This window comes from Notamacropus eugenii, chromosome 2 (assembly GCF_028372415.1).
Source record: "Notamacropus eugenii isolate mMacEug1 chromosome 2, mMacEug1.pri_v2, whole genome shotgun sequence".
NCBI classification, from domain to species: Eukaryota; Metazoa; Chordata; class Mammalia; order Diprotodontia; family Macropodidae; genus Notamacropus; species Notamacropus eugenii.
Genome location: NC_092873.1, coordinates 281847486 through 281919574, shown reverse-complemented (window position 1 = coordinate 281919574; position 72089 = coordinate 281847486). Strand labels below are relative to the sequence as shown.

General features: G+C 35.1%; 1 long non-coding RNA gene across 1 annotated transcript; it reads right to left on the bottom strand.

Annotated features, from left to right (window-relative positions):
- Positions 1–37653: 37653 nt before the first annotated feature.
- Positions 37654–43532, bottom strand: LOC140523900 (uncharacterized). Its single transcript, XR_011973505.1, has 2 exons — positions 43486–43532; positions 37654–38334 (listed from the first exon to the last, which is right to left on the bottom strand). It is a non-coding gene; the product is annotated as an uncharacterized lncRNA (long non-coding RNA).
- Positions 43533–72089: the final 28557 nt, after the last annotated feature.

The following is a 72089-nucleotide window of genomic DNA, read 5'->3' as shown; positions in this document are numbered from 1 at the left end:
TTCTGCTACTCTAGAATTTGTTGAGAATTCTTCTTTACAGGTGTTTTATGGGCTGTGGTGTAAGAGCTAAGTGTCTGTTTATCTTTCTACTCCACCATCTAAGCTCCTCCCTTGGAAGTATTTTGCAAAACTACACATACATAGCCTATGTTGTTTGCCTTCTCAGTGGGGATGGGTGGGCAGGGAGGAGGAGAAAAAAGTTGCATTTCAAAATATTAGTAATGAATGTTGAGAAATATTTTTGCATACAACTGGGAAATAAGAAATATAGGTAATGGGGTACAGAAATCTATCTTGCCCTACAGAAAAAAGAGAGAAAATGAGGATAAGGGAAGGGAGGAGTGTGATAGAATGGAGGGCATATTGAGAGAAGGGGTAATCAGAATGCAAGACAATATGGGTTGGAGAGGGGAGAAATGAGGAGAAAATTTGGAACTCAAAATTTTGTGGAAATGAATGTTGAAAACTAAAAATTAATAAATAAACATTTAAAATTTAAAAAATAGAAACATTAATTTAAAAAAATAAAAGGATGAAACATGAAGTTTTCTGTAATTTAAACACCTTTGCAACCTGGACCCAAACTACCATTCCAAGTTTATTAATTGTAACTGAACTTGACCTACAAAATGATATAGTTAAATTGACCTTTCTAACATTCCTTAAAGCTGATATTCCATCTGAGGTCTCCATGACTTAGCACACGCCATCCTTGATTTCTGAAATTGATTCCCTTATGAGTTCTGTCTCTTTTAATTCCTAGTTTTCTTTAAGAATCACATCAAATTCCACTTTCCACATGAAAACTTTCTTCATCTTTCTTCTCCTCCAAACACTAGTCCCTTCTCTCTAGATTTCCTTTGTATCCATCCATTTTGTATATAACACTAAATATACAAGGGGCAACTATGTGGTATAGTGGATAGAGTCCCAGACCTGAAATCAGGCAGACATGAGATTTGATCTGGCCACAGACGCTTACTTACTAGATGTATGACCCTTGGCAAGTCACAACCACATCTACCTCAGTTCTTTCATCTATAAAGTGAATTGTAAATGGAAATGATAAACAACTATAGTACCTTTGCCAAGAAAACTTCAAATGTGGTTACAAAGAATGGACATGGACATGACTGAAACAACTGAACAACAATATGCATATACTGACCTACATACAAGTAATGACCCCTGATTAGAATATGAGCTCCTTAATAGACAGGGATTGTTTCAATTTTGTCTTTATATCCTCAATTTCTAGCACAGTGCTTAGAAAATAATAGCAATTTTATAAATCTTATGAGCTTATTAGATCATACTTCAGGTTTACCCTGAGCTTATAGAAATATTCGAACTATTTTTGAAGTCCTGATAGGAAAAACAAAAACAATAACAAAATTCCAAGTAGGGCAAAGTGAACCAAAGAGACAGAATTTTATGTAGTTGTCCCCAAATTTAAACTTGTTTCTGTAAGCCCAAAGCCTGGAATGCTGCACCATGGACTACATATATATTTTGCTTTTATTTATCTTTTTTCTTGTTTTATCACCTAAAATCCATGTAATGTAAGTTGCCCGAGGACAGGAACTACTGCATTTTTCTTTGTTTTTCATGTAGCTATCACAATAGTTTGTGTATAGTAGACCACAAATAAATGTATCTAAGATTGAGTTAAATTGAACGTATCTCTCCCTTCTCTATGGACTGTACTAAAGTATGAAACTCCAAAGTGTAATAATGCCTGTCATTCTATAGAACCTTAAAGACTTTTATAAAATGGTTTTAGCAAATTAGACAAGCATTTTAAAGCAAAACAAAACACCATCCCAGTGGCTCAAAGAAATCTGTGTGTATGCATAAAGGTAAACTTGAGAAGGAACTTTGCTGAAGCCAGGACAATATGACTGTAGAGAATCTGGCTTCCAATTTTTTAGCATTAAAAAGCATGTCAAAAATTTGAGCATCATTTTGACTATGGGGGCTATGGCCAAATAACATAAAATATTGGATCAAAAGCAACAAATGCAATCAGCTAAAATTATATTTTCAGACCACTTAATGATCAAATCAGATCAATTGCATAGCCAACAGAATTAATAACACTGGAATGGGTCATTAAGACATCTAGAAGGTATTATTTGAGTAAAAATGGTCAATTCAACAGCTATGTAGCAACAACCTTGGCTTTCCTGAATGACACTTCTGAGTCAGTACCTATTTTCTTGATAAGTGTTATGACAATTAACATTTGCTTTGTTCTCATTGGAGTGGAAGACATTTCTTCTGGTTCCCATGACACAAATTTTCTTAGTGTGCAATTATGTTGTCTCTCAAGAAATGGCCTTTTCCTAAGTGATGGTAAATATTAAATTAGACTCAGCAAAGAAATGGCAGTGAAATACTTTGTGTACTGTGCAGCAGATGAGATAATTCTGCAACATATTGTTGAGAAAATCAGTCAGTCATAATGTTTAGGGGTACAATGTCTCACAGCAGGAGAGGTGGTGAGGCCCTCATCAACTTGTTTTTCTTTTGTGAAATGGAAGTGTCTGAAGAAAGACAGATGGTATGGGCAGGAGTTACGTCATCCTCAGTGTTGGGATTTCAGAAAGCTGTCAATACATAAGTTTATCAGATGAAACAGCACTTCTTTGTAAACTATCATATTCTCATGTTAACAAACATATTTTATGACCTCTCTTCTTCCATCAGGGAATACATCTTCCATACTAGAGTTCCCGGTTAGTTTTCAGCTACACACTTTTATGTTAAAATGTTTAAGAGAGTTAATAATGATAAATCCAGGGACCTACTATAACAACAACTACTGATATCCATATGGTATACTTAGAATTTTAGAAGCTCTTTGCTATCAATATCTTTATTCCTCTCCATGATTTACACTGAATTTTCTGATCCTTGCCCCTAGAGACATCTTTACTAGGGAATCTCACAATAAATGGAATTCACACACTGGTTTTATCCATGAATCCTAGGGTCTCTCCATCCCCACTATTATAGTTTTCTTTTTTATCCATAAGAAAATATGTCTTTCCTCATTAAAATGTGAGGTCTTTGAGGCTGAGTGGCTGTCTTTCTGTATTTGTATTCCCAGAGCTTAGCACAGTACCAAGTAGGCCAATAAGAACTTAATAAATGTTTGTAGATTGACTGATTTTATTTGAAGCCCAGTTCATGAAGTACAGGTGTTCTTTTCCCCTTTATGCAAATGTGGAAATTGAGGCTCAGAAAGGCTGTGACTTGTTTATAGAAACACAGAGCTAATAGGTGCTAGAGGCAAGATTTGAAGATTTGAACTTAAAGCTGCCTGGATCCAGCACTCTTTCCAGTATCCAAAAAAGTCCTGAATGCCTCTGAAAGCCAAAATAAAGTCTAATTGTGATTTGATATTAAGTCCAACTATTTCATAGCATGGCTAGAAACCACTTCTATAGTCATACTGGTATGGTAAATGCTGGGGAAGTCACGCAACCTATCTCAGCCTCAGTTTTCTCATGAGAAAAATCGGGATAATAGTATCTATCTTACCAAGATATCATTAGGATCAAATAAGATATTTGTAAAGCACTTTGTAGATCTTAAAACACTATAATAATGCAGGGAATGATTATTTTTTTGTTATCTAAAGCTGAAAGGGATTCTATCATTCATTTAGCCCAACAATTTCATTTCACATATAAAGACACTAAAGCTCATTGTGATGAAACAGCTTTCCTAAAGTTACATATATAGTAAGCATCTGAGGCAGAATTAAAACTTACATCCTCTGAAAAATAGTAAATTCTTTTTTCTATTGTGCCATGCTCTTGCCTTAATATCCCTGACAAAGGGTTTTTCATCTTCTGTTTGACAATGCTCATTGACAAGTAACTCACTACCTTATAAGTTAGGTTAATTACATTGGGATAGCATTTTATTTATATTGGTATCAAAATTGGCCTCCCAGAAATTCTTGTCCATTGCTTTTAGTTCTCCCATCTTGGGCTAAGCAGAATAAATGTGATCCTTTTTTCATAGACCTTTGCTACTAATACCTGAGAAGAGTCATAGTATAATGAAAGGAATACTGGTTCTGGTGTCAGAGTTCCAAGGTTCAAAGACCTTGGACAAGTCACTTGATTTCCATGAGCCTCAGTTTTCTCAATTATAAAATAAGGAGATTATCTAATTAGATTCTATTTAACTGTTAAATTAAGTGATTTATCTAAATAAAATCTTCTCCTTCTTCTTCTCCTCCTATACCTTTAAGCTCCAAATCCATGATCATCAGACTCTATTCTTGCCAGATGACCCAGTGGATAGGTTACTGTATCTGGAGTCATAAAAACCTGAGTTCAAATCTGGCCTCAGAAACTTACTAGCTGTATGATTCTGAGAAAGTCACTTAACCTTTGTTTGCCTTAGTTTCCTCAGCTATAAAATGGGCTAATAGCAGCATGTTCCTCACATTTACAAATGAAATATTTGTAAATAATATTTGTTAAGTGTACAGCACAGTACCTGGCACACAGTAGGTACTTTATAAATGCATTCTCTCCGTTCTCTTCTTCCCAAGTAATCTCTTCTCCAGATTAATATCCCTACCTCTTTTCTTCAGTGTTCATGTACATGATTTTCATTCTCCTCACCATTTTCCTCATCTATAGGAACATTCAATTATCAATGCCCTTCCTAAAAAGATTGTCTTCTAAAACGAACACAATAGTCCATAATGATATAAAGGGATTAAAGTGAAACTGATGCCTTAACTACTAACTCTATGCCCTAACTTCACTGCTGATCCCCAACCTTACATTTCCAACTGCCTTCCAGACATCTTAACACTGTGCGTGCAGTAGGCATCTTAAACTAAATATGCCCAAACATGATCTCCCTATGTTCTCCCTTAAACCTTTCACACCTCATATCTTACCTGGAGTGCAACAACATCCTCCTAGTCCCTCAGAATCTAGGAATCATCCTTGACTCCTCACTGTCTCTCATCTCCCACATCCAATTAGTTTCAAAGATTTTTCAAATTCACCTATTTAATATCTCCCAAACATGCCCTTTCTCTCTTATGACATTGCCGCCGTTCTGGTTTAGGCCATCATACCCTTATGCCTCAACTTTTAAAATAGTCTGCTCATGGGTCTGCCTGTCCCAAGTTTCTCTGCATTCAAATCTGTTCTCCAGTCTCTAAACTTTTTTTTTTCCCTAAAGTATAGTTCCAAACTTATCAACATGGGTACCTATCATCACCATGATCAAATATAAAATCTTGTTTGCTATTCAAAGCTCTTCATAACCTAGTCCCCTCCTTTTTTCCATTCTTCTCCACTTAACTCCTCACTAGATACTCATTAATTCAGTGAAGCTCTCAAGAGGACATAGTATCTCTTAATTCTGGACTTCTTCTTTTCTTCCATGGCTGTAATTCCATCCTTCATCAGTTCTGCCTACATCTCCCCTGGCTTCCTTTAAGTCCCATTTAAAATTTCATTTTTATGGGAAACCTTTCCAAAACTTTCTTAATTCTGGTGCCTTTCCTATCTTTAATTATTTCTTATTTATCTTGTACATAAGCTCATTTATACATATTTCTTTGTTTGTTGTCTCCCCCATTAGGTTGTGAGCTCCTTGAGGGCAGGTATTTTGACTCTGATATTCCAAGCATTTAGCACAGTGCCTGGAACGTAGTATGCTTAATCAATGTCTATTGACTGAGTAACTGACTTCTGTCAATCCAGACTTCTTCAATCCTTTCAGTGTGGATATGCCAAACAATGGCGAGGACAATAGCCCTTCAACATCTGAATATTATCATGACTAACAAATTCATCACCCTCCACCAAATTATTAGCTGGGATTGGTCACAGATGTCAGACATATAATCCATTATGATTCCTGTGCTTAGAATCTTTCAAACTTGATAGGACTTAAAAAGCTTACATTTTTCTGGCATGGCCTTTCATGATGAGTCAACAGATAATGAGCTCAATGGATATCATAAATTGATTGAGTACTTAATAGATTTTATCCTGCTGACATTTGGAAATTATTCAAAAAATATTTATTATGTACCCACTATTTTCCAGAATCTAACTCTTCTTTAATGGGAACATATTCTAGTTCAACAGAATAAAAGTTATTTGCTAATTACTAATGTATTTTCTTTTTCACTTACTTTATGCTCAATTGTGAACATTCTACTAAAGTCATGCGAAAGGATAATGTTAAAAGATGTGTTACTATGGAAGACAAATTCCTGCACATTTTTTGTGGATAGATGACTATGTATAGAAAAAAAGTGTATTTTTCTCTATAGAAAGAACCCTGATTTCAAAGTCAAAAAACCTGAATTAAAGTTCTGGATCTACCATTTAGTAATGATGTGATCTTGGACAACTTGCTTAACCTAACTATGTTTCAGTTTCCTCTTCAAAAATGAAGGTATTAGACTATATGCTCCCTGAGTACCCTTTCTGCTCTTCATTTATGATTGTGTGTTCCTATTGATATTTTTAATATGAAATCCACTTGCAATGATTGCCATAATACAGCCTAGGTGGATTAAAAATTAGATGTATATAGTTTGAGCTTTTTAAAGAAAAGAATTGGTATATTGAGGGTATTGGGGGGACAGATCTAATCCCCATTATTATCATGGCAAAGCAAACTTGTTTCTTGTTATGTATATGATGGTTATCATAGATCTAAAGGTGGGAGGGAAAAATTAAAATCACATTATCAAACTCCTTCATTTGCTTTTGCTAAAGAGGAAACAGAAGCCCAAAAACTTAATGTAATTTTTCCAATTCACACAGCTACTAAGCAGAGAACCCAGGATTTGGATTCAGGATTTTAACTTCAGATCCAACATTTTCCATTGAATAGTTCTTTAATAATTAATCTTGTTATTACAGGGCTTTCTGTAGAATGAAGGGCCTGAAAGGGTATGATTCTGCATTAATGAAAAGTCTCCCTTCAGTAAAGTAAACTTTAAACATGATTGAGTTTGGGGAAAAATTCCACTTTGTGGCACAGACTAAATTGCAATTTGAGGTTAAATTTAATAAATTTGATTACCTAATAAGGACATGAATTCATGTTTGTACATTTAGCAGCTGTTTGCAATTTAAGAAATACCTAAATCACTAAACTTAAATTATTTTCCTCCCATTTAAAATTTTAATAACAGAGGAGCTAAATACAATGATATACCCTAGTGCTATATAATTGGATTTAAGAATAATCCAAGTTGTCTTTTCTAGCAACCTGTTGCTATATCCATTAAAGATTTGTAGGACGCTGTAAATTGTTATATAATATTCTTTACTCATGAAGGTGAAATTATAAATCAGTAATAGACTTCTATTTCTAGGAATAATTTTTTGTGGTCTTTAATATATAGTAATGTAAATAGAAAAAAGATATTTAAGAAGGAACTAGCCAAAGAAGTTAATTCATGCCATCATCTATCATTTACATTTTGTTTTTGAACTAAAACATTTTTCCCTTGCTTATGTTAGGAAATGTTCCTTCTCTTGTGTTCATCTTATTATAGAATAAAAGTTTTTTATCATATCTACTGATATTGCATTATTTTTACTTTACATTGTTACTTTCTCCTTTAGAATGAGAAGCAAGGCAATATGTTACCAATAATTCTAGACTACAAATTGGGTAAACATGGTTCAAGGCTCACTACTGATAATAACTCTGCGACAATAGGTGAGTCACTTGACTAGGTTGCACCAGACTAGATGATGGATTCTTGACATCTTCACACACACACACACACACACACACACACATACCTCTTACTCTATATGATATATGAAATACTGCATTAATTCATATTAATTCATTAAAATCCTCATCATCATGGATACACAGCTCAAAGCTACCATCAAGAGGATATTTCAACATATAACAACTCAATTTATAACAAAATTCAACTCTTTACATTCATTAATTACAAAGTGCTCGAGTAAGAATTGTTTCATTCTCTGTCACCTAGTATCCTGCATCTATATCCTATTCTTTGGGTTAGAGGCAAGGCTTGACCTTGGGACTTTCCTACCCCAAGGCTACTTCTAGCTTCCCTGATTGTTATGAAGCATATATGACTAAATGCTGCAGAAAAAAATATTAATTCTAAATAAATTGAGGCAGCTCTAATAAAACCTGCTGAATGCGGATTTAGCAAAGTACATATTTATACTATATTCTTATCTTCATGAGTTGTTCTGTCCCTATTACTAAATGAGTCTATTACAATTATGAATATTGACATCATCACCCTTTTGAAATGGAGCATTTTCAAATTCAAAGTTAATTTCCATTCATGAAAAATAAAATGTCTGCTAGCATATCTAATTATGAAACAAAGTTATAATTTCAAGATTACTAATCAGGGTTTAATTCCAGCAAAATCTTGCTAATTGGGACAACTAAATGGGAGGAAGACTAATCTGAATGACTGACAAGTTTGGATTATATTATATTGTGAAGAATTAGAGTTTATTCAAAACAATTTTCTTTCTCTGCATTGATTGGAATTGGACTTATGGGGTTTCTTCATAGATTTATATGTATACCTGTTGTCACCATACTTATGTAAGCTCCTTGAGGGCAGGAATTGCTTTATTTTCATCTTTGTTTTTACTAAATCTAACTCTCTACCTGGCAAATATTAAAGGTCTAATACAGTCTGACACAAGTTAAGTCAATAAATATTTTTAAGTTAAACTATTTTTTAAAAGATCTTGCTCTCAAAGAGCCCATAGTCTAAAAACCATTACATACAAATATACACACACACACACTTGCACATATATGTATGTATCTATTTGTATGTATATGTGTAAGTATGTATGGAGAGACAGAGAAACAGAGACAGAAAGAGAATAATCTAAGAAGGAAAGCACTAAAATTTAATTTCCTATCATTTTCTGGGTGTGGGGAAGTTGAGAGGGAGTATTTTCTTTGATCCACTCACTAAGCTAAAGTACGAAGTTATCTGGATGAGAAGATAAGTTATTTCACCATCCATTATTTCAAGTTGAAAACTTAAAAAAAATACTATTAATTTGGCAACTTTAAATAAGATGGAATTAAATTCCTAATAAAGGAAGTGACATATAAATTTGTGATTTGATTGGTTTAGACAATTTCTAATCAGCAACTGTGCTGTCACCAATAACCGTAAATGATTGGCAAGGGCCCAAGAAAGGTTAAATGTCTTAACTGTGTCTTGACAGTAAGTGTCAAAATGTAGGATTTGAACTGAAAATTTCTTCCCTTTGAGATCAATTATCTAAATACGTTCTTTTGAAACTATTAGATTGAGTAAAGCTCAACATTAAAGACCAGTGAATACTTAGTGACTTACACTTCTTCCAGTTTTCTAGATTATTACTCAGGAGCAGTGGTAGGATAGGTACAAGAATGATGTGTCCACATATAGGAATTCATTTTCCAAGGTTTTCTCTTTGACATTCCAATTGAATAGAACTATCAAGGACGCTGATCATATAAGGGGGATAAGAGGCATGTTGGTATATTCTAAATATATTTATGTATCATTATAATAAAATTATTTTTCTATCATTTAAAATCATTGATATTTTAAATAAATCCATTGTTGTGATTTCCATAAAGTCTTTGGAAATTTTGTGATTTCTTTGTGAGAATAAGAACCTGAACAAGGGCAAAGAACAATCCAAATATCTGAATGTTTGGTTACTTAAACTATAGCTTTTATTTCCAGTTTTCAAGATTTATTCCACAAAGGAACATTGGAGCTATTAATGCCAACTATGATTGGTTTTCAGCTCTTTCCACCTCCTGGCATGATGACATGCTTTATTTTCTTTAATTATGGTATGATGATTGGCTAGTAGCACTATTTCTATTATGAACAGAGTTAGCCTCTTGGCCTTTCCTGACAAATACTCTGTCTTCTGGCTTTTCAAGTGTGTTTTCCCAATGTCTAAACTACCAAGGATTTAATGGGGGGTGTTCACTTTGCAGATTTACAATGTGAAATATAGCAGAGGATATCATCAGCTGTAAAAGAAAATTTGGAAAACAGTTTTAACTACTCCATTACAATCCATTAGCATGAAAAGCTGCATTGTATAATACTACAAATAGACTTAAGCAGAATATTAATTTACACCATAACAGGAAAGAAATTTTTAACAGAGAGAGTGTAGACCATTTCTTCAAATATAGAAAAATATTTTCCCCTTTATTTACCTCTATTCAGAATGGTCTCTGGATGATGGCAGTTGTAGCCTTAAATTTACAAGTCACTTAAAGCCTTTGATTTTTTTTTTACTGGTCTTTAAAACTTGAATACTTTGCCATAAAACAATTTTGCCCCTTAACCGTGTTTGACTATATATCTGAAAACTCTTATTTTGAGCAGAAAAAACTCTAAGCTTCTAGGGCATATGCTTCTTGACATATTTTTTTTTTAATTTGTCCTTCTATGTGCATCTGATATACTGTCATTTTCCTTTCTTTTTGTTATATTCCTTAGAGGAAAAAAAAAACTAACGAACTATAAAGGATATGTTTATATCCAAAAAGGCTGTATGTCTTGATGATAGTATTTCCATAATTTAACAATTTTGTTCTTATTATTTAGACATAGGTTTGTAGAGAAATTGACAAATGAAGGAACTTAACAGTCTTTTTAAGTAAATCCTTCATTTTAAGCATAAAGAAACTGAGTCCAAAGAAGTAAAGGGACTTACCCAAGATTACACATATGATAACTGGAAAAACCTAGATGTGAATCCACATTTTCTGATGGAAAATTAAGTGTTCTTTACACATCAGGACATTGTGGTCTTGTAGCTAAGTAAGACATTTGAAGTTAGAATGACATGAAATATTATTTGTATTATACACTAACATGTATGTGTACATAGCAAATTTTAAGGTAGCATCACTATTTGGTTCAAATATTATTTGTTGATCCAAAAGTACATGTTTTTTTGGGGGGAAATGGATTTTGATTATGAGAACCTGAGTGCAGATTACAGGAGGAGGGGGGAAAGTTGATCTAACATCCAGGGTACAAAGATAGCTCGGTTTTCTACTTATTCATAATTTATCAAGGTTCTTGGAGAACAGTAGAAACAACTTTTCAGTAGTACTGATCACAAAGCTAAGCTTGGGTACCTTAACAATGACTCTTACCTTAAAAGAATGATTGCATTTTTTACAATAATGAAGGGAGGAGAGAAAGAAGAAAGAAAGCAAGGAAGGAAAGAAGGAAAGAAGTTTTGAAACTGAATTTGAATGAAATTATTTAGTTTCATTTTAAGTAAATTAATGATAAGACATTTTGAAACTTGAGAAAAACAGAAAGAAATCAATTATATCACTCAATATTTAACATTTTAAATGAAAAGGGAGGATTAAAGGTGGGATTTTAGTCAAAATGCATTATTTTGTTGTTAATCTATAAGGAAAAGAGATAGAGAGTTATAATTCAGGTTTCAAGGGTGATTCCTTTTTTAAATTTATGAATGGTTATAGTAAATTTGTAAGAAATTCACTTCTATCCAATAATATAATGAGGAGAAAAAGAACAAAAAGAATGTTTTTTTCTTCTCTTCTAGTAAAATGATTTTTCCTTGTTCCTCATTATAAGATGCAATTAAATATCTATCTTTTTATAAAACTCAGGGATTTTCTTTTTTTAATATTACATGGTACTCCTGGAACAATTGAAACTAAATACCTTCTTAAAAGTACAGTTTGCAATTTTATTGAACTTACCCTAGTTCCTTAAAAATATTAATCATTTTAAGTGGTTTCAAGACAATACATTTGAAATATATTTTCCAACTTCAGAAGAAATTAATGGCTCAAACCTGTGTTTTCAATTACCAGTAATTGAAAATTGACTCCAGAGTTTTACTAGAGGTTTGAGTCAAGTTATGAAGAGAATTTGTGGACACCTTTCATTGAAAACAGATCAACTCATCTGTTAGTAGAAATCATTTTATTCCTACACAATATTTCTAATTTAATATGCTCATCTAAAATCCTTCAGGGACTTTGGGAAACACTGAAGTAGAGCTATGCTTTGTATATCAAATGTTTTTAAAGATTGACAGCTTCTACCTTTCACATACAATCTGCTATTTCTGATTGGAGAGGGTAGTAGGAGGTATATCAGATTGGGAAACCATCTATACACCAGAATAGCATTGCTCATACACAGAACAGTAGGATAAAGCACATGGTATCTCTCAGCCCTGCAGTCTATAAAATTCCCATCATCTCACCACCTGCCCTCCTGGATGATATTGATTTTAAAGTCATAGGTATACATATTAAATAACCAGATTATGATCCAGCTGATTCAGACATTTTGTCCATCTTAAAAAAGATTGTGTAAATTCTTCACAGTGGATTTAGCCATGATGGTAATATTGATTATTGGGAAGAAAAGTGATAGACATAGCTTATATTAAGATTGCATTCAGTGACTAAGGAAACTTGTAACATTTGATTTGCTGATTATTCGTTTAATTATTTATGAAAATCTTTCTGGATGTTTATTTTCTCCAGGAAAAGGTTATGAAGATTCATCACTCAAATATTGAATATTGCTGACATAAAATTTGATATTGTAAGGCTGCATAACTTTAAGTGTTGAAAGACTATAGTTTGTTAGGTTTATGGTGTGAGGTTAGTGTTTATGTAATTATTTCAATTTAGTTTACATATTTTCTTCAAAAATAGTCAATATATTTCAATTGGAAATGTAGTGTGTTACAAATCATCTCTCTCACAGGTTAATACTTCTCTTACTGAAATTGCTTTGTATTTATATGTATATGCATATATATATGTATATATATATATATATATTCTATATACATCTACTTCTGTATATGGTGGCTCAATAGAATTCAAGTTACTTGAAGGCAAAAAATGACGTATGAAAGTAAGATTAGATTTTCCTTGGTCACAGAATGTTAATACTAATATATTAGCCTTCAGAAAATAATGTTAATAGTATTAATATCTTCTCCTTTTACAAATACAACCTTAGGTTAAAAGAACAAAGGCAAAATTTCAAGCAATAGTATTAAAAAGGTGTTATTTCACTGTATGTAGTCCTGGCAAGAACATCTTTATAGTACTGTCTCGAGTGCTGGGTGATAAATTTTAAGGAGGGTATTGATAAGCTGGAGAATTATGAAGAAGAAAAATGAGGGTAGTGAAAGACTTCAAATTTGTGCCATATGAGAAACAATTAAAGGAATTAGAAATATTTACTCAGAAAAAGAAAAAAAAGACAGGGGAAACATGATAACTTTGTTAAGATACTTGAAAAACTACGTATAGAACAGCAATTGTTGCTCTTTTGCTTATCCTCAGAGGGTAGAACAAGTTGCCATGGGTAGAATTTGCAAAGTAGGTTAATGTCAATATTAAAAAATCAATTAGATATACTAAAAGTGAAAATGAGCTGTTTTGGAAAGGAATGGGTTTCCTTTCATTGGAAGTCTTCAAGTTAAAGTCATATGATTATTTACTGGGTATATAGTAATGATTCCTTTTAAGGACTGTATTGAATTATATGACTTCTGAAGTTTCTTCCAATTTATGAGCCAAAGGTGAGACACGCTCACTAAATATAAGCATGTATTTTATGAGAGGCATAATTAAGTCATGGACAAATTCCTTTCTAGGTCTCAGTTTTTTCATCTGTAAAATGACTCAGAATAAATGATCTCCAAGGTACCTTCCAACTCTAAATCTATGATTCTATATTGCATGCAAGCACTTTGACTCTAACAATCTCAAACCCCATCAGCTCAGAAATAAATGATTACCAATTCTATAAAATCATATAGGTAATTGTAATCATCAATCTAAGGGCATAATAATTGTGCCGAACAAAATTTAATTGTATAGTAATACAAGGAATTGACTATAAATGACATTTTCATTGGTTTCTGTTCTTCTTCACCATTGTGTTGGTCTTTTCAATGGACTATGTCTCACAGGTACTAGTATTGCTCAGTAATATATTGAAATCCTTGATATTAATATCATGTAATGACTTTCCTATCATTCACCATTGCAATGACAGGTAAAAAGCATCATCAGTTGCACAGTTATAAACAGATTGCATTTGGGTGTTTATTGAAATGATTAAAAGTATTGGTAATTTAAGGTTAATGGTGGGTGGAGGGAAGAGTTAAAGATCTTCCCCACCAATTAATAGGCCTGAACACCTCCTGCTAATTTCTACTGAGACATTGGGTCAGAGGGTCCTGTCCTCCAGCTCTGAAAAATATATAAATACTCTGAGGTGAGGTTTTACTTTGGGGTTTAGTTTTTGGAAGAAGGTTTGTGTGCCAGATGAGACTCTGGGAAGTCACTAAGGAGGCCCCTCCCCACCCCTAGCTTTGAAAACCCAGATGTTGGTGCTTCTCTCTCTGGTAACTATGTATGTATGGTCAGTCAGTTGGATCTGTCTGTTGATCTGTGATGTATGTATTGCTTATGGTCAGATAGTTGGAAGCCCTGTCTTTTGGTCTTTATTTCTCTGTATTTTCTCTGAAGTTCAGGATGCTAACTTTTTCCCTTGAACTAAATGAATGATATATGAGGTTGATTAAAGTAGATTGCTGACATCTCATAAGTTGCTTTCCTTTTAGAAAAGCATCTCAAAGAACCTATAGAGCAGCCCCTGCTATGTATGCTGGGGTTCTTGCTGTTACAATATATCAATACCATTTCTTTCATTAGAGACAAAATGTTATTGTTATTTAATCATCTTTCTTACAATGTTGGGTTTTTTGATTTATTAACAAAAGATAGGTATTATGAAATAGCATAAATGTAGCTTTAAAAGTTAATTCTATTCAGTCTACACTTTAAGCAATAAGTGTGTACTATTTTAGATATAACAAATACAAAATTAAAAAAATGAACAATATGTAATCTTAAGAAATTTGCATTCTGTTGTGAGAATCAATTATCAAACAAGCATCTAGCAAGCATAAACTGAGGAATTCAAGATTTCAATTTTTTTTTCAATTTTTACTTGGAAACTAGGTGATAAAAAGCATAGAGTGCTAGGTGAGTTCAAATTCTGCCTCAGACATTTACTGGCTATGTGATGCTGTGAAAGTCACTGCCTTCTCTGAACTTATTTTTTGTGTTTTGTTTTTCATCTGTAAAATGGGATTAATAATAGCACCTGACTGAAAAGGTCATTGTGAGGATCAAATGACATAGCATATGCCTTGCTTTGCATACTTTAGAGTGTTGTATAAATATTAGAAATAATAAATATATATTTTGGAAATAACAAATTCAAAATATTTTGGCAATATCGAAACATAGTCTCTAATAAATAACTTTCTTATTTCTATATTTTTTATATTTTTAATTGTATAGCAGTCATTGTTACTGCTACTTCTAAATAGCTATGCAGTATGAAAGGGCCAGTCTTTTGTAAAAAAAAATATCATGAAATACTCATTTTTCAATAAATATTCATGAGTAGCACCCTCTACATTAAGGGATCGAAGGGAATGGAATAGGATTTTCCAGAAGTCAAAGGAACTAGGACTAAAACCAAGAATCACCTACCCAGCAAAACTGAGTATAATACTTCAGGAGAAAAAATGGTCTTTCAATGAAATAGAGGATTTTCAAATTTTCTTGATGAAAAGACCAGAGCTGAAAAGAAAATTTGACTTTCTAACACAAGAATGAAGAGAACCATGAAAAGGTGAACAGCAAAGAGAAGTCATAAGGGACTTACTAAAGTTGAAATGTTTACATTCCTACATGGAAAGACAATATTTGTAACTCTTGAAACATTTCAGTATCTGGGTACTGGGTGGGAGTACACACACACACACACACATGCACACATGCACATATACATAGAGACAGAGTGCACAGAGTGAATTGAAGAGGATGGGATCATATCTTAAAAAAAATGAAATCAAGCAGTGAGAGAGAAATATTGGGAGGAGAAAGGGAGAAGTTGAATGGGGCAAATTATCTCTCATAAAAGAGGCAAGCAAAAGACTTACTAGTGGAGGGATAAAGAGGGGAGGCAAGAGAAAAACATGAGGTCTATCTCATCACATTCCACTAAAGGAAAGAATAAAATGCACACTCATTTTGATAGGAAAACCTATCTCATAATACAGGAGGGTGGGGGACAGGGGCACAAGCAGGGTGGGGGGGAGGATGGAGGGGAGGGCATGGGGAGGAGAATGCAATCCGAGGTTGACACTCATGGGGAGGGAAAGGATCATAAGAGAATAGAAGTAATGGGGGTCAGGATAGGATGGAGGGAAATATAATTAGTCCTATACAACACAACTAGTATGGAAATCTTTTGCAAAACTACACAGATTTGGCCTATATTGAATTTCTTGCCTTCCAAAGGGAAGGGGTGGGGAGGGAGGGAGCTAAAGAAGTGGCAACTCAAAGTATTAGGATCAAATGTAATGTTCTTACCACTGGGAAATAAGAAATACAGGTTAAGGGGTCAAGAAAGCTATCTGGCCCTACAGGACAAAAGAGAAGACGGAGACAAGGGCAGAGAGGGAGGATAGAAGAGAGAGCAGATTGGTCACAGGGGCAATTAGAATGCTTGGGTTTGGGAGGGGGAGGGGAGAAAAGGGGAGAAAATTTGTAACCCAAAATGTTGTGAAAATAAATGTTAAAAGTTAAATAAAAAAATAAATAAATAAAAATAAAAAATAAAAAAAAAAAAAACCAAATAGTCAACAGTAAATAAAGCCATTTATCAAAACAGACAGCAAACGGAAATCAAAGAAGTTACATAGATTAGAATATGCCAGATTATACAAAGAGTGCCTCCCTTAGAATCCCCAATTTCACCTAAGAGAAAATTCACCAAATTCTCAAGGGAGACAAGCCAGAAATCAGGGACATATAGAGGTCCCCACTTCCCAGTCTCTCTCTCTCTCTCTCTCTCTCTCCCTCTCCCTGTCCCTGTCCCCCTCCCTCCCCTCTCTCTTTCCCCTTTTCCCGTCTCTTTAGTTCTCTTTCCAAGGAGAATCTAGAGCCATGTGTATCCCCTCTGGAAGTAGGAAAGAAGAAAAAATTTGCTTTTCTCCCAAGGTCTATCCTTCATGTAGGGACATAGAAAGTACTCAGTCTGTCTACCAATCTGGAATCATATTCAAATAGCAGAATCAGATTACACAAATTTACTTGTCTTTTGTACACTGTAACTATTATATTTTCTAAAAATGTATATAATCCATGGCATCTGAAAATAATTATTTAAAATAAGGGCTTTTAAAAATGTAATATAGAGGTCTATGCTATAAAAGCACTCCTCCATTGTGCATTATAACAATTAGGCTTACTTTGAATCCAAAGAATAATTATACATTTGGAGTTATGAACTACTGTATTTAACAAGCAATCTTATTTTATCTATTTTCCCCACCCAGTTACATCCTTTGGTCTTCCCCACTATACCTCCAGATGAGAGGTAGGGCAGAGTCAGTGCCTCTTTGGGACTCTCCAGAGACAGCCCCTTCTGGAGACTTCCAGGTTTGTTCAAAGTGTCTAGTCACTTTGGGCACTCCTGACTCTAGCTTGGAGAGAAGATGGAGGAGGCCAACTCTACTTGAGGTAGCTGAAGGAAAAAATCCTGGGAAGACATGAGAGGAGTGGACAACCTCCATCATCTCGCTAGTCCCAGCTTGCTTCTCTAAAAACTCCAGGCAGTTTCCCCTTGGGTAAAATGAGGATCGTCTTTCTGGGTTGAACTGAGTTGACTTGCTTCCAGTGTTCTTCCTCCACTCTGTATTGTCTGACATATATTTTCTTATGTATATTTTGCCTGATTTCTGTTTTGCTATGATTTGGATAAATAGGTTTCTTTGCTATTTGCTCTACGTGTTCATTGTGGAATTGGTATTTGGTGGGAAAGAGTCAAACTTTGGATGTAAAGCATGGGGTCCCTTTCTCTCCAGAGCGACAAAGCAATCAGAAGCTAGATGGAATCTGATCATATACTGTAGGCTAATGATATCTAAGGGAGCAGAGAGATATGCTTCTACTTTGGTACCTCTAGGAGAGACTGATGGTGTTCTCTACTTCCTGCTCTCCCTCCCAGCAGGGAAAGGAAAATCTTGGAGAAGAGTGGGAAGAGGCTAGAGATTTCTATTCTGCCTCTCTGTGAGCCACATACAAGGACAGTATCCTCACCACATGTGGAACCTCACCACACTTGGGGTCACCACCCCACTACTATCTTTCTCATATCAACAATATTTTTATTGTTTAATAAATTAATCTTTTTTTGTAAAATAAATAAATAAATAAATATTCATGAGGAATACAGAACCTTCACATTCCACTATTTGACTCTACTAGTTGACTCAACCATTTACTACCAATTTGTCGGACAATGGTAAAGTCATCTAAACTTCATTCCTCAGCTTACTTATCTGTAAAGTGAGGATATGAAATAGGCAATGTTTCATGTTCTCTTTCAAAATGAAATGCATTATTTTAGTACTTTATTTGTTGTGAGAGCTAAGTGTTATGGAAAAGGGATTACTTCTGTATATTCCCAAATAATTTTAAATTGATCCCACAGACTACAAGTTACCATAAGAGTCTATATCCTGGGAGAAAAGGAAGGCCTCCGATGTTCAAAAAGTGGGGGAAAAGATATCCAAAATCAAAACCCATGGATTATCCTTCCCCCCATCCCTGCCTCAAAATGTATCCTGCAGTTGAAAGAACCTGAGGTTGACTTCAAGTTATGTGAAAAAAAACTAAAGAATGCCACAGAATACCACCAATATTGCCACAGAAGAGGCTTTCCCTAATTTTCTTTCTCTCCCTCTTAAAACTAATTCTTATTTACTTTGGATGATTTTCTGTAACTTAAGCATGCATATGTTGTAATCTACACACACACGTACACACACACACACACTCTGAATGAAATCTCATTGCGGCAACAGATGCTTCATTTGAGTCTTTTTTTTTTTTTTTACTCAATATCTTTCACAATAGATGCTCAATGGATAGTCCCTGAAGTAGAAACCTTAATATTTATCCTCATGGAAATTAAATTTCATTTGGAAGGAAAGGGAAATCAGCGAGGGCTGGTGTGGTCAAATGAATTTTAATGAACGACTGGGACTTAACAGGATCCTTGAAGCAAAATTTGGATAAAGAGGAGAGGCAAGGGTATTGCAGGTAAGAAGTATTTTTCTTTTAATGATTCTTGTGTGTTGGTGGGGACAGCTGATTGTGTATGTAGAAGTGTTTTACCCATAATATTGTTCAATAAAAAGTTTGATACACTGAATTTAAGCATATTAGATGTGAATGATGTTTCTGAATTATCAATTCAAAAGAAATGGCAATAGCTAAATGAAATGTATTTCAAAGAATAGTATGTCAAAGAATTTGAATGTCTACACATATCTTCAACTCAAAGTTTGAGAATTTGGGTAGGCTACTTCAAATATCTACTCAGCACCAATATCTTGGTGAATTTGAACAATTCATTCACACATACAATCATACATTTATAGATAGAAGGGTTCAGAGAGGTATTAAATTTCACCTACTTCATTAGAGATCAGGAAGGTAAGGGTCAAAGATGCAAACTTATCCATTGTCATACAGTTGTAGCTCTGGGATTTGAACGGAGGTCATCTAATTCTAAATCCAGGATTCTTTCTGTTTTGGTGTGCAACTGATTAATCCTTTTAAAAAATTCAAGAAAACTTTATCTTGGAATAACATGGATCTTGTACCCCTTCTGGGATATTTCTCCACTAACATTGGTAGACTGGTATAGATAGTGCTAATAAAATTTTGTTGTTTAGTCATTTTCAGTTGTGTATGACTCTTTGTGAGTCTATTTAGGGATTTCTTGTCAAAGATTACTGCAGGTAGTTTGCTTTTCCTTCTCCAACTCATTGTGCATATGAGAAAACTGAGGCAAACAAGTTATGTGTTAGGGGATTTACCTGGGTCACACAGCTAGTAAGTATCTGAGGCCAGATTTGAACTCAGGAAGACAACTTTTCCTGACTCAGTGTTGGTGCTCTATGTACTGTGTCACCTAGCTGTCCTGCTAATAAAATTACCTTTATTTTAAAGACAAAAAACTTAGAAAGAGGAAGCACAATCAGTATCACTAGACTAGGGTCATTTGACTATTAAGTAATTGAACTAGGCCTTGAGCCTATGCTAAGTTTCCAAGCCCAATGCCCTCTTTTTAAAATTCTATAGCTTTTGAATTTTTCTCACGTTCATAAGAAAGATTTTAAGAATACGCAGCACTTTAATCACACATTGTTATCCTCATTCTATGGAAGACCAAATTGAAATTCAGAAAATTTAGAAATGTCTAATGTTAACTAGCTAGTAAGTAAGAGAGGTAGGATTTAATTTCAGGTGTACTGAATGTTGGCCTAGTACAATTTCTTATATAAGAGGCTGCATCCTGGTAAAGTTATATTGGGGTGGTGAGGAATAAAAATAGTTGTGGAAAGGTTATAGAGAACAGGTTCAAACCCTTACCTATACCTCTCAAAGCAGTTCATACTTCTTCCACAGGATGTACCCGTGCTAATTATAGAAACTATATCTCAAGAACACTGTGGTAAGACTCCCTTATGGATGTGCTTATCATGCCTGAGAATCAATATGGTGCAATGAAAAACGAGCTAGATGGGGAATCAGAAGACCTGAGTTCAAAAGCTCCTTAGATGTTTATGAACTATATGACTATGGGTATTTCTATAAAATGTGAAACATTGGTACTTGCCCTATCTCCCAAAACACTGTATAAATGTAAATTTTATGATTGCTAGTTTAATAAGGGATTTTCAAAAATGCCCTCAAAAAGATCACTGAGAATATTGATAAATATTCACTTTGAGCTTATTTTACTACTTTACCTGACTTGGGGTCACTGGTTGATACAGTGTATAGTGAACTGGGGCTGGATTTGCAAAGACTTAAGTTCAAATCTCATCTCAGAAACTTACTGGCTGTGTGTCCCTGGACAAATCAATTAAAATCCTGTCTACCTCAGTTTTCTTAAGTGACTAAATTGGATAATGACAGCATCTTCCTTTTACAGTTGTTGTGAGGATCCAATGAGATGATGTTTGTAAAGTGCTGACCACAGAGCCTGATATATGGTAAGCACTCAAGAAATACTTGTTCTTTTTCCCTTCCTGTACCATAGAACTGTTTCATGAGAGATAGACAATGGGGGCTGAAGTCAGAAAGTTATATAGGCTGGCAGATAAGAAGAGAAAGGTTATTTTTTTTTTTTATTTTTGGTGGCACACGTGTTTTATTTATTTGTTCTAATGTTTTTCAAAACCAGATTTATGTGTTAATAGAACGTTACCCCACAAAAGTAATGGATACTATTGCTATTATCACATTTATCAAATCAACTTTTCACTAGTGGTCAGAGTAAACCAATCTCTTTCTCTTTAGCTTGAACAATCTCTGTCATACTCTCTGGCTGACAACTCAACATAGTCATTTGAGAAACTGAATTGTCAGTTTCTGGTTCCTTTTCTGCTGGTCTCTATTTTACACAGAACAAACAAGGAATGAGCTCAGGGTAACAGGGTTTTCTTTTGTCTAACTTGTCACTTCAATGGCAAGGTCAGAAACCTATTTTGAGCACTTAGAAAAAGAGTCACTGAGATAGGGTATCACTGTGAAAGAAGTGAGGTTGGCAGTTTTGACTGGAATCTGTAAGAATGTGAGAATTCCTAAATTTTAAGTCATTGACCTCTAACTAATTTTGGCAGACTGATTTCACAATATTGTCCTTTATATTTTAGCTGTTACTCCACATTCTGGCCCAAATGTATTCTTTGATGTTTCTAATTTTATATACATATAAAACTGACATGAACTCGAACTGACATGAAGTTGGGGAGACATTGTTTCCCTGCAATGTCCCTACACTTAATGGCAATTTCCTATGGTCAAAAGGTTTGTAAGCTTAATACAAGATCTACTAATTATAGATTGTTGATAGGGGAACATCCTAAGTTAAGTCTAAAATTAAGCTATTATGTTTAGGACTTTAGATCAACAACAATAAGTTAGGGTCCTTTAATTCTTAATAATAGTGTGGAGACAATTAGGTGAAGGGCTTCTGAAGTTGGCATACACGATTATTATGTGTGTCTCAGTTGGTTAATGTTAAAAAAAAAGCTGTGTTCTATATTTTAAATGCTTACACCTGACCAAAAGTTAGGAATTGTTTTATGTGATATGAACTGTGCTAAAAATGAAAAATTTAAAATTAAAAAAAAGAAATGCTATAACTGTTTAAAGGAATTAACTCCCATAGTTTATTTGGCACTGAAGAGGGGCTTCAGGAAGTCCTGATCTATCAAGATCACACATTTGATGACCCATCCCCACTAAAATGAATTGTTATATAATTGACTATGATGAAGAAAGAAACACAGAGCAAAAGAGGCTGCTAGTGTCCATATTCTCAATTCAAAAAACAATTCTCTGGGCAACTTGAGAGGCTCAGGTAGCATCATTTCACATTATTCCCCCATAATTTTTCTCTAAAGAATCTCAATAAAAGTTCATTTGGAAATGTAATGGGCTAGAAAGTGTCAAATACAGAGTCCCAAGAAGTTAATTTTGCATAATTCTAATATAGTCCACAAGAGTAGCTAAGTTTTGCAGTGGGTACAGTGTCAGCCTGGAGTCAGGAAGACATATCTTCGTGAGTTTAAATATGGTCTCAGATACTATCTCTGCAATCCTGGGCAAATCACTTAACCCAATTTGCCTCAGTTTCCTACGCTGTAAAATGAAGTGGAAAATGAAGTGGCAAACTACTCCAATATCTGTGACAAGAAAACCCCCAAGGGCATCATGAAAAGTTGGATAGGACTGAAAATGACTGAACAATATCAAAATTCCAATGGAAATAATAAGAAGGTAGAAATTCCAAAATTCCAAATATCAAGGATTCTCATAGAGATGTTGGTTCAGTATCTGGAGCACTGGGCCTGGAGTCAGAAAGACCTTAGTTCAAATCAAGCTTCAAATACCTAGCTGTGTGGTGCTGGACAAATCACAACCTCTGATTGTCTGACAAAATGAATCCACTGGAGAAGGAAATGGCAAATCATTCTACTGTCTTTGTCAAGAAAATCCCAAATGGGGTCACAAGTATTATACATGACTGAAATAATTAAACAATAAATATAGTCCCCAAATAAACACACTTTTTGAACACATAGACCTATCATAGCTGTGGAGCTTAGAGATTATGGTGATCTTCAAATGTAAAATTACATTAATTCACAAGCCAATGCCATTTTACAAAGAATTGAATAGGTTCTTTCTGCTTAGTACTTAAAAAAGACTATTTCAACCTAAAAAAAATGAGAAAAATGAAATAGTGGAGTAAAATTAAAACAACTAAAGTACAAAATAAGAGAAAAGGAAAAAAAAATAAATTTTCCACCTTAGAAGACAACTTACTCCCTAAGGAGATTCCCCCAATGTGTAGGGTTCTTGTGCTTTCTTTGGATACTCCCAGTGTTGTCTTATCTTATTCCTTCATGCCAGTTAACTTTTACTTCATATTACATAGTTCCTGATAACGACTTTTGCTTATTTTCTTCTTTGAATTTCCTAATAGCATGTACAGTCAAGCTTCAACTATTATGAAAATAAAATTGCTAGAAAGTGGTGTGGAAGTCACAAAGTTGAATAATGATTCATTGAATCCATAAGAAGTAAGGGGATAGGTTCCCATAACACCAAAACCTGTAATCTTTTCTTAGAGAATGTTGAAAACCTACTTGAAGGCTTACAATGCTTCATAAAAAATGATTCTGATAATATATACTTTTTCTAACACAGTAAACGTGAAAAAACCTATAAAATGCAGTAAACAAATTAAAAGTGGTACCATGAAAAATTTTTTTTCTTACCAATAATTCCCTAGAATTTCATGACCTATTTTGATAACGTCTCAATAAAACAATACAAAAAAAGCATTGATTTCAGACAATATTCACTTTTCATAACACATGAAATTTGTGGGACCATAAATACTTCCCTCCTCTTTATGGGCATAATGAATAATTGATTCATTCACCAACCACATGGCTGACAGCAGCTGCAGACATTCCAAGCGAAGGTTTTCTAATATCTTTATTTTCTTACTAAGCTATACCCCTGACTTTGTATGTTTGAACTTAGAGTGCAAAGGATTTGTACTACACTTTGGAGGCATCATTGCAGCATAAAACTTAGGTTTTAAAGGCAAATAGTGAAAATATTCAACAAATACACTAGGAGCTCTTTATAATGATATGGTGAACAAGATCAGTGAAGCACCTAGTAGGATGCTACATGTCATATGCCACAAACCAGCATGTATAGTTCCTCCTTTCTTTTCTTTTTCCTACATTGTGTAGCTGCAACATGTCAGTGAAAATGAGGTTTCTTAACAAAATTACACAAATGCTTGGAGTCACAAAAGTTAAAAAAGTGAATGTTGAGAACTGACTACTAGAAAAGCTAGACACCTACCATGTGGCACTCCATTGCCCCTTTTCTCATATATTTTCCATTCTTTTTCAGAATCTCTCATTTCCATACAGCAACACCTATCTAATACACAATTAAAAATATAGACCTTCTACTACAGGAGAAACTTGGGGTCAAAAATGAGAGAATTGCAACTTCACAAAGGGATCCAACTCTCCCTCCTCCTGATACATAATTCTGAGCAAAAATTGTTATTCATTTGTTGTTCTTTCAAGATATACATGCTTATGGAAAAATGTAACAATTTGCACAATAGTGTGGTATAATATATTATGTGTTAGAGATGGAGTCAGAAAAACTTGGATTCAAATCATTCCTCAAACAATTACAAGTTGAAAGATTCTGGGGTAGCTACTTAATATCTCTCTGCCTTAGTTTCATCTTCTGAACCCACCCACCTTATAAATTGGTTCTTAGGATCTAATAAGATGACATGTACAAAGTACTTCATAGAGCTTAAAAATATGTCAGCCATAATTATTATCTACTTGGTTGGTTGTTGTCCTTTGTCATTGAAGAGGACCAAAATGACATCACCATTATAAAGTAAAGTTTCAGTGTGCCTGACTGTGACTGATGAGACCAAAACAAGCTCAGAATGCTGTACCACAGGTTGGGCACAGATAGTCCGTATGAATTTTTGGGATGGATACTCCAAATTTGTGCATCCTATGTTCATTTTGTGTTGTGTAAATTCTGTTTTGTGCATAGAGCACAGCACCCTTTCTGATATGGGCATGCCATGCCAAGCAAACCTGTGCCAGTGTCTCCCATGCTGCACATTCAAATTCAAAGTTCTTGAGAGTATCCTTGTATCACTTCTTCTGACCACCATGTGATCTCCTGCCCCATGAGAGTTCTCCAAAAAACAGTCTCTTTGGCAAGCGCACAATTTGCATTTGAACAACTTAACCAGTCCATTAGAGTTGTGCTCTCTGAAGCATAGTTTGAATGCTTGGCAGTTCAGTTCTAGCAAAGACTTCAGTGTCTGGTACCTTTTCCTGTCAGATGATCCTCAGAATCTTTCTAAGACTGTTCAAATGGAAGTGATTCAGTTTCCTGGCATGATGCTGGTAGTCTGCCCATGTTCCTCAGGCATACAACAATGAAGTCAACACAATGGCCCTGTGGACCTTCAGGTTGGTAGTTAGTCTAATACCTCTTCCCTCCCAAACTTCGGAACCTCCCAAACACTGAGCTACCTCTGACAATGCATGTGCCAACCTCATTGTCAATGTATGCATCCCTGGAAAGTACACTACCAAGGTAAGTGAACTTATCCATATCACTCAAAACTTCTGCGTTTGGTGTAATCAATGTTTCCACATATAGATGGTGTGATGATGGTTGATGGAGCACTTGTGTTTTCTTGGTGTTAATTATTAGGACAAAATTAGCACAGGCAGCAGAGAATTGATCCATACTTTGCTGCATCTCAGCTTTAGAGGCTGAGTTGAATGCAGAATCATCTGCAAATAGAAATTCATGAACCAACTCTCCCTCCACTTTGGCCTTGAATAGTAGCCTTTTCAAATTGAAGAACTTACCATCAGTACAGTAGTTGACCTTGATGCCATGTTCATGCTCACTGAAAGCATTTGACAACATGGCTGAAAGCATCATGCTAAAAAGCATAGGAGCAAATCACAGCCTTATTTCACTGCACTGGTGACTAGGAAGGTACAAGAACTTTGTCCACTATCCAAAACCCAGGGAAACAATTCCATCATGAAATTGACGTACAATGTTGATGAACTTCTCCAGGTAGCCAGATTTTGACAAAATTTTCCATAAGCCCTCATGACTAACAGTGTCAAAGACCTGGTAAGATCTACAAACGTTGTGTACAGACCTCTGTTCTGCTCCTGGCATTTCTTCTGGAGCTGTCAGACAGTAAGCACCATATCGACTAGTCCTCAGCCATTTATGAAGTTACACTGGCTCTCAGGTAAATGACCATCTTCCAGGTGAAGGATCATCCTATTAAGGGAGACTCTAGCAAGAATTTTGCCAGCAGTGACTAAGAGAGAGACCCCCTTGTGATTGTCACAGGACAATCTTCTCCCTTTACCTTTATAGAGATGGACAATGGAGGAATCCTTGAACTCCTGAGGTATAACTTCCTCTTGCCATATAACCTGGAAAATTGCTGTCAGCTTTTGTATAAGCAATGGTCCCCTTACCTTGTAAATCTCAGCTGGAGTAGCATCAGCACCAGGTGCTATAACACATGTAAGGAGCCTAATGGCACTCAAACCCTGTTCTTCAGTTGGAAGCTCTGCTAAGGAGGGATTGACTTCAACGTGAGGTAAGCGGTCAATGACCTCAGCATTGATTGATTATAGTCTGTTGAGAATACTATGGAAGTGTTCAGCCAATCTCTCTAGGATCATATCTTTATCACTAATCAGTGTGGCTCCATCAGCACTGAGTAGTTGTGATGCTCCATAGGTTTTTAGCCCATAAATAGCTTTCAAGGAATCATAAAAGTGTTTTGGATTGTTACTATCAGTATAAACCTGAATTTCATCTTCCTTCTTACTGAGCCAGGAATCCTGCATCTCTCTAAGCTTTGCTTGTACTTTGCTTTTGATGGAATTAAATGCTGCCTTCTTAGAGATGGATGAACTATCCTGTGGACAAAGCCTGTGGAATTCTCATTTTTCATTTAGCAGCTTCTGAATTTCTCCATCATTTTCATCAAACCAGTCTAGAGTTTTCAAATGTTCTGACCCAGATGAGCAAAGGCAGTATTATACACCAAATCTCTGAAAGCTGCCAACTCCTTTTCTGCTCCACTGTTGCCAGCTATGTGTTGGCTCAACTTTCCCTCCAAGTTAGCAACTAACTGTTCATGTTCCGAGATGTGCTCTAATTTGTTGACATTGATTCTTCTGGTAGTCATTTTGCTTTGGGAACAGCACTTAGGATGAATTTGAATATTTAACTTGGAAACAATAAGTCTATGATCAGTTCAGCAGTTTACACCACACAATGCCTTTGTCACTGTCACATTAGTCTGTCTCTTCTCCTTACAATCACATAATCTACTGGATGCCAAAGTTTGCTGCGAGGGTGAATCCATGAAGTTTGTCTACTTACTCTCTCCTTAATGGCAATATGTGATAAATACATTACACAATAAAAACATGTAGTGCACAAAGAACTATAAATTGTATTATTAAATATATCATTATATAGTCTATACATAATTAAATAAAATTAATATTATATAGTATAAAGCTGTATAACTAAATAGAGCAGTGCAAAAAAAGTGTTTTTGTAAGTTGTATATGGGGTCTTAAGGGAAAAGTCATCAGAGGAATTATCAGGGAATGTTCCCTAAAACAGATAGCATTTGAGTTGAGCCTTAAAGGCTCTGTAGAAATAATAAAAAAAAAAAGGTTGGGGAAGAGACCATCCATAGACCCAAGGAGTAACAAAGGTGAAGGCATGAAGAAAGGAAATTACAGGTCATTATTATTACATGGAGGAGAAGGAGTAAAATAAGAGAATACTGAAAATGTAAGGGGGGACCATATCATGAAGAGTTTTGAATATCAGACAAAGGAATTCCACTTTACTTCACAGGCTTTCAGGGACCACTGAAGACTTCTGACCAATTCTATGCATAAGAACAATTGTTTTAGGCAGCAGTAGGAGAGATCAGAGTAGGGAAAGAGTAGAAGAATAAAAGAACTACTAAGTATCTATTACAAGAGTCTAAATAAATGGTAATTAGGTCATGTATTAGAGTGGAGGTCATGGAGTTAGAAAGAAATGAAAGAATGGAAGAAATGTTGCTATGACCCTCTCTTCTGAGGCAAATAGCTTCCAACTATCTCCATAATAAGTTTGATGAAAGTAGAAGGGAAAGCAGGAAAAAGTAGAGAAAACAGAGTGAGAAGAAGAAGAGAAAAAAGAAAGCACAATTCTATGGTCAAAAAAACTTCAAAAGAAAAATTTCTATTTAATTCTAACAAAAGTATTCACAGTAGGCACGCCATTAAAGAAATTTTGTTTTGACAAGATAATAGAGTCTCCATGTAAGAGGCTTGTTCAGGGCAACAATGTTCTAGTGATATATGCAAAATATACTAGCTGCTGAGCAGTGTAAAGAGAAGAAAACTCTTACATATTCATTGTTATTACCAATATTCTCATTATGTTGTCAGAGTTTAAGAACAATTTCTGGGGCCAAAAACTCAGGTGATCATGAAAACTTATTTTATATTCATTAAAATATATAACTGTTTTTACTCAAAAATGGGTCCTTTTTACTTGTCTTTGAAAAGATCATCTGAGATGAATAGTAGTTGCAAACCTTCACAAAATTACTAATACTGCTCTGTACCTGAATTTATTTTGAGTCATATAATGACATTCCTTCTTGTCTACCAGATGATCTCAGGTTCTTGAAGGCTATTGCACTAATGCACAAATTTTGTCGATTCTATCAGACCAGAGAAGCACCAAGCATAGTTCTGGAAACATACTATGTCATAGATCATGGGACATGTTTAGATTTCCAACTTGGACATAAGAAGGAAGCAAGCATAACTATTTCAAATCATAGAGGATGAAATTGAGACCCATGGAGGTAAAGTGATTTGCCCAAGATCATAGAGTCAAATAACTGAGGCAAGATTTGAATGAGGTAGGTTCTAATGCTGAACCAGGTAAAGCAGATAAGAGCTGATTATCACTTTTTTAGTGTGAGTATTTACAACTTAAATATCAGCAAAGGTTACCAATCAGTCATGATTTATTGTTGGTTGTGTAATTTTTTAAAAAATGTTAATATTAAAGATTAAACTTAAAATTGGGTAATACATACATCCTCCCCCACCCATGGATATGGGTGTTGTTCAACATTCCCCAGGTTAATAGAAGTCTGTCTTGACCTACAGGAAAATAGAAGGAAAGGAGATAAGGGAATGGGTATGTGTGTTTGTGTGTGTGTGTGTGTGTGTGTGATAGAAGGGAGGGAAGACTGGGGGAAGTGGCAATCAGAATCTTGGGGTAGGAGAGGGGAGAGATGGGGAGAAGATTTAGAATTCAAAATCTTGTGGAAGGGAATGTTGTAAACAAAATAAATGAAAAAATTTAAAATGAAAAAATTTAAAATTTAATTTAAAATTAAAAATTTAAAGATGAAAAAAATTCCCAGACCACCCCTGATTTCAACTCATATCTTCCTGTTTCCAAGTCCAGTGCTTACCTTCATGTCAGTTTTGTGAGGTTCAGCTTAGCTAAATTTAGAGAGCCTTATCATCAGGAGTCAAGTCAATTGATAAATTCTTAATCAACTCAGCTTAACAAAGAAAAATGCCTCCTTAATCCTGGGCAGCTCTATACCTTTTCTGTTTCCTATTTTTAATATAAAAGTGTCAGGAAAGGGAAGAGGGAAGTTGGAGAGTTTAAGGAAGCTAAGTTTGAGACAATTACTTGGTGCAGTTGATAAATCAAATACAGCATCAGTTATTAGCTGTGTGAACCTTTAAAGGTCATTTAACCTCTATCTGCTTCAGTTTCCTCATCTGTAAAATAGAGATCATATTAGTACCTACCTTCCAGGGTTGTTGTAAGGATAAATTAATACTTGTAAATCACTTTGCAAATCTTAAAGTGCTATATAAATTCTAGTTATTTTGTATGTCATTATTCCATAGCTTTTAGAATAACTTTTTATACACATTTGCTTAACTTTTGATATTCTATGCTTGAAGTCTTTGTCCAATGATCAATGAATAGTATAATGACTAGTGGAGGAGCTGTGTAAATTTTGACATTCTTAGTATAAAATGAAATTGGAAGATAAAAGCTAACTTGTGGTTAGGTGACAAAAATGCTACACAGGCTTTCCTAGTAAGGGTAAATAAAGGCATTTGCAAAGTTGATTTTATGTGTCTGAAGGCAACAAGAAATATCATTTCATGGGGCAATTGGTCATGCAGTATTGCAAAATTCATAATAAACATTTGCAAAAAGGCCAGCATAAGGATAGTTACAATTTATATGCTAACTCCTGTTGCCCAGAATGCAAAGGTAAAAGAAAATATTCTTCAAAGAACATGATAAAGTCTTCCTTCCAAATTAAATAATCATGTATTTTCTTTAATGAAAAGAAGTATGACATAATAGATTGAAAAAAAAAAACCTGCCTTAGAAATGTGAAGAGGTCGGTTCAATTCCTTTGACAGATACTTAGCCATGCGATCCTGGACAAATCACTTAAAATAACAATTGCTCAAGTAACTTTCTAAAAATAATTTGTAGCAAAATTGAGAATGTACAAAAGTAAAGAGTTTCCTCATCTGTGGTTTCCTCCGTCAATTAATCTGTCATTTTCTCACCACTCATATAGACTTTCAGCATAGTCCAGGCCTTCATTATCTTTCATCTGTTTTCTTGCAATATCCTCTATACTTCAAGTAGTGTACTTCACCAATCTTTTCACCATATAGATTCCAAATCAGTATTATGCAAACTGAGACCTGATTATGTCATTCTTTAAGTTATAAATCATATACAATTATTAGACTTAGATTGTAAGCTCCTTGTGGGCAATGGCTGTCTTTTGTCTCTTTTTATGTCTCTTTATATTTCCAGTTCTGGGGTATATGGAATATTCAGGGAGGACCAATACCTTTAGTGTGAGGACTTGCTGAGCCTTTTTCGGGGCCACTCACATATCTTTGGTGTTCACCTGTCACTCAACTTTCACCTATGAATCCAAGAAGCTAGAACATGTGCAGTGGTCACACCCTGGAAAACTGTCTTAGTAGATGGGCTAAGCTAGGTTTTCTGATTTGCGATGCTCACAGCACCATCATGTTAATATTTTATTAAATTTATTCATTTAATCATTGATTGATTTAATTATCCATTCATTTGTTTATCCATTTATTTATGTGCTTATATATTTATCTATATATTTGTTTATAGACTTTAAAAAAATTTCTTCAGAGATACCACTTCACCTGCATCAGATTGGTTAAGCTGAGACAAAAAAAATTGTAAGTGGAGAGTTTATAGGTAGCTAGGTGATACAGTGGATAGAATGGCAGGCCTGAAGACGAAGACCTGATTTCAAGTCTAGCTTTTGACCCTTACTAGTTGTATGTAATAGCAATTTAAATGGAAACATCTTTCTCATTCATTAATAAACTTGTGACCTGCTTAAATCACCTACAAGCCTAAGTCACATGTGGCAAGAGTAACTTGCTGAAAGGGTAGAACAGGAAAGGTGGAGCAGAACCAGGAGGAATTTAGTAAGAGGGGTTGGGGGAGAAAAGAGAGAATGGAGGCCAGCAAGCACAGTAAGGTTCATGAGTGTTTGCTTGTGAGAAGGCCCTGGGGAGAGTGGGAGAGTGGGATGGAGTTGGGAATGCCTTTGTCCACAACAGTGCTAATGCATATTGACTTCTTGCTTACCATGACAGATTTAACTTTCTGGTTTTGGGATTTGGCTTTCTGGTGTCTGAATAAATGTTTTTTTTCTTCTGTCTTCTATATGGAGAGTGTTTTATGCTTTGTTGTTCAAAACTATGCCAGCATACTGACAGCCATGCTCAGCGCTGTGAATATTGCCTGGACAATGCACTATGCAACCCTGGGTGAATCATTTACCCTGTTTGCCTCAGTTTCATCATCTCTAAAATGAACTGGAAGAAGAAATGACAAACTGCTCTAAGTATCTTTTCCAAAAAACTCAAAATGCAGTCACAAAGAGTTTAACATGACTTACATAACTGAATAACAACAAAATGAGGATGGGGACAAAAACTCAAAAACAAAGCAAAGATGTCCACTTTCCTCTGGGAGCTTGTATACTATTGATGGGAAAAAGTACAAATAAGAGAGTCCAAAGAGGGGTACTTTGGTCTGGCAATTGGAGGGATGATGAATGGGATCCTGGAGAAATAGATTGATACCATCAATGAACAATTGCAGAGAAGAATTGGTTGTGGTTCACTGTTCTAGAACTTGTAAGATGGGGTGGAGGAAGAGGAGAAAAGAAAAGTTCCTTCAGTGCATAATCTCTGGTGTAAAGTGAGTCATTTAGCAAGAAGAGTATGAAGGAGGTAGATAGAAACTAGAGTGTAATGTAAAAAAAAATCATACTATCACTAATATTAAATATTCATGGGTAGTTTATATATGGGGAGTGGAAGGTCCCAGTATGAAAGTGACTCCAATGCAACGTTCCATTGCCACTGGTGGGGAAGTAGGAGGCTATGGAGGAAGTGACCAGAGAGGAGAGAAGGAGAAAACATGAATATCTGAGTTAGGGGGGCGGGGAGAGGGCTTTGCTAGTCCTTAAACAAATTGAAGAGCCTCCTCCCTATGCCCCTGTTGAGCTGATAACATAGAGTTTGAGCCTTCTTGGTTCATTGGTGAGGCAACTAATAAAACAAGGCAACTACTAATGACTGACTAACCAAAGATCAGCTATGCTTCCTTACAGATTATAAAAGCAAGCCAGTCTCACTCTTTAGGTTCCTTGGCTCCCTGATATGCACTCTTCACCTTTTCCCTTTTTGCTTTTCCAGTTTTCAGTGAGTACCAAAGGTAGGAAGAATCCCTCGCTCCATTTCCTATCAGAGGAAATAATGGGACAGCACAGAAGCATCTGATCAACAACGACATGTGCTTGTGTGCAGTATGAGAGAGAAAATCAAGTGGGTCCTAAATCCAACTCTCTATTAAAGAAAAGAGAGAAGTGTTTTTAATTTCACAGATAGCATGAAACTAGAATAGAACCTTCTAAGAGAGAAAAGAAATTTCCTAGATACCACTAGCTTTGACAGTTCCTTCAGTAGTAATCCAAAGTTCAAAAATTTACAAATTCTCGAGTTCAAGTGTTTGCATGTCAGACAAAGAAAAAGAAAACTTCCTGACATGGCATGTTCCTTGGAGAAAGAAGGGGGGAATTGACATGGAACCTATGGAATTTCCTATTTGGAGAACAAAGACAATGAATTTCTCAGACAATATGTGTCGATGATAGAAGTTTGGGGGTTTGTTTCCTTGTTTTGATGGGTCAGCAAGTTCTAAAGCTCCTTTCCTTTTTGCTTGAGTCTTATCCACAAGCTGACACTACCAATCTTAAGGAAACTGAATAAGAAAGACTTTATGTGAAGAGGGGCTCACTAAAACAATGCTTTTGTCCCTACAACAAGTCCAAGCCCAAGCTGAATTCCTTCAGAAGGGAGGAAGTGAACTTACATAACATTTTAGCACTAGATGTTTCTGTGTCTGCTCCCAGGCACTAATTAGTCCCTGATGCTTAGTGTCTTGTGAATTTTCTGTTGTGTGAAATAAAGGCTGTCCCACACTGTACTTTAAGCAACTGTGCCATATTTGCCATCCCTTCCATAACATTTGGGACACTCTAGACACAATTTATAATTCTGTTTCATTTTGGATACTTTTGGATTAATCTAGATCGGTGCTACCCAAGGAAGAAAAATCAATCTATTACAGTGAAGTTCGAAGGATTAAACTTAGCGTACTGAATAGGGAGTCTTTGGAGTTTCTTGGTCATTAGTTATACTACTGATGTAGACACAGGGACTTAGAGTGGTAAGTGACTTGATCAAGGTCATGCAGATTCTGAATGACAGAGTTTAGACCCTATAACTCCAAAGGTTTTCCTGTATCTCAGTTGCTCCGTTTTACTGGCATGACTTTAATGAAACGTGGATAAAATACTAGAATATAATGTTACAAACAACCCTTTCTTTCTTTTAACTGTTGAATTTGTATATACTTGGTATAAGAGGAAAAAAAGACTAGCAGTGAGGAGTTAAAATCTAAATGTCAGAGCTTTGCTCCCCATTATATCAGAAAAGATTGCTAAAAGTAGCTACCTTTCACTTGTATGCTTAGTTTGGAGAGGAAACTTAACAGTTTGCAAGGTTTGGTAAGATTAAAGTGACCTTTGGCAGCTACCCAGTTTCATAAGTTTGTGAAATGGAAATAAACCAAAGAAGACATTTCAAGTGTAGATTTGGGCCTGTCTTCAGTCAGCTAATGGGTTTTGGAGGCTAGTGTCATGGGGATCAGTATGTCTTCAGAAACTGTCGTAGATGAATTCAACCACTGGTTCAATAAGAATGTCTTTGTAATGTAAAGAGGATCCTGCTTGTGTTCCACAGCTCAAAAATAAAGTTAATGATTTTGCTCCATGCCTCCTGATGCTGAAGGAGTTCTCCAGACTTCCCTCCCACATGGACTCAAATCCTATTAGGACTCCTTTCCTTTTGTAAATTCACTTGTGAAAAAGACTTTTCATAATTTTTGTTGTGCTCATCAAACAGAAAGCACCAAATAGGTATGACAGAGTTTATATGACAGACACTGCTTAGAAAGGCCCTAAATGGTCGCAGGGAGAATACAAAGAGGACAAGGAAAAACCTTGCAATTTCTTTGTTAGAAGGAATTCCTAAGTGAGGAACCTCCCCCTCCCAAGCAAGTCGTCACCTTCTGTGTAATTTATCTTATTAGAAAATTGTCATGAATATTGAGAAATTAAGTGACTTGCAGTATCAAGAAAATGTCTATGCAAACCCAGGTCTTCCTGATTTCTAGGCCAGCCCTCTGAGCATTGTGTCATACTATTTTTTTTAGTTGGTGTAGACAGTGAATTTGGATGGGGAAGACATTGGATTTGGATAGACAAATTATAGTTATTGAAGCAGTCTAGGTGAAAGGTGTTGAGGACTTGAACATGGGTGATGTCATGTTGTAATGGGAGTTAAAAATCTTCCTTAATAGACCTCAGATAGAGCTATTGAGGGAGGTTTGATTAGGGAAGAATTGTTTTCTATGAAGGATTACACCTTTTGATGATTGCTAGTGAGGCACTTGGTCAGGAAGGGTTATGCCCACTGGCTCTGAAAAGAGTATATATAATCTGAGGGCCAGTTTTGCTTTGGGGCTTAGTTTTGGAAGAAGGTTTGTGTGCCAGATGAGACTCTGGGAAACTACTAAACAGCCCCCAGCTTTGAAAACCCAGATGTTTGTGCTTCCTTCTCTGGTAGCTATGCATATATGTAAATAATGGTCAGACAATTGGAAGCCTGTCTGTTGGTCCCTGTATGTTGAATGTAATTAAAGTGATTGTTGACCCCTCAAAAGTAACCTTTCCTTTTATAAATGCAGATCTAAGAACTTATGATAACAGTCCCACCTGCGTATGTCGGGGTTCTTACTGATACATATGTGGATGGAGAGAAGCATACACAAATGACTACTTTTTGTCTTCTGTACTGTGTCTTTATTGTGCCTTAGGATGTGAGATCCAAACAGTAAGGGACCAGATAGATCTCTTCTTTACTGCTATCTTACATGATGAAGTAGCCTTACTCCTTATCAAGGCTAACCTCTCTACTTGTTCAAGTGATTCCCTTCCATCCCGTCTTCTCCAACTGATTGCCCCTCTGTCATCCCTGCTCTCATTTTCAATCTCTTCTTCTCTACTGGCTCATCTATTGCCTATAGACATGCCCATGTGTCTCCTATTCTGAAAAACAAAAACCTTCCTTGATCCTTTCATCTGGTAACTATAGTCTTATATCTCTTCTGTCCTTTGTATCCAAACTCCTCAAAAAAGCTGACTGCAATAGATGCCTCCACTTTCTCTCCTCTCACTCTTTTCTTAACAATCCAGTTTCTGACTGTGTCATTCCGCTGATACTAACTCTCTCCAAAGTTACTAAAGATCTCTTAATTGCCTTTTTTCAATTCTTTTTCTTTTTGACTTTTCTGCAACTTTTAATGCTACTCTCTGATGATTCTCCTCCTACTTCTCTGAATGCTCCCCCTCTGTTTCCTTTGCTGCATCTTCTTCAAGATCATGCCATCTCACTGCAGATATCTTTTAGAATTCTGTTCCTAACTCTCTTTTCTTCTCTCTCTGTACTACTTTATCCATCTCATCAGCTCCCATGGATTTAATTACCATCTCTTTGCTGATGATTCTCAAATCTCCCTTTTCTGACCCAATTTCTTTGATCACCTCCAATTTTGCATTTCCAACTGCCTTCCGGATATCTCAAAATGAATGTACAGTAAAATATTAAACTAAATATATCCAAAACAAAAGTCATCATTTTCATCCTCAATCTCCACTCCCCCTTGTTAACTCTCATTACTGTTCAAGACAACATCATTCTCCTAGTCCCTCAGGCTCCCAACCTAGGAGTCATCCTCTGCCAATCCAAGCTGTTGCCAAGGCCTGTCAACTTCACCTTCACAACATCTCTCAAATACACCCCCTGTTCTCCTTTGACATTGCCCCCAGCCTCATATATCCCCTTATCGTTTCACAACTGGACTACTGCAATAGTCTACTGGTGGGTCTGCCTGCCTCAAGTCTCTCCCACTCCACTCTATTGTTCATTCATTCACCAAAATGATTTTCCTAAAGCACATATCTGATCATGTCATCTCCCTACTCAGTAACCTCCTGTGACTCTCTATTTCTTCCAGGACCAAATGCAAACTGCTCTGTTTGGCATTCATAGCCCTTCCTAACATAAACCTTTCCTACATTTCCAGTCTTCTCAAATATTATTCCTCAACATATACTCTTCAATTCAGTGACACGGTGACACATGGAACAACCTGGTTGTTCCATGAACAAGACCTTCTCTCTCTAGGCTCTGGGCATTTTCTCTGGTTGTCCCCTATGCCTAGTTCCACTTCCTGGAGCCAAACTGAAGTTTTGTCCTTCTTTCACATGTTCTACATGATTGTCCTAGAGGGCTAGTGGATTGAGTTTTAGATATGGAGTAAGGGAGATTTTAATCTGAATCCTGCTTTAGACAAAATAATTGTGTGACTCAGGGAAAGAAAATACATTTTCCTGTGACAGTCATGGTGGAAGCAAGGGTGGGGTTTTCTTCTTAGTCAAGATTCTTATCAGAGACCTCCTTACCTGGTTGATCCTTCACCTAGAAGATGGTCATCTACCTTAAAGCCAGCATGACTTCAGAAAAGGCCAATGAATGGGGATTTAATTGCTGCCTGATAACTCCAGGACAAATGCCAGGAGCAGAAGATCTGTCTGTACCAAGACTTTGAAATAACCACAGCTTTGATATTGTCAGTCATTAGGAGATTATGGTAAGTTTTGTTTGTCTGGAGAGGTTCTTCAGAACCAGAACAGAAACATAAGTTTCATGATAGTGTTCTTGCATGAGTTCTGAATAATAGATGATGTGCTCATGCTTTCTCAGTCACCAATGCAGTGGAGGAGGATTATATACTTGTTCCCATGCTTTTTTGCCTGATGTTTTCAGCAATGTTGTTGGATGCCTTGGCAGTATACTTTCCAAGAATATACACATAGAAGATAAGGTGAATGCACACATTGCCAGAGCTATCTCAGTATTTGAGAGGCTCATAGAGTTATTATGAGGTTCAGGTGAGATAAGATATATGGTGCTTTGAAAACCTTTCCAGTATTCTTATGCTTGACTCCCTCCAGGTATTTTGCCATCCGGCAAGCCCTCCCATCTTGCTGATCATCTCAGGGATACTACTTCTGCCTTTTCATTGCCTGTATCCCATACCTAGAATGCTTTTCACCTCTCTCTCCAGATTTCTTTCAAGAGTTGTTTCAAATCCCTCCTTCTGCAATGGGCCTTCTTCAAATTCTGATGGAGATGGTTTAGGACTCTGATTAAAAACAATGTGAGAGAGAAAGTTTCTGATTAATTTAATCATTTTATTAATAAGGCCAGCACATTATTAATACAAAGATGGTCATTTTATCACCTCTTAAACCAAAGACCATGCCATAGTACTTTTAATAAGTGAGTTCATATTTCTTTCAGGATCTCAAAAATCTCATTAAAATAATCATATCTTTGCAAGGACAGAAATAGTTTGTGTATCACTTTTACTAAAGAATAATATACCCACAAATAAATACATAATACATACATATACACATATATATGTATGTACATATGTAAATATTTGCATATGTGTGTACATATAGAGAGATACATATATACATACACATGCATGAACACAAATATACACAAGCATTCATGGTTTCTTGACTTTTAGAAAAAAAACACTTCATATGGGACCTTTGGCAATATATTACAGATTATTCCCTGCTGCTTTGGGTCATTTGGTCTATGCAGAGATTCCAGCCTGAGTTTATATTTCTCCTTTCTCTGAAACTGATTTAGTTACAGAAAACAAGGGTAATTTGCCAACAGGAGTCCCATTAACTATGGCTTATACTGGAAGTATCAGTTATTTCTCTGATAAATAGAGAAATGCCTGGTGAGAGAATAGGGACTATTAAATTAGAAGGAGCCTTGCAGTTCTCCCCCTTGTGTAATGAGAGAAATAGTATTACATTTTGCTTTTTTTTCAAACTGACATATAAAAACAAAGAACAAGTGAATAATTATTTTTCTAAAATATGCGTCAGGCTAGAATATTGCTTTGCTTCACTCTTCATCACATGCTATTCTGCTTAATGCTCCCTGAGTAACTGACATCTGCAATTTACTTCCTGATGACCATCTGCCATCAGGAGATCTAATTCCTATCATTACTGCAATTCATTTTGAGTATATTTCAATTCATGGTCTATTTCAGCTTGTAGCTGGCACAAAACATTAGAATTGAATTAAAAACTTGGGAAAACAGTATTTCATAGGAGAAATCATTCCAATTAGACACTTATGATCCATTATGACCAAATCTGTGCTAGAGGGAAGTGGTAAAAATGAAATGCCTATCAGGGGGTTTAACAGCATTCCTAAAATTCCTGTGCAACAAATAGAATGAGAAGCCAAAAACAAGCTAAAAATCATCAAATAGGAGGAAATAGGATAGCCTAGTTTCCCTTATGCCCAGCACTCCACCCCCCACGTAGTTTCTTTCAGGAACACCAAAACAAGCAGTGATTAGGAGAAACCAATGGAGAAATTTCAGTAGGCTTTATTTTCGGCTCAAGATCACAAATTTATTTTGCAGGCAAACAGAAACTCACTCTACCCTGAACACCTCTCACACATTCCTTGCAGTATGATAACAGTACAGAGACTATCTGGACCACTCAGATTCAAACTTCAGAATTCTCTGTCAGGCCAAAAATATCAAATTGCCTAGAGAATATGCTAGAAAAATGAATAAACAAGCAAACAAAAAGATAAAAAACCACTAAGATGACCAAAACACAAACCTTGAAGAGGAGATTGTCTCTTAGAGGCCCACCTACAGGATCAGTTAGAATTTAGAAGAAATGGCACAAGAATTTAAAAGAATGAATAACTATAAATTAAATGAGGGATGGAAGATTTTTAAAGGCAATGAAAGCTATGAAGGACAGAGTAAAAAGAGAATCAATAGCATAACACAAGAGGTAGAAACATAACAGATTCCCTAAAAACTACAGTGGACTAAAACAGAAGTGAATGACTCCATGTGGCCAAACACACACACACACACACACACACACACACACACACACACACACATCCTTATCTATATTCAAAAGATTGAAAAAAATAGAAGAAACTATTGAGTATCTCATTAAAAACACTGATTTAAAAAAATTTTCAAAAGAGGTATTTTAAGAACTATTGGGCAACTTGAAAAATAGGAACCTAGATATCATATTTTGAAAGCTGATGGAAGAAAACTGCCCAGACATTAGAATTAGAGGGCCAAATGAAAGTAGAAAGATGTACCAGACCATCCTGAAAGAAATAACAAAATAAAAATTCCCAGGAAGGTCACAGCAGACAAAAATCTGGAATTTCCAGATCAAAGAAAACATACTGCAAGCAACCAAAAGGAGATCAAGTACAAAGAAACAACAAAGTAACGTTATGATTTAATAGTTGCCGCTTCAAAGAATTCAAAGCACGGAATATAATATAAAAGGTGAATTATATAGACATGCCACTAATAACTTACCCAGAAAAATGAGTCTAATATTATAAAAGAAAAGATAATTTTTAATGAAATAAAAAATTTCTAAACATGAGAAGACCAGAGTTCAATAGAAACTTTGAAATACATACAAGGATAGATACATCAAAAAGGAAAATGCAAATGAGAAATCAGAAAAATTTAACAAAGATGAAGTTTTTGCATTACAATACAAAGGGGTGGTATTAGCATACCCTAAGAATAATAATTTTATCAGAGTTATTAATAATAAAATGAATAATCTAGAAGTGATTTTTGTTATATTAAGATCTTTAAAAAGATGAGAAAAAAGAGGGGGAAGGATATAGTAGGGAAAAATGCAGAGGTTTTGGGGGCTATTTCACATAATTTGAGGCAGAAATATATGTCTATATAGAAGATGTCAGTATAAAGAAGGAAAAATTGAGCAGGCACATATCATTGAAAGTTCACTTTCAACTGAACTTGTCAAAAGAGTGAGAATACCTATATAAACATAATGAATTTATTGTAGAAATGCATTCAACTAAACAAGAAAACAGAAAGAAACATAAAGAATGGAAAGTCATAAATAAGAATGAAAAATAGATCTAGGGATTAGTCATAAGCAAAACAAGCCCTGAGTTCTAAAGGGTAAAAAATTCATAAAGTGGGTATAAATGAAAAAAAAGAAAGGATAAGAAATTGTGATTAGGTTCTGGGTGGGAGGAATAGAAGAGAAGATACAAATTCAATGCAGCTAAGATTTGAACTTTCAAAATTTGATGACATTATGGTCTGTGATCACAAATTGACTCACAGATCCAAAGTAAGGTGTATCTATCTCACTATCTTTTCCAAGTATATCAAACTTGATCAACCACAAAAAAAATTACCAAAACAAAACAAAAGCTACTATGCTCCTACTTACCAAAGCATTCTCCATCCATCACGCCCTTGGCTCATTCTTGCCTAAGAGGATACAATGCCACTGACCCCTTCCTAAGATTCTCTTTCTTCTCACCACCTTGTTTTCTTGCCTTCCTTGGAATCTCAACTAAAATCCCACCTTATGCAAGAATAAATCCCCTTTAAATCTAATCCTTTCCTCCTTTTCATTATCTCCAATTTATCCTGCATAAATAATATTTGAGGCACAATTGCTCAAATGTTGTTTGTCCTATTAGATTCTTAAATCTTTGAAAGTTGGGACTATCTTCTGTACTTAAAGTGCTTAAAAAGAGTTGTTGACTTCACTTGAACTCAAACTCTTATTTGGATTATCTGTGTTCTCTTGGGGAAGGCCCTTTACTTACTTGAAATTCTAGTTCTTTATATATTTAAGGAGGTTTGAACAAGATGATCTCTAAGATTCCTTTCAATCTACATCCTATTATGTTTAGAAGAGAGTTAAATATAAATGAAATTAGCTGAGCCAAAACGGTGAGGTGAAGCTAGCATTTTGGCTAAACTCTCAATACAACCCCTTTGCAACAACTTAAAAAAAAAGTGGGTTTGAACAAATTCTTACTGTAAAAGTAATGAAAAAGTCACAGAAAATTGTTTTTCCAATCTGGGGTAACTTACTAAGAGAGAGAGAGATCTGCAGAAACTGGAGTGGAGACTGGCCAGGAATGCAGCAGTGAAAGCAGCACTAAGTTATGGAAACAGCAATGGCTGGGAGCAGTCACCTATTCTGAGATCATAAGGGGATTGAATATCTCATCAGAAAGAGATCCCAGAGGATCACTGTAATAACAAAGTGAGAAGAAACAGATACCATTCAGAAGTTCTGTCATCATTACCCAGTTCAGGGTCATTTGCAGACCTGAGAGAATGAGAGCAGTCATGAGGGACTAAAGGTCCTACCTGGAAAAGGATCAGAATGCGGACCACAAATGCAGTGGCCAGACCTCTCCTCAAATCAAATAAGTTTGGCAACCTCAAAAATTTACAGGCCTCCACTGACAAGTGAATACAACAGAAGAATATAAAGGACAGAAAATTTCAACCCGAATATCCCCCATCTCTACCCTCTCCCCCCGAGATGAACAGAGCCCACCTCTATCATAAGATTTAAAATAAAGAAAAAAGATAGAAAAATTAACAACCAATAATAAAACAGCTACTACAGTGACAGGAAAAATTAAGATACTAACTCAGATGAAGATAATAACTTGAAAACATATGGAAGCAAAGCATTAATGAAAAATGTAGATTGGACACAAGTCCAACAAGTAGACCTAGAAGAGCTAAACAAAAAGAGTTTTTAAAAAATCTTTATAAAAAAAACACACAAAAAATTGATTCAAAAGTCAGGACAATAGAGGAAAAGGTGGGAAAATTCATGAGAACAATGAAAGGAAATTATGAAAAGAGATTACCAACTTGGTAAAAGGCATTAAAATTCTGAAGAAAGTGACTTATTAAACATTAGAATTGGTCAAGTAGTAAAAGAGGTACAAAATCTCACTGCAGTTATAACTCCTTAAAAATTAGAACTAGTAAATGAAAACTAATAACTTTATAAGGAATCATGAAACAATAAAAGCCAAAAGAGTGAAAAAAACAGAAAATACTAAATATTTCATAAAAAAAAAAACTAACCTGGAAAATGGATTGATGAAAAATAACTTAAGAATTATTAGATGACCTGAGAGCCATGATTGAAAAAAAGAGCTTAAGGATCATATTTTAAAAAAGTATTACTGCCCTGATTTTTTAAAACCAGAGAAAAAAAATTGTTAAATAATCCAATGGTTGCTTCCTGAAAGAAATCTCAAAATGAAAATTACCAAGAATATTATAATCAAAATCCAGAGCTTCAGGTCAATGATAAAATATTAAAAGCATCAAGAAAGAAATGATTCAATTACTATGGAACCACAATCTGGATCACACAACACTTACCACCTCCTATTTAAAAGGCCTTCTCTGGAGTATGATATTCTGGAAGGAAAAGAAACAGAATTACAATGAAGAATCACTCAACAAGCAAAACTGGGCATAATATTACAGAGGAAAAGGAAATATTTAATGAAATAGAGGATTTTCAAGCATTACAATTTTTAAAAAAGCTGAATTGAGAATTTGGCATTTAAATATAAGACTCAAGAAAAGCATAAAAAGATAAAATATGTGAGAAAACATAAAAAACGCAAATGGAAACCAATCAAGATTTGACTCAGTACTCTACATTTACTAGATTAGCGAGGGTTATTTGGTAATTTCTCTCTCTCTCCCTCTACCCCTTCTCTATCTCTCTCTGACAAATATACACATATGCACATATACACACATATACACATGCATATTGTGAACTTGGGATATATTTATATGTACATATGCACACAAATGCATGCATACATATATGTTAATTATTTCATTTTAATTGGCTTCCTTTTCAATCTTCTATTTTCTTTCATACATTTAAAAGTATTATTCTCAGAAAGGGTCCACAAGATTTACCAATTTGCTGAAGGAATCTATGATATAAAAAAAGAAAAAAGGCTTAAGAAATCTGACCTAACTGCATATCTTGATCTGAAAAATAGAGATTTTTGTTCAGTTGTATTTTCTTTTATGGAAAATTGTGGATTGTGGATCTCACCCAGCAGGCTATGCAGTGGCTTGTGCCTTGAGGCTCTCAGTGAAATATCATCTGTAAAAAGGAGGAATTTTAAATCAATATAGTTTATCTCTCTTCAACTTGAACTCTATTCCATGGCAGTAGCATATACCTGTAGGACAAATATGTCTACCTATTTTGATCTGTTGAATAAAATTGAGTAAATTTAATTGTGTGTGTGTACACACACATACACATGTACACATACATACTTATACACTATATATACATATATTACAAATTATATATAACAAACATATAGAGCTTATATGTGTGTATAAGTGCATATATGTGTATGTGTGTATATATGCATGTGTATATGTATGCATATGTGCATGTGTGTACATGTGAGTGTATGAATATATGTGTATGTGTGTACACACATATATAAAAATGAAATTGTATACATGTTTATCTTTCAAGGACTCTTGTAGAAATATGATTCATGTATTAGGAACAATTTGCTGTAAGAGTCTTTATAAATTTACTTTACCAAATCAAGTGTGTATTTACACATACACACATATAGTATGCATAGTGCTATATATGTCCTTATGGTAATGCTATGCATGCATAAGTATAGACATTTCAATTCAGCATTCAAATTGAATATATATAAATGTCTGTATATATACACACATACATATATACATGTGTATATTTGTATATTTATCCATATGCATATATATGCACACATATGCACATATAGTGATTGTTGTGGATGTTTAATTTCAAGGGATGTACACACAGATGATGAGGCTGCTGCACACATTGCTGGAGCTATCTCAGTGTTTTGGATGCACTAAAGGAAAGTATGGGAGAGAAGAGTTATTAGAGTTATTAGTCTACCAAACTGAAGGTCTATAACACTGTTGTGCTGACCTCATTGTTGTATGCCTGTGGAACCTGGACAGTCTACCAGTACCATGTCAGGAAACTAAATCACTTTCCATTGAATTGTCTTAGGAAGATTCTGAAGATCACCTGACAGGCTAAGGTGCTAGACACTGGAATCCTTTTTCAAACTGAACTGCCAAATATTCAAATTCTACTACAGAGTGCAACTTAGATGGGCTGTGCATGTTGTTCGAATGCTGAACCTACTTAAAATATTATATTGTTTTAATGAATATTTTGTGGAGAACTCACAGAAGGCAAGTCACTAAGGTCAGAAAAAGGCATGTAAGGACATTCTCAACATCTCTCTGAAAAACTTTGGAATCAATTGTGAGATAATGAGAGACATCTACCATGGCATACCTTCATCAAAGAAGGTACTCTGCTTTATGAGGAAAGCAGAATTGCTGTAGTTCAAAAGAAATACGAGACATGCAAATTTAGAGACATCTCTACTCCAAATATTCAGATGGACTATTTGTGCCTGACCTGTGGTAGAACCCTTTGAGCTTGTATTGATTTGATCAGCCATAGTCAAACACACTGCACCATGATCCCAACATAGTGATGTCATTTTTGTCCCCTTCATGAACAAAAGAAAACTATGTATATAAATACACACATGTGTAAATTCCTAGCCACATACATATGTACAAATTTACATACATGTATACATGCATGTTTGTTAAGATGTACCTTGAACTTTATTTTTGAGTTAGCATATTTTCCAGAAGTGTTTTACCCTGAGTATGGAAGATGACTTGAATATGTCAAGGACAAAGCCCTCCTGAGCTAACATAATTTGTTGTTTGCACCTCACACTGGACTCCCTCTGTGTCCTTGGGAGTCAAGACAGGCACCGCACAATCCGCACTAGAATGGGAAACTGCTTATGCAGGTAGGACCCTCGAAGATACACAGAATATCATGTCTTCATAGTCTAGCAGTTTCAGAGAGAAAAGAATGCTTTCACCGTCTTAATTATTTATGATTTCTCCTCCCCTGTCACTCCCATTTAGGTAGAGATTTCTGTTTCTTCTCCTATCTTTGTCACAATTTCATAAAAATGCAAGCTTCTGCTTGGATTATGAACTCTTTGCCCAGGTTTAAAGTTTCACATGTATGTTCCTTTCTCTTGTAATAAATCTAGTTGCAACTCAGTGTCTCATGGACTTGTATTGCTTTTGTTCATATGTGTGCACACATACGTATCTCTATATAGCTATCTATGTCTATATCTATACCTAATCTATCCATATATATAGATACACACACTTATATGTATATACATATACATATATACATACATATACACACACATATATATATAATAACAATATATACAATATATCGTATACAATATAAAACAATATATACAAATATATTGAGAGAGAGTAGGGCAAGAAAAGGTTCTTGTATTTTCAATAGCTTCCAGTCAATTTTTATGCTGTGATATCACTTGATTAAGCCTATTTCCTATTAATTTCATCAAGAATTCCCTGTATATTTATGTAGATTAGGCAGTTCATATGAATGGGAAAGTGAGATGCAGTACAACATTTGTTGATGTTTTCTTTCATCTTTTGAGAATTTTTAAGTTTTGAAATGGTTTTTATTCCTTTCAGAATTTCCCCTTCTTTAAATATCTTATGAATTGATCCCTCAATTCCCACATAAATATGTTACTTCCAGAACAGATATTTTAATGCAAATGGCCTCATTTGGCTATTTTTTCCATTTTTGTTATTCTTTTAAAATCATTTCTATTTCTTTTATAGCAACCGGCACTATGATCTTAGTTAGAGTTCAGATGCAGTGACTCCATTTTCCTTGATGCTGAAGGATCTATGATACACATTTGTTCAGATCTCTTGCATTTTTTCCTCTGTTCTTTTTTTCTCCTTCTATTTTCATTCTTGAGGGCCCTCAGCATGTTTTGCTGCTGCATATCCATCCAAGTTCTTTCAATTACCCTTATCCTTCACTACCTCTCATTTTTTGAGGTGATTCAATACATAATCTTCTACCATTCAAGTTTCAAGAGAAAATTTGACATTAAGTGCTTTTTACAGCATCTAACAGGAAATACTATTTCTGGAAAGATATTGTATTGCCTCCTTTTTAGCTTCCTAACTAATCAACTTAATGTCCAACCAAGTGTGATATAAAACAAATAGATAAATGGGGGAAAATTATTAGAATATCATTTCTTTTTCTTCATATCCATACATATTTAACCACTATTCTTGGGAACATTATACTTGACAAAAAAAGTGGCAAAGCACTAGTCCCCACCCTATATTTCTGTTAATACTCAGCTCCAAAAATGAGTCTATGAAATACCACTTGACCTCCAGAATCATTCTAATATCTAAAGTTATAATGTAAAAGCAAAAGTTAAGTAAAGTTTTCTTTGTGAAACATGATATAAAACTGAATAGGCTGTTTTTTTTAACTGAGATGATCCCTGTTAGCCTGATATCTGACTCCATTTTCAGTGAATTAGATCTACTATTTTGAATAAAATGTGACATTTATCATAAAGCTGATTGTAGGATAAGAAGTAGGCTTTATTTTCCATTTAAAAGAATTTTTGAATATATCCAGACAGCACAACTAGAGATTACATTCTTGCTATCTTGAATCCAGTAATATGTCATCTTAAGGTAGCCAGCCAACCAATTTAAAGTTATATTATTATGTACATAGTGAAAATAGATCTAATTGTATAATAATATCAAATGTTGAAATTGTCAAAAAAAAAAAACCTATTGAAAGAAGTTATGACTGCTTAGGCCATAGAAAACTCATTTATTCTAGTCAAAATTCCATTGCCTCACCCCTCCTGCTTACCTAGTTGTTTTTTTTTTTTATTTTTAGCTTAAATGAACTTACGAAAACTTAAATTATATTCATTAATAAGGTATATACATACATGCATGCATACATATATACATACATACATGCATGCATGCACACATATATACATATATATATATATATATAGTGTAAAAGGAAATTTTGAGTACTTTGATATAACAACTTGACAACGTGATTTAGAATCATAGCATCTCCAAGTTGGAAAGGACATTACAGACCATCAGTCCTTAGGCAAAATTAAATAGAAGTCAGCTCAATTATATATCCCATTAATTATCATCCAACATCTACCTAAAGTTCCCTAAAGTTTGGGAACTCCCAGTCCTTTGTAGGAAGCTCATTTTTCTTTGAGGAAGTTCTGTTAGATAAGATGTGCCATCTTCTGGTCCAAAATCTGCTTTTCTAAAGTCTACTCCTTGATCCCAGATGTTTTTCCCTCTGTGTTCAAATAGACCAAATCTCTTCCATATGATGGCCTTTTAAATATTTAAATATCACTATGATATTCCTTTTTTCCGAGGTAAAAAACAAAAACAAAAACAAAAAAATCTAGTTCTTTCAAATGATCTTTGTGTTCCATGTTCTCAAGTGATTTTACTATGTTAGTAGTAACTTGGTAACCCTTTCCTGGACATGCTCCAGTTAGTTAGCCTTTCTAAAATGGAGATCTCAGAATTGAACATAATATAGCATATGTCATCTGATTAATGGAGTTATCAAAGGAGCCATACTCTCTTTCTGAATGTTACTTTTCTTATTGCATCCTAGGAATATTAGTTTCCCCTGACCCCTCCACTGCTATTAGATAAAGGCTTAAACAGCCAATACAATGCAGTAATCACTTCATTTCTCCACCATGAAGTATTATCTAGTCATGTCTTCTCTATTCTTTACCTTGCCTGTTTTTAAAACCCAAATAAGGATTCCATATTCATCCCTTCTGAACTTCATTTTACTAGATTTAGCAGAACATTAGATCAGTCAAGCCAATCCACAGACATTATTAATTGCTTGCAATGTGGCAGGCACTATGCTAAGTGCTAGAGATACAAAACCAAAACCAAAAAAACCAAACAACCCCTTTCTGCTTTTAAGGATTTTACAATGCAGTAACTATACTTCATGACTATAATTCTTGGGATTAGCCTCAAGTGAGAATTTTTGGTTCTACTCTGACCTTTCACCTAAATTCTAGGAACTAGATCCTTGATTTGTGTCCTAGATAATCAAGTCCCCATTTTAGGTTGCAGTTTCTGTAAACTGATCTCAGTCTTGTGACTTCTTCTACCCTCACACTTTCCCTGTTTGTACTCTCTCCCAAGTACCATAATTCCTAGATAATTTAATATTGCCCTGCACTTTTCAGTCCTTTCAAGGATTTGAAACCAAACTATGTTTTATTCATATAGTTTACAAGCTAAAACCTTTCCATATTTGCTATTGAAAAATCCCCTAAATGTCAATTCCCCAACTATCAAAACTTCTTATGAGTTCTTTTAATACTGCTTACTATGTGTCAATTATTAAGTACTGGAAATACAAAACAAAAAGCAAGACCTTGGCCTTCAGAAGTTCACATTTTAATGTAGAAGACAACACATATGGACAGTGGTAGCAGGGGAGATGTCTTTTAGTCAAGGAAAGCAGAGTGTTATCTGTTATAAAGTTAAGTGCCATCAGAGAAGGACTCTTTGACATGTCCTATTCATAAATTGTCTTGTTGTTTTGTTTACTGTTCCCAGAACAAGAAGTGGGATGGATGAATGTGTGGTAAAATGGTATGAAGATGACAGAGGGATTGGGATCAGATGTAAATGATGAAAGTTCACTAGTTAAAAGTTCAGGTTCCCAGGGTGGTAGATGAAGTGCCAATATGGAGAAAGAGTTTAGAGCATATCAGTATGGCTATGAAAGATGGGAATAGTCAATAAAATTAGCAACTATTAAAGTAACTGGCAGGCCAAAATAATCGTTTTAGAAATGCAAAGGCAAAATTTCAATTTTAAGTGAATTTTAAAGGATGAATTTAATAATAATAAATTTAAAGCTCTATGAACTAAATAATTAGTTTCAAAAATTCCACTGGGAAAAAATTGCCTGCTGAGAGAGAAACATTTAAAGAGCAGTTCATATAAATAATATTTGAGGAGGTTTAGTATATAGTTTGAATGAAAATGTGACAGAACTGCCAAGAGACTTTCATAAGCCTGCATTTTTAGAACAGAAATAGTATAGAACTAAATAGAAAGTAGAGACATATAGAAAAAAATAGATCAAGTGAAGTGATAGTTCACTACATCCCAAATTAGGCTAAGGACATGAATGAAGGGATGGATGGATGAAAATGTATGTATAAAGATCTTACAATGTATAAAGCATTATACTGAATGCTGAATATGCAAACTGATCATAACTTCAGTTCTTGGGGCTGCTACCCTTTTGTCCTGTTGATTAGAAGAGGTGAAAAGGAAGATGGATGTGGATATTAGGAAGAAAATCTTGATGGAAATGGAGTTGGGGACAAAAATTTTGAAATCAAATAGATTTGTATGGGTGAAGGATTTTTCAGTATTGTTTCCAGAGCTAGTTAATAGTTACTTTTAAAAAAAAATATTAATTTATTTGTTTTAAGTTTTCTACAATCACTTCCATAAGTCTTAGATTTTCTCCCTTCCCTTCCCCCTCCCTCCCCAAGATGGCATGGAAACTTTTATAGGTTCTACACATACATTCTTATTAAAGACATTTTGACATTAGTCATGTTGCATAGAAGAATTAAAATGAATGGGAGAAACCATGAGAAAAAAACAAGCCAAAAAAAAAATAAGAGAAAATATTCTGCTTTATTCTATTCAAATTCCGTAGTTCTTTCTCTGGATGTGGATGGCATTTTGCCTCAAGAGTCTTTATGAAATGTTTTAGGTCCTTGCACTGCTGTGAAGGGCTAAATCTAACAGAAAAATTCCTCACACACTGTGGCTGTTACTGTGTACAATGTTCTAGTGGTTATGCTCCTTTAATTTAGCATCAGTTTGTATAAGTCAGTCCAGGCCTCTCTGAAGTCTTCCTGTTCATCATTTCTTATAGCAAAATAGTTTCACATGACATTCATATACCACAACTTGTTCAGTCATTCCCCAATTGATGAGCATCTCCTCGATTTTCAGTTCTTGGCTACCACAAAGAGCGTTGCTATAAATATGTTTGTACATGTAGGACCCTTTCTCATTTTTGTGATCTCTTTGAGATACAGTCAAAGAAGCAGTATTGCTGGGTCAAACATTATGCACATTTTTGTACTTCTTTGGGCATAGTTCTAAATTGCTCTCCAGAATGGTTGGATTAGCTCATAGCTCAACCAACAATGAATTAGTGTTCCAACTCTCCCACGTCTACTCCACCATTTATCATCTTCCTGTTTTCTCATGTTAGCCAATCTGATTGGTGTGATGTGGTACTTCAGAGTTGTTCTGATTTGAATCACCCTAATCAATAGTGATTTAGAGTATTTTATATGACTATAGATAGTTTTAATTTCATCCTCTGAAAACTGCCTATTCATATTCTTTGACCATTTACCAATTGGGGGATGACTTGTATTCTTGTACATTTGAATCAGTTCTCTATATATTTTAGAAATGAGACCTTTATCCTAGATACCAATTGCAGAAATTCTTGCTTAGTTTTCTGCTTCTCTCCTGATCTTGGTTGCATTGGGTTTGTTCATGTAAAATCTTTTCAATTTAAGGTATTCAAAATTATCCATTTTGCACTTCATAATAATCTCTCTCCCTTGTTTGGTCATACATTTTTCCATTCTCCCTAAATCTCAGAAATACATTAGTCCTTCCTCCCCTAATTTGTTTATAGTATCAATCTTTATACCTAGATCATGTATCCATTTGAACTTTATTCTTGTGTGCGATATCAGACATTGGCCTATACTCAGTTTCCACCACATTGTTATCCAGTTTTCCCAGCAGTTTTTGTCAAACAGTGAGTTCTTATCTTAGAGGCTAGGGTCCTTGAGTTTATCACACAGTAGACTGCCATATTCATTGACTACTGTGTCTTGAGTACCTAATATATTCCACTGCTCTACCCCTCTATTTCTTAGCCAGTATCAAGTGGTTTTGATGATTACTGCTTTATAATGCAATTTGAGATCTGGTAGGATTAGGCCATCTTCCCTAGCATTTCTTTTCATTAATTCCTTGATATTATAGACCTTTTGTTCCTCCAGATGAATTTTGATATCATTTTTTGTGGCTCTAGAAAATAATTTTCTGGTACTTTGATTGCAATGACACTGAATATGTAAATTAATTCAGGTAGAATTGTAACTTTTATTATACTGGCTTGGCCTACCCATGAGGAACTCATATTTTTCCCACTTACTTAGATCTGACTTTATTTGTGCTGAAAGTGTTTTGTAATTGTGTTCATATAGTCCCTGGATTTGTTTTGGTAGGTAGAGTCGCAGATATTTTGTAGTGTCTACCATAGCTTTAAATGGGATTTCTCTTTCTATCTCTTTCTGTTGGGCTCTGTTAGTAATATATAGAAATGCAGATGATTTATGTGGGTTTCTTTTGTAATCTGCAACTTTGCCAAAATTGTTTATTATTTCAAGTAGTGTTTTACTTGATTCTCTAGAATTCTCTAAGTATATCATCATATTTTCTATAAACAGTGATAACTTAGTTTTTTCTTTGCCTGTTTGAATTTCTTCAATTTTTTTTCTTCTCTTGTTGCTAAAGCTAATATTTCTAGTAACGCATTGAATAACAGTGGTTATAATGATCATCCTTTTATCAACCCAGTTATTACTGGAAATGCATCTAGCTTATACCCATTGTATATAACGCTTGCTGAAGGTTTTAGATCAATACTGCTTATTATTTTGGGGCAGTCTCCATTTATCCCTATGTTCTCCAGTATTTGCAATAGAAATGGGTGTTGAATTTTGTTGAAACCTTTTTCTACATATATTGAGATAATCATATCGTGTCTATTAGCTTTGTTGTTGACATGATCAATAATGCTGAGAGTTTTCCTAATACTGAAACAGTCCAGCATATGATTAGGTAGAAATCCTATCCATTCATAATGTATTCTTCTCATTATAAATTACTATATTCTTTTTTGCTAATAGCTTATTCAAAATTTTTACATCCATATTCATTATAGAAATTGGTCTGTAAATTACATATGAAATATCTCTGACATTCTCTACTTCTCCCTCAAATTTTGTTGTTCAGATTACTATTTCATGTTTTCAGGTCAACCCAACTCAAACTAACCTGGATTCTTATAGGGCTTATCCTTTTCTAAAAGCATGCTCTTCTTATATGTCTTTCTGTTAATGATATGAGATACAGTAAGGGAAGAAAACAAGTGAGGAAGAAGGAAATGTAAACTGTGTGAGTCATCTTAGCAATCTTTCCTGCCAACTTGATTAACTTTGTTCTTTGAAGCAGAAATTAAAAAACAGACAATTAAAATCTGGAAATTTTCCCATACTGATTATTGTTTTTTAAGAAAACCATTAAAACCTTATGTTTCTTATAAGCTGAAACTTCCAGTCTTCTGTACAGCATGGGGTATGTTAGTTTTTCACACTATAAACCTGTCTTTATAGTCATCTAGAGGGGAAAATAAAGTAATCTGGACATTACAGGAATGGCACATTTAACATCTTCATTTACTACTCTGTGTAGTGGTGACCCATCAAGAAAGATCAGTGATATACCCAAGACTAAGCATATTCTCCCTCTCCCCTCTTCCTCTCCTCTTTCTTTCCTTCTCTTTCCTCTTTCTCTTCCTCTTTCTCTTCCTCTCTCTCTCTCTCTCTCTCTCTCTCTCTCTCTCTCTCTCTCTCTCTCTCTCTCTCTCTCTCTCTCTCTCTCTCTGTCTCTCTCTCTCTCCTTTCTCTCCCCATCTCAAAAATCAGGAGAAATTGGGTTCAACAGCAACTCTAACAATTGTTACATATGTGAACTTAAACAAGTCAGGTAACTATTATTTGTCAAAAGCAATAACTTGTCACTTCTACTGAGTCATAAATGTATTACCATCTGCATCCATGGATTAGCTTTCCACACAGGAATCCCCAAAATAAAAAAAAAACACAGACACTTTTCAAAGTTCCATTATCTACTACAATAGTTCCCTAACCTTACTAGGTGTGTTAAAAATGTTTGTTAAATTTAATTCACCTTTACAGAGACATGCATAGCTTCAAACAATATTGCCCAAAGTGCACTAAAACCCTAAACAAAATGCTATTTAAATGTCATAGACCTGAAAATAATTATAGGCTATCTAGTCTAACCTTCTCTTATAGATGAGGAAACTGAGTTACCAGAAAGTAACCAGAAAGTTACCAGAAAGTAACTTTTCTAAAACTTTAAGTGTTACATAATTACTAGCTATAATGATGATGATGATGATGATGATGATGATGATGATGATGATGATGATGATGACTATGTTTTCTGACTTCAAGAACTTCATTCTTTCTATAGAATCACCAAGTTGTTCAAGGTCCTTGAAGTCATAGATCATTTTTAAAACTGTTTTTAAAATTTTTTCCCTTATGCCTAAGTCTTTATTACATGTAGAAGATATTTGATAAATAAATGCTTTTCAGATTGTTTTTGATCTGATTTCAAGTTTACAGTGTCACACAAGTACTAGGTGAGACAGCTGGGATTAAAACTTAATCCCTCTTATTCCAAATCCAGCCCTCTTTCCATTATATCATGTTTCCTCTCTAGGCCTTTTGTCTTAATTATCAGAGTCAAATCTTGTTTCCCTATAAGAAGTCGTAGTTCCACCTCCATCCTGATTTATTTCAGCAAGTCTAGACACCTAGACTTTATCAACCAAAAATATAAATAATGTTCTCAATGAATTTAGAAGATTTAAGTGATTTGACTATTGGATGAAGGCAGTTGGTATGACATGAAATATCTTTGCAGTTGCTGGAAGGAGACACACCTTTGGGCTAATGTGTAAAAATAACAATCACTATAATGAGTGGGCTCACTCAATTACAAAAGGTTTTATCACTCTTCCATTTCCTTCCTTCATTGACCATGTCACTGGAAACATTTCACAAAATGTCCAGCAAAAATCAGAGAGATATATCAAGGACAAATTGACTGTCTCCTGTTAATAAAGATGCTATCTCTAGTAGGAGAGAGAGAGGGAGAGATACACTAAGGACAAACAAAAGCAAAAACATACTCAAATAGCTAAAGGAGGAGAGCTACTTAAGGGAGGAAGCAGATGTGAGGATCAGTATCTCTTAGACCAGAGGACAATGACAGCCAAGAAATTAAGGAAGGATTTCCAGCAATATGGAGTACAGTTTACCTTGTGACCATACTTGTTTGATACAAATATACCTCATTACCATCAGACTCTGAGTTTCAGCATACTCTTCTCTTAGACTCTGTTTATTTGTCTAAGAGTGTGCCCAAGGCTTTTTGGAGGGATAGAATAAGAGGACAGGAGAATATTTCATATCAACTGTCTGTATAGTGCAATCTTTGTAAATGTCCTTTCTCAAAGCTTACTGTGTCTGTCTGATTATCAATGGTAAACACACTTGTGGGGGTACATGAGAGTATGAGTAACCTAGTGCCTCAGGGTTATTCCTGCAACACCGTGGGAGAGGCAATCAGCTACAGGAGACCTGGTCAGCCAATACTAGCGAAATTGTCAGAAGAAACCCATAAAAGAGTCCTATACTCTTAGGGACAAATTCTTGTGAAAGAAGTACCATTTATTGGTAATCAGTGAGTGTTATGGAACTATAGTGTAATGGCTATCAAATCAACAATACTGAGCTTCAGATCTTACTTCTGATACTTATTATCTATGTGATCTCTGGCAATCTTTTTAACTTTTCAGTGGCAAGGTAATTCTCAAGGACTCTAAATTGCAGACTAGTCATATAGAGAAAGTTTCTGCTTTGAGAGTTCTGCTAACTGATAAAAGCTGAGGTGGAGGCATACACATAAAAGATTTTCTAGATTAAGTTTAAGTTTTCAGATAACTAGATAAGGATGATAAAGAGATAATAATGACTCCTGTCTTTTACGCTTGTTTGATTGATTTACATAGAAAGTGTGTACCTCCTATCCTACTCCTGTGCTAGTATTTAAAAGTACTATATACCTGCCACATTTGACTGAGAATTCAACATTGTCATTGTGATAATCCTCAAATATTTTATTTCCCAGACCTCTTGATTATGGAATAAAGCATTTTGCCTTAATTAGCTGGGTGACCCAGGGCAAGTCATCATCTTTCCAAGTTGTGATTTTCTTATCTGTAAAATGAGGTGGGCAAGCTAGATGAACTCTGATCTCTTCCAGTCCTAACGTTAAAGTACTGCAAACAAAAATGAGCTCAGTTTCTAAGAAAGCTAAATTTTCCCACATTAGGTTGGGGAGAAAACATTCCCACTCTATTTAATAGAATTGAGCACAGACATCCTTATGAATATTCTATTCTATATGAATAGGACAACAAATTGGAGTCACTAACAGTTCTCTTTTTAAATATGTTCTTTTCAGAATCACTTTTTCCTTCTTTGAATTTTTGTGGTTCAATGAAGGGAATAGGATAGGATTTAAATACCTGCTTTTTTTTCCCCTCAGTGTCAGGATAAGAATAGGATGAATCTGATTATTTCCCATGGGTTTGGTTCTTAAAACTCTTGTTTGAAAATTGCTTAGAAAAATCAAGTTCCTAAGACGTGTAGAAATGTCTGAAAGACACTTTTGAATTTGATGGAAGGGGCATTGTTGCTTTTGTCTTTTTTTTTTCCCTCAAACCCAATCAGACTCTAGAGTGCTGGACTTGAAATCAGGAAGAATTGGATTCAAATTCTCCTCACTTTTCTGACCAGTTTCCTAATATGTAATATGGGGAAAAAGTAGTATTTACTTTTCAAGATTATTGGGAGGCTCTGATGAGATATTTCTTTCTTTTTACATTTTTAGAAAACATTAAAAGTTGCAAAAGACAAATATGAAAACGGAGGCTAGGAGAGTTTAAATGACTTGTATAAGGTCACATAACTATCACATAAGTTTTTAAGGTAAGATTTGAACTCAGGCATGTCTGATTTAAAGTCCAGTGCTGTAGCCACTGTGTGACCTAGATAAGTTTTTATATAAATAGGTAAGTTGTATTATGACTATTATTATTACATTCTGGTATTAATATTATTGTTTTTGTATTATTATCTTGGAAGTGAGGCAAAAATAATTCCTAAGCTAATTTCTATTGCATTATTTCTCCGCATATTATAAGTAATATAAATAGGAAATAATACTTTCATTCACTTCTTCATAGAATCATAGAATTTGAGCTAGAAAAGATAGAAGTTATTTCATATAATTCCTTCCCTTTGCAGAAGAAAGAACTGAAGCTCAGAGGGTCAAATATTTTATCCAATGCTATATATACCTAATAACCTTGACAGGATCCTTCCAGCATTTAATCTTTCTAATAATTACCTATGTGTACAAGTTGACACAAGGAATTAATTTATATGTATTTGTACAGTGCTTTAATGTTTGCAAAAATGTTTTACAGTATATATCTTATTTGATTTGTCCTTCATAATGATCCTCTGTTAGTTATTATTAATGTTATTATCATTCCTATTTTACATGTAGACTTTCATGAGATTAAGTAACTTGCCTAAAGTTGTCTAAAAGGTGTGAGAGATGGGATTTGAACCCTGGTCATCTGAAATCTAAGCACTGCTCTCTACCCATTATCATTGTGCCTCAATATTAATTATTAGAGAAGTGGTATGGTAGAAAAAATAATTGGACCTAGTTGCATAGTTTAGTTTAGGCAACACTGCTAAATATCCCAATTACTCTACTGATAAAAAGGAAAACGTAAGAGGACCAAGAAAGAGGAATGCAGCAAGTGTTAAAGAGCCTTGATGGAGAGAAAATAAGCAAATAAACATTCTTTTTCTAGAAAAACATAGGCAACAATCATTCATTGTGAGAAAATGTGGATGGGTCATATTCTAGTTCAAAGAAAGGTGAATCACAGAACTAATTCCCCAGGTCTACTGAAATGTTCAGCACAATATTTTAGAGGCAACAGACTAAGTATTACATCATGTATATGTACTTATAAGACAGGGCCCAGACTTCTAGGAACTTACATGCTCAGAGGGAAATATAAAGTAAATGTGGAAGTAAGTATGGTGCAAATGAGAAGACACTTGTTAATTGAGTATAAATGCCAAGTGGTAGCAATGGTAAAATTTACATAATGTTATCTCCTGTGTGCCCATAGGCAAGTTATTTGAAATAAGTATGTGGTGTACTTCAGAGGTCTGGACTTGGAGTCAGATAGATCTGAGACCGATATTTTTCCATAATTTTTTGATTCTGAGGAAGTCTTTTACCCATCTTGAAGTCTATTTTCTCAAATGAAAATGGAGATAATAAATACTTCATAGAGGTTTAATGAGTATTACAGGTGATGGAAGGCTTCTAAGCCTTATCATATTAGGAGATACAGTGTCCTAAAGCTCCCATGTTTGTAATCCTGACTCTTTAGCCATACCTTTTGTTACACATAAGTACTGTTATCTGATACGATGATGTTTGTCCTTGACCTTGGCAAGGGACCTCTTGATTCTCTTGACTTTCTATTTACTGTTCAGCTAACCTCTTTAATACTCATTATCCCTTTATTTAGAGAGCAAACTCCTGGACAGCACTTGACTTGCTACTTCTATTGATTTATTACAGTGTTAAACATATAATAAGCATTAAATAAATTCCTTTCATTCACCCATTCTTCCAGGGAAAGTGCTTCACAAATCATAAAGAGTCATACGAATATTAATGATCATTACATGATTCATATAAGTCACATAGCAATGAATGCCTAAGGATTTCACAGGAGAGAATGGACACATCCAGGGAGATTGCTGGGGAAGAATATTTGAAACAACATTGCATCTCTCTATGATTTATTTCTGAGATTTGAGGTCATTATCCTAGACATTGTCCATATATTATATGAAGGACATATTGTGGTTGTTTATTTGTTTGTATCTATGTGAATACTGGGGGGTGAGTGGGGAATATGGGGTGGGGACAATAATAATAATAACTTTTTTAAGATTTTAGAGTGGGCAGAACCAAGATGGTGAAGTAAAACCAAGAAATTGTTAGAGTTCTCTCCACAAACCCAGTAAATATCTGTAAAATATGACTAAATAAATTCTGGAACTTTGGAACCCATAGAAAGATAGAGTGAAGCAAATCTCCAACCCAAGACAGACTGGAAGGTCTACAGGAAGTGAGAACAGCACAGTCCAGAGTGGTCCATGCTGACACAGATGGGACCTGAGTAGACCTGGGGATGTGTGTGTGGGGAACTGAATTACTGGCGCCTGTGGCAGTTTCTAGACTTCCCAATCCTAAAATGCCAAGGGAAAAATGAAATATCAGTGGAAAAAACCTATTGGACTTGTGTGAGAGAGTAGAGTACTTTGGCCTCAGTCCCAGGGCAGTAGAGGAAGTGAAGGAGCCCATGGCAGCCATGGCGGTAGTAGTAACAGCAGCAGCAGGGGCAGCAGTAGCAACTGTTTGTAGAGCTCTAGGACAACAGATTGTGGTAAGAACTGAGGAGCTGACAGTACACCTCCCTCCCCCCCAATCCCATTAGAAAAAGAAAATTACCTTGAAAAAGAGTTCAAAAGTCTAGTAATAGGCCAGGGAAATGAGCAAAAACAGATTATAGAACCTTACTTTGGTGACAAGGAATATCAAAACATACAACCAGAAAGATTCAACAAAATCAAAACTCCTGTATCCAAAACCTCCAAGAAAAATATGAATTTGTCTGAGATCAGGAAAAGTTTAAAAAGGATTTTGAAAATCAAGTAAGAGAAGTAGAGGAAAATTTGGAAAGAGAAATGAGAGTGATGCAAGAAAATCATGAAAAACAAATCATCTACTTGTTAAAAGAGACCCAAAACATGCTGAAGAAAATGACACCTTTAAAAAAGACTAACCCAAATGGCAAAAGAGATCCAAAAAGCCAATGAGGAGAAGAAAGACTTATAAAGTAGAACTGGTAAAATGGAAAAGGAAGACCAAAAAGTCTCTGAAGAAAATATTTCCTTAAAAATTAGAATGGAGCAGATGAAAGCTAATAACTTTATGAAAAAAATCAAGAAATTATAAAAACAAAACCAAAAGAATGAAGAAATAGAAGACAACATGAAATATCTCATCAGAAAAAAATATTGAGCTAGCAAATAGAGAGACAATTTAAAAATTCTTGGAGTACCTGAAAGCCATGATCAAAAAAGAACCTAGACATCATGTTTCAAGAAATTATAAAGGTGAAGTACTCTAATATTCTAGGACCAGAGGGTAAAATAAATATAGAAAGAATCCACCAATAACCTCCTAGAAGAAATCCCAAAACAAAAACTTCTAGGGATATTGTAGCCAAATTCCAGAGCTCCAGGTCAAGGAGAAAATACTACAAGCAGTCAGAAAGAAACAATTAAAGTATGGTGGAAACACAATCATGATAGCATGAGATCTAGCAGCTTCTACATTAAGGGATTGGAGGGTTTGGAATAGGATATTCCAGAGGTCAAAGGAGCAAGGATTAAAACAAGAATCACCTACTCAGAAAAACTGAGTATAAAGCTTCAGAGTAAAAAATGGTCACTCAGTGAAATAAAGGACTTTCATGCATCCTTGATGAAAAGACAAGAACTGAATAGGAAATTTGACTTTGAAATACAAGAATGAAGAGAAGCATGAAAAGGCAATAAGGAAAAAGAAATCATAAGGGACTTGCCTACATGAAAAGATAATATTTGGAACTCTTGAGGGATTTAAATGTGTTTGTGTATATGTGTGTGCATGTATGTATGTATGTATACATGTGTGTATAGACAGAGGGCACAAGGTGAGTTGAATATGAAGGGATGGTATCTAAAAAAATAAAATTAAAAGGTGAGAGAGTAATATATTCGGAAAAGGAGACAGGGAGAAATAGAATGGAGGAAATTATTTCTCACATAAAAGAGGCAATGAAAAGCTTTTTCAGTGGAGGGGAAGCAGGGAGGTGAGAGGGAAAGAGTGAACCTTACTCATCAGATTTAGTTTAAGGAGGGAATAACATGTACACTCAATTGGATATGAAAATCTATCTTACACTACAGGAAAGTAGAGGGGAAGAAGATGAGTGGGGGATTGGGAGGATGATAGAAGGGAGGGCAAATGGGAGGAGAGGGTACTTAGAATTAAACACTTTCAAAGAGGGACAGGATCAAAAGAGAGAACAGAGTATATGGGGGACAGGATAAGATGGAGGGAAATATAGCTAATCTTTCACAACATTGCTGTTGTGGAAGTGTTTTGCATGACCACACATGTATAAACTATATTGAATTGCTTTGCCTTCTCAGTGGGATTGGGTGGATAGGGAGGAAAGAAAAGAAGTAATTCCAACTTTTAAAACAAATGTTAAAAATTGTTTTTACTTGCAACTGGGAAATAAGACATACAGGCAATGGAGTATAGAAATCTCTCTCGCCCTACAAGAAAATAGAGAGGAAGGGGATAAGAAAAAGGAGGGGTGTTAAAGAAGGCAGGGTATATTAGGGAAAGAAGTACTCAGAATGTATGTTGTCTTGAGGTGAGTGGAAGGGAGAGATGAGGAGAGAAAATTTGGAACTCAACATCTTGTTGAAGTGAATGTTAAAAACTAAAAATCAATCAATTAATTAATATAAAAGATTTGTAGGTTGATTTTCATATGTATATATGCATATATACACATTCATATTCCATATATATGTCTATATATGTGTGTGTATGTACATACATACATATATACATACATATATATGTATGTGTATATATATATATATATATATATATATATATATATATATATATATATATATATATATATATATATTCTCATAACACCTTCCTAGCCATACAATGGGGTCACTTGCCAGAACAGTTTCTATATATTATATGAAGGTTTTCTTGTGAGATTTATTTGTGTGTGTGTGTGTGTGTGTGTGTGTGTGTGTGTGGTGGGGTGTGTGTGAATTGTGAGGAGTTAGGAATATGGGAAGGGGAAGATTACAATAATAGCTTTTTACAATTTGTAGAGTGATTTTCATATATATACATTCATATTTTCTATATATACACATATATATGTTATTTATATACACATATGTGTCTATGTATTCTCATATCATCTTTCTAGCCATATTATGGGACAGGTGCTCTTATTGTCCTGAACTAATAATAAAAAAAAAAAACTTGAAACCTCAGAGAGGTTATCTTTTTTTTTCCCATTCTCATATAATCAGTATCAGAGATGACATTTGAGCCTCAGGTCTCTCCTGCCATGCTCTGTTTCATCCTTTGTATAGGTCTTAAATTATATCCCCACTACTATTAAACACAGGAGAATCTGAAAGTGCCAAAAGCATTCATCATGCTATTATATTTTAGATCTTATCTTAGAAGAAATTCTGAAATATGCATTACAGTTATTTATTATTATTATTCTTTCAAGGGAAATGCACAGTTACTTTCTATGGTAGATTGTTCTTCAAAGTTGTGTATTGCTTAGGAGAGTCAGCATATGTCCTTTGTTTAAGCAGGAAGGCATAGATCCAAAGGAGAGTAGTCACTGGGGTTTGTGCCATATTTTGTCTTCTCCTAAGTTTTTCACAAGATTTTTATCTTACTTTTAAGTTAGTGGAGCTGTTTTTTAAATAGTCTATCTACAGTGGTCTCCTTGTTCATGTCCCTAGATGAATTCTCTTATGTGAAATTGGCTTTCCTCTTTTCTTTTCCCCTTAGGTGAAAGGTTTACCAGTAGGCTGTTGAAAAAGGAAACTAACTAAAATATCCTAAACTCAAAAATATGAACATACTACCTTCCTCAAGGAGACTGGGCAGAGCTAGCCAGCTATACCCCAAAGCTGCTCAGTTCATTATTTTCTTCACTGTGACTTGACTATCAACCATTTTTGAAAGTGATAGATAACAATTAAATAAAAACTCAGCAGGAAGACTAATGAAATATTGACTTCTTGCTCCTGGCTGATGTTCAAATGTCTGTGTTCCTCACAGATTAGATGAGATAAAAGAAAACATTTATTACACATTTAATATGTGTCCTGCTTAATGCTAGGAGGACAAATACAGACAAAATGAAAAAAACAGCAAGAAAGAGGAGGAAGAGGAATCCTAAGCCCTCAAGAAGCTTTTGTTCCAATGGGGAAAACAGCACATAAAAGAAAACTAGAAAAGTGGAGATGGGTAGAAATGTAGATGTATAAGTAGTATTCAAGTGCTTTTGTAGAATGAGCCAGATTAGAGATGTGCATAGTTGGTAAGGCTATATCCTTATATGCTGTATTCATGAAGACTACTAGATCAGAGATAAAGAAGTAGTTCAGGGAATTGGGTACTTCACCATAGAGGAGATAATGAGTTTAGCTTCTACTATATCTAGCAGCCAGTTGACTAAGAGGTAAAGCATAGCACAGGCACATACATGCATACATGTATGTGTGTGTGAATGTTAGCCTGAAGCATTAATGTGAGCTTATACTCATAAAACACAGATAAAGAAGGGGAAAAAGGGGCTGAGATCATTGGTAGGGGGGAGTTGGGATAATGATTTGAGCCTGGCTCTCACTTAGGCCAACTCTTCATTCCTTTCCTGACTGATGGATTAACCCAGGTCTCTCTCTGTATTTAGACTGTATTATCAAGTGGGCTATCATAAGAAACAACAGTTCAAGATTAAATTGGTAAATATCCTTAGGTCTTTAGCCTGTTGTTTCTTTACCACTAATTCTCTCCTTTGGAAGTAAATATCTTCCCTTTCCCCAGATCTAGATATCCATTCCCAGAAGTTCACAGCAACTCCTCCTCTCATATAAAAATCTCTCATGAAAGGAGCTAATGAGTACATTTATACTCTAGTATAATTGACTGATAAGGAATATTCTTGATGGAGAATCTTTGTTTTCTTGGTGTTAATTGTCTAGTTGAAATTAGCAAAAGTGGCAGAGAATCCATCCATATTCTGTTGAATCTCAGTCTCAGAAATTGTGTTGAGTGTATAGTCATCTGCAAATAAAAATTCACATACCATCTTTTCCTCCATTTTAATCTTGACTTGTAACCTTATCAAGTGAAATTATTTGTCATCAATGACATATGTGACCTTGATGCAATTTTGGTCCTCATTGAAGGTATCTGACAATATTAAAAACATCATGTTAAAAAGAATGGGGGCAATCACACAACTTTGATGTTAGCTTTTGCATGGGCAGTGGATCCCCTCTGGTTTGTGAATCTCAGCTGGAATAAAATCAGCACCAGGCACTTTGTCATAAAAGAGGAGCCCAACATTATTCAAAACCTCTTCTTCCATTCAAAGTGTGGCAAGAGATGGATTGACTTCAACTTGGGGTATATAGTCAATACCTTCATCACTGGTCAATGGTGGTGTATTGAGAACACTACAGAAGTGTTCATCTCATCTCTTCATGATCATATCCTTATCACTGATCAGCATGGCTTCAACAGTGCTGAGTATTTGAGATGCATCATAGCTCTTTCCTCCATAAATAACATTAAGGGATCATAGAAGTACTTTGGATTGTTAATATCAGAAAAAAAAAAACTGAATTTCAATTCCCTTCTTACTAAGCCAAGAATCCTGAATCTTACTATAGTACACTTGCACTTTACTTTTAATGGAGATAAATGCTGCCTTCTTAGAGATAGATGAACTATTCTGCTGGTAAAACTTATTGAGTTCTTGTTTTTCATTTTGCAGCTTCTGAATTTCTCCATCATTTGCATCAACCACTCTTAATATTTGTCTTTTGGTCTAGATGAATAAATGCGATGCTGTACATCAGATCTTTAAAAGTTGCTTGCTCCTTTTCTGCTCCACTCTTGTCAACTGTGTATTGACTAAGCTTTTCTTCCAAGTGAATAAAATGTTCAAGCATGGAGAAGTGCTCTAATCTGTTGCAGTTGAATCATCTGGTAGTCATCTTGTATTGGAGCCAAAGCTTTTGTTGAATGCAAATATTTCGTGTGGAGAGAAAAAGTCTATGATTAGGGCAGCACTCTATGCTACATATTGCTTTTGTCATGCACACATTCTGTCTGTCTCTTCTCCTTACAGTGACAGTCTATTAAGTTCCAATGTTTGTTGTGAGGATGCATTCACAAATTTTCAATGCATTTAGGTAAATAGAAGACAATGTTAGTGATGAGATCATAAAACACACAAGTTTTCAGTAGTCAGTGACTATTGATGTTTCTGACCTCATTTCTCCTAAGGAGTCCCTGCCATACTTAATAGTCTGTGCCTACTCTGGCACTACAGCTACCCCAAATTACTTTTTCTCCTTCAGCACATTGATAATGAGTATGTTCAGATCTTCATAATTTTTTCTTTTACTTCATCAGAGTTCATCATGGTAGGAGTATACTCACTGATACTGGTGGCATAGCACTTTCCTACAAGTGCAATAATATTTTAATAAACCTATTGTTCACTCCTTTGGGGAGTCATACAGTCTTGTTAGCTAGATTACTTTTGAGTGTGAAACCTATGATGGCTTTTTGGCACTTCCTTTCACTGTAGCCACTCCAGAAAAAAAAAAAAAGCACATATCCATCTCCAATTTAGGTAAGCTGGCCTTCATTTGCCAGTCTTATTTCACTCAGGACTGCTATTTGGATGTGATACCTGCTAAGTTCTCTCAGAAGAGCTGTGCCTCTTTCAAATCTATTGCATTCTGTGTTGTCCTGAAGTGTGTAAATACTCCATGTACCAAAAGTGAGTGGAATCATCTTTGCAAATGGTTTTATACATTTTTGTTCTGATTTGTTTCAACTTCAGTCTAAGATTTCCACCTGTCAAGATAGGTGGCCCAGGGCTGGATTAGGTGAAATAGACAATTTTCAAGGCACCTTTCCAATCCCATTTTTCAAACCAGGAATTGAAGTGTGGTCCCTGAAAAAGGCTGCTCAGACAGCTGAATTCCACTGCTGTTTCAGTCAAGTGATAAAACAATCCTATGGCCTTGGCCACCTGTGTGCAGGGTTGTGACTACAGTTCCCATAATATCTTCACCTGCTGCTTTATAACGTGCCTGTCACCACAGGGCTTTGAGGCAGGCAAAAATGATAAAATGGTATGGATGATGTCCTTTGACTCATGCATAAATTGTATTTAAGCGAGGCAAAGTTGCATGAAGTTAATGATCTCACTCTCTCTTCTAAGTACAGTAGCAAGCTAAAAGTCATGAAAACTCACAATGACTCTCAACAACTTTGACTCCTTGACAACTTTGATGTCTAACTAAACTTTAAGCACTCTACGGTGCCTCGTCCAGCCACCTTCATAACCTTAGGGATAAATTGTTTTCGTCTTCCTGTTCCACTAAGACAAATCTTCACATCCTTAAGTAGAAACACCCAGGGGTCTGAGACCCTTCAGTTACCATCAGCTGGTTTAGCCTATCTGCCTAAATAGTTTACCAGGGTATGACCACTGTGCAAGCTATACCTTTTTGGTACCACTGGTGAGAGTTGGCGAATCAGGTGGACATCAAAGGTAGAAAACAGCCCTAAAAAGGGCTCCATAGTCCTCATTCCTTCTCTAAACAATCACACATTCCAACCTATAATAGTATTCTCTCTGTAGTACTCCTCTCACCTCAAATTCTTTTTCTGGGACCCACATTTTCCTGATCAGTAATTATATCAAAAATCCACCAAATCCAGTTGATCTCAGTCATGCTTGATATTCCACACTGGTCAATATTTTCTTATCTTCTGTTGCTGTTTCACCCAGGCACCAAAGTTTATCCTGTTCCCTCTCTCCGCCCTTTTCCAAATCTGGAATCTGGAAAAGATTCAAAAAAAAGTTACTGAAGAAACTATAGTCTTAAAAAGGTTGAATTGGAGAAATGGTAAAATAGTTACAAAACTTCACTGATAAAAGTAACTCCTTAAAAATTACATTGATCAAGTTGAAGCTAATGGCTCCATGAAGCATCAAGAAACAATAAAAAGTAAAAAGAATTTAAAAGAAGAATTTGGGAAATATCTTCTCAGAAAAATAAACGATCTATCAATTCCAAAAGACTCATGAGGGAAAAGTGCCCTCCATATCCAGAGAAAGAAACTATGGAGTCTGGATATAGATCAAAGAATGCTATTTTCACCTTATTTTATTTCAGTTTCTTTTCTTTAGGTTGAATAACTGAGACAAAAACAGATTAAGTAACTTGCCCAGGGTCAAGCAGCTAGTAAGTGTGTAAAATAAGATTGCAATTAGGTCTTCCTGACTCTAGGTCCAGAGCTCTGTAAACTGTGCCATCAATTGCCCAGCACTGGGTATTTTAAAGGTGAAATAAATGAGGTCTTAGGGAGTAAAATTAATTGTACAAGATCACACAGTAGGGACAGAATAACAACTCAGGGCACATTCTTCCAAGTTCAGTGCTCTTTCTATTGTGGTGGAGGAGGTGGGAGAGGACAGAAAGAGACAGAGAGAGAGACAGACAGAGAGAGAGAGACAGAGAGAGAGAGCACAGATTTGAAATATAAGGTAAGATTTAGGGGCAACTTTAAAAGCAAGAATACTGATTACAATTTTGCTGTCAGTTCTCCCTTCCCCTCTTTCTCTCTCTCTTCCTTTTGAATATTGAACCACACTAAATTAAATCAAAGGTAATATCCAAAATTGTGTAGAGGATAGAAGTAAGTTCAAGGTTTGCCTCTGATACTTACTGGATGAATAATGCTGAGAGTCATTTTATATGATAGGACTCCTAAGCAACACTAAGAAGGAGGCAGAGAATGGAGGGTTTTTTGTTTGTTTGGTTTGGTTTTGGTTTTGTTATGCTTGTTTTCTCAATTGGTGTTAAAAATAAAGGGAGAAAATAGAAAGGTGAGTTAGGGACAGGAGCAGAGGAATAAGAGTAGAGAAGGTTGAGAAGGAAAATATCAGAGAAGGTGGAGGGATGGAGGAAGGAAGGAAGGAAGGAAGGAAGGAAGGAAGGAAGGAAGGAAGGAAGGAAGGAAGGAAGGAAGGAATATTTATCAGGAACACAGGAATTATTAGGCTTGCTCAACTATACTGATATTATTTTTACTGAATTCCCAGAAGTAAAAGATTACATTTCCCATTTCTTTGCCTCTTAAGACAACTTGCTTTTACACAGAACCTGCTCTTAAAGCAGGTGTTGTCATCCTACCCCATAACTACCAGAGTAGGAATGATTAGTTTAGCATATTGTAGGCTGTTAACATCCTTTGCTTGTCAAAATCTACAATACCACAGACAGTGCTGCCACCACTTATTATTAATTTACCTTTCAAAAAGACAAAGGTACAATGTAGGCTTAACATAAAGGCAAAGTGACAGAGTCCTTTATGCAACCCAAATAAATATATCAATGTCAACTGGAAAGCGTCTGTGTTCAGAGGAATTTTTCCCCCTGTTGCTACTAGGAGGTTAAAGAAGCACAAAAATAGGAGAGACAGCTCATTGACTTTCTCTACGTCTATCTATATGAATTTTAACCTTGCACATGAAAGGTCAAGCATAAAATTATTTCCTTGGAGCTGCAGTCTTTGGAGATTTAAATTAACATAGATGGAAAGCATTGTAGGGAAAAATACGTTCATTTTACCTTAATTGAATTAAGACAGGACTCATCCATACTGAGAGGATCAGGTTTCACCAGAGTAGAAACTGCTAGATTGACAGAAAAAGGATTAATTTATGGGTTTCTCTCAGGTTGTTGACTAATAACATATTGATCTTATCTGATAGATAATGCAGAATGTTTGTCAGAAGGAGAGACACTTCAGGGTGGAAGATTGTTCCTATATCTGATATGATAAAAGTTGGATTAATATCCTTAGGAGCTACAAGGTAGCTAGCTGCATTTTACCTTGGAAACCACAGGAGTTGCTGCCACTTCCCTTGGATTCGGACATCTTAAACATTCACTGTACTTATCCACACTGTTTGACTGAAGTAACTAATTTGTATAGCTTTTGGTTCATGGATTTTTTTTCCTTCCCCCTCCTCCATCTTCTCTTTAATGCCTTCTAGCTGACATATTGAACTACCCCAGTTTAATCCCAGTGGAGCCTGCAGGTAGTATTGTCCTTGCATGGAGGAGTTATTAAATTCTTAAGGTCACCATAAAAAAGGTTCCATTAAATTGAGTTAATAAAAACATTGGGCAAAGGTTTGCAAAGAGCACAAATGTCAAAGTCTTGGGAATTGAAGTGTCTCTTATGATATTGGGCTAAAAAAATAATTTTAAATGTACCACAATATGAAGATGCCAAAAATTCTAGTTCTGTTTATATTTTCCTTCTTTTGTTTTGCATACACACACAAATACACACACACATATACACATAGGTGTGGGGGTGGGTATTTAAGTACACATACTTCTATATATAATAGTAATTGATATGTATAAGAGTTTTTAAAGTTTGCAATACGTTTCATGTACATTTTCTCATCTGAGCCTCACAACAATTCTGTGAGGTAGAGATTGCACCTTTAGCTGTCATCTTTGAGAACTTAAACTCTCTGCATCTCACTTTTCAGTTAAATAAAATGAAGGGGTTGGTATAGATAAACTTTCATTTGTTTTTCAGCTCTAATCTCTGATTTTATAATCAATGGCCTACATCATAAGTTATTATATTGATAAAGATTTTTTTTTTAATTCAAGCAATATAGTCTTTGCAAAGGATCAAACAATACAGCAGTGTTGTACTGGCTTAGTCAAAATAGCCAGGCCCATGCTAGGCATTACTTCAATATAAAGGGACTCAAGAGGTAAGAGATCTAGAGTATTGCTCCTAAAATAACAACAAATATGAAGACAGACAAAACTGTCAATCTTTCAAGGAAATCACAATTTAGTAAAAGTAAACTGTGTTGGGAAGCTTGATTCCACTCTCCTGAAGACATATAAAATAACTATAACTTTTTTCTCATTTTCTTCTTTCTTTGGAACCATAAAGGAAGGTGACAAGAACAAGGCATTTCTAAGTGTCTAATATGCACCAGGAACTATGTTAAATTATCATTCAATATTATCATACTTAATCCTTACTCCTGGGAGGTAGGTGATACTATACTTTTCATTCTACATTTCAGGAAACTGATGCAGACAGAGGTTAAGTGACTTGCCTAGAGTGACAAATCTAGAAAATTCCTGAGATTAAATTTGAACAGAAGTCTTCCTGATTCCAAACCTACTACTCTATTTATTGAGCCCCCTAAGCAGCAGGAAGAAAGCTGAGAATTTAAAGTAAATATGACTTTTTCCCTGAGACTTAAAATAATAATTAGCTAATGATCTTTCCAACTCAGAAATGAACAAAAAGAAAACAAATACTACATGCAAGTTTTTATTGTGAAACTTCTTGAGAACCAAAAGATCAAAACCAGAGCTCTGCATGTTTTTACATTAATAATGGTCTAAATTTGGTGAAAATATCATTAATAAATCAGAAAATATTGTGCTACTCAAATCAAAACAGGAAATATATTAAATAGTGCTTTAGAAAAGTCAGGTATCTGGAAATGTAATTCATTGTGCTTAGTGCTGAATTTCATGTAATCTTCCTGTAAATGGTACATTCTTAAATATGTATTACTTAGCAACAAATCACTATCTTTCATGATATTAAAAATATATAACACAGTGGCTCTTGAATCATAAGAGGGTGATTCAAATACTGTCTCTGACAATTTAATACCTCCCTGACCTTACACAAATCACTCATAACCTCTCTGTGCCCCAATTTCCTCAATTATAACATAAGGGGATTGTACCAGAGAACTTTTAAAATCCCCTCTGGCTTGAAGAGCTATAATTTTTCACTCCATTTGTATTTCAAGCAAAACAAAAAGAAAATATATAAATGAGTGGAAAACCATTCTAATCTGTGACTTATCTACATCTATAAGAAACTTCACTATTTGGACTAATAAGCTTATACAAAGTTTCTTATCTCCAAAATCACTAATGTAAAACCTGATCTGTTTGAGTAAGCAGGCAGCAATCTAGAGAGGCATGCTTTAGCAGGAAATGTATTCAAGTTAGCATTATAAATATTTAAGTTTGTATCCTATTGCTTACACTCTGACTTTATAATTATGGGCTAGTTTTCTCATCTAAAAAATAATAAGGTTAATTCCCTATACTCTGTGCTACTTAGATGCTTATCTTAGATAAATTGTGGGATTTGCAATCAGGGAGGTCTATCTTCTTATCCTCTGTCAGACATTCCCTAGCTGTGTGGCCCTGGAAAAGTCACTGTTTATCTCATTTTCCTCATCAGAAATAATAACAGTAACTATTTTCTATGGCTGTTACAAGGATTGAATGAGCAAATACTTGGAAAACATTTTAGAAACATTAAAATGTCACATAAATGTTAGCTATCATGATGATGATGGTTGTGTCTGTAGTGAATACTTCACAGTGTGGTTGTTGTGATTTGAGGATGTAAATATGTATGTGGGTGAGTGTGTGTGTGTTTGCATGTGCGTTCACACGCTTATACACATTTTAAATGTTAACTATCACACTCATTAAAGCCTAAAGTGAAATAGAATTTTGGGTAATGTGTTGTATCACACAATCGTTGGATTTGTCCTTCATTCTCAAAGAGGAAAATGACATCGAGACCATGACATGACTTGCACTTGACTTTAATTTCAGGGGAGAAAGGCTAATCACACATGGTCCTGTCCCATTAAATGACTTAACAGAAGCATTTTAATCAGGGGCAAATTTTACCGTAAGGAGCATGGAATTGTTTCTTAGTCCAGATTTGAAAGGAAGTTTTCCTTTCCACTAGTACTTTGTACCATAGCTCAGTGATATGATGGGAAATAAAAGATATTCTGGTCCATTTTTGATGGATGAATATATAAGGAGAGGAGAGGAGATGGTGGGGATCTTCGT